This window comes from Anabas testudineus, chromosome 10 (genome assembly GCF_900324465.2).
Source record: "Anabas testudineus chromosome 10, fAnaTes1.2, whole genome shotgun sequence".
NCBI lineage: Eukaryota > Metazoa > Chordata > Actinopteri > Anabantiformes > Anabantidae > Anabas > Anabas testudineus.
Genome location: NC_046619.1, coordinates 1952619 through 2024707, shown reverse-complemented (window position 1 = coordinate 2024707; position 72089 = coordinate 1952619). Strand labels below are relative to the sequence as shown.

The 72089-nt window shown below is 40.4% G+C and overlaps 1 protein-coding gene across 1 annotated transcript; it reads right to left on the bottom strand.

Annotated features, from left to right (window-relative positions):
• Nucleotides 1-37295: 37295 nt before the first annotated feature.
• gfra3 (GDNF family receptor alpha 3) lies at nucleotides 37296-71627 on the bottom strand. The gene is made up of 8 exons (XM_026358115.1): nucleotides 71013-71627; nucleotides 55171-55467; nucleotides 49419-49490; nucleotides 48215-48569; nucleotides 46892-47001; nucleotides 45743-45877; nucleotides 43821-43957; nucleotides 37296-38283 (listed from the first exon to the last, which is right to left on the bottom strand). The coding sequence occupies exons 1-8, from the start codon at nucleotides 71050-71052 to the stop codon at nucleotides 38068-38070; spliced, it is 1362 nt and encodes a 453-aa protein (XP_026213900.1). The 5' UTR covers nucleotides 71053-71627; the 3' UTR covers nucleotides 37296-38067.
• Between the last annotated feature and the right edge of the window lie 462 nt (nucleotides 71628-72089).

The following is a 72089-nucleotide window of genomic DNA, read 5'->3' as shown; positions in this document are numbered from 1 at the left end:
TTGGGATTTCTGTCCAAATTGCCATAAAATCCCCTATGAATATTCATAGTCCAACATAATTATGTCCAAAATGTATTTTTGTAATAACAATGTCAGTATTTGTTTCATTACATGGTGAAACAATGTTGAATGTTATCATGCCGTTCCTGGTATCAGGAACAGAAATAGGTAGTGGATGTATCACCTCCTCTTTGGCTTAAAAGGCACAAAATCGACTTGGATGGGGTTAGGCATAAAATGTCTTTAGGTTGTTGTTTAGGTTGTGGAGGCAGTTTGCTGCTACTGAAGCATAATTATAGGCCTGATAACAACTGATAGCAGCTATTTAATGGGGTGATGTAGGGTGACAACCTACATCAAAACTAATTAGCTAATGAAATCTTCAGTGGACATTCATGGTTCCATTCTAAAAGACGAGTTCTACTGATTGTGATGGTTGAACTGACCTTTCCTCTAGTACTACCCTTAAATCAACATTTCCACCAGTATTTAAAGCTCAGTTTATTAAAACACAGAAATAATTAATTATATCAGTACATATAATGTGAGAAACCTAAGAACACAAGAATTGTCATTCAATTCTGAAAATTAACTAACGTCAGTTCTTTTGCTCTAAACATCCACAAAAAATAATTATCGCTGCCTTGGCATTGTGTTAAAACTAGTCATCAATTGTCTATCTGCAATGTTTACTCTTGGGGGGTGATGTTGAAAGAGACGCCGCTTAGGTGCTGCTGGGTGCCCTGTGGATGTCGGGGTGGAGCTGAGTTCTGGTACACTTCAACTCAGTTTAACCCCTGGTCATGTCTGCCATAAAGTGTAAATTTTGCAGCTATTCAGTATCTTGCAGTCTGGGTAAGTCTGGAGGAGGTTTTCACATGTTCTACACAAGTGGCAAGCCCTGGCAGGACCTCCTCTATGGTAACCTATGGCAACCTAATTTAGCAGAGCACATAGCTGGAGTTGATTTACAGTGCAAGCCCTGAAAATATATACAGCACTTAACTTTTTCCACAATTTGTTACAGCCTTCTTCAAAAATGTATTACATTCGTTATTTTCCTTAAAATTACAATGCTAACAATATCCCATAATGATAAAGTGAAAGACGTTCGTATGAAATCTTTGCAAATTTCTTAAAAGTCAAAAATCAAAAAATCACGCATATGTAAGTATTCACTGTAATCTTCTTTACCATGACTTTCAAAAGTGAGCCCTGGTGCATTCTCTGATCATCTCAAAGATGAAACAGGATTTCAACAACTTGACAACTATGTTAGAGTGGCCAGACGGAAACCACGCCTCATGTAAAAGGCATATGAAAGCCTGCCAGTAATTTACCAAAAGGTATCTGTGGACTCTTAGACCATAAGAAACCAAATGTTCTGGTCTGATGAAATAAAGATTGAACTCTTTGGCCTGAATGCCAAGCGTCATCTCTGGATGAAACCAGAACACTGCTCACCACCTGACCAATACCGTCAGTACATTTTTATCCATGTTTCTCAGTAGCAGGAACTGGAAGACTTTGAGGAAAAAATAAATGCAGCAATGTACAGAGACATCCTTGAAGTCTGTTCCAGAGCGCTCTGGACCTCAGACTGGGGCAATGGTTCATCTTTCAACAGGACAACAACCCTAAGCACACAGAGTGTGAATGTCCTTGAGTGGGCCAGCCCAGACTTAAAACTGGACATCTCTGGAGAGATCTGAAAATGGCTGTGCACAGGCGCTTCCCCACCAAACCTGATAGAACTTGAGATGTTCAGCAAAGAAGAATGGGAGAAACTGCTCAAAAATTGACGTACAAAGCTTGTAGCATCATACTCAAGAAGACTTTAGGCTGTAATTGCTGTTAAAGGTGATTCAACAAAGTATTGAGCAAAGCCTGTGAATACTTGTGTTATGTACTTGTGATTTTTTTGTTGTTTTATATTGAATACATTTGTAAAGATTTTAAACAAACTTTCACATTCTTTGTTGAAGTTTAAATTAAATAATAATGAATTTAATCAATTTTGGAATAAGGCTATCAGAATTTGGAAAAAGGAATACTTTCTGGAAACCTATTACCATTATTTATTGATAGTGTTAAAACACTTCTATTTATTGCCACACCTTTGACTAAGGCAGGTTGCCCACCGGTGTACTTGACAGATCAAGAATTTATCACAGGGCTGACACATAGCGACAGCCATACATATACAATCAGTCATACTCATATTCACACCTTCAGGCAATTTAGAGTCAGCAGTTAGCCTAACCTGTGCTGTCTGTCTTTGGACTGTGGGAGGAGACCTTAAAAGTCAGGAGTGCTAGGTTTGAATCAAAAGTTTAGGTTTAGGGTTAGGGTTATTTGATCACTCAAAATTATCTATAGGTATGAATGGTTGTCTGTCTCTGTATGTCAGGCCAATAATAGACTGGCAACATGTCCAGGACAAGTAGTTAGCATTATAGATGGATGGATAGTCTGGAGATTGGGACCACTGACGTATAAGGTAACAGGCCACAGTGACATGTGACCCAGGTTTGTTGGATTCAAACCAACAAACCTGGGTTTATGGATGACTACCCTACCAAATGTGCCATGGTTGTCTTATGTGGACTGGACATGACTGTTAAACAACCTACTTTAGCTGATGATATAGAATTGTTGTCCGTTACAGTTCTGTCATGCTCTCCAGGTCACAGAACTAGTTTAAGTCCAGCTTAGTTAAGCATCAGTTTAGTCATGTCTAATAATATTCAGTCCCAGGCGACAAAGTTTTAGAAACAAACATGAAAGAAGAGCAATAAAATATATAAAAGTGAGAGCAACAGAAACGAGGCTGATGAAGAGAACATTGTGATGGTGGTGTTAAGGAGGATGATGTTTCATGAAGTGTACTTGTGCTACACTAAGTTCGGGAGTTAAGTAGACAATCTGTAGAGGATGTGAGTGATATAATAAAAAAGACCATCAGCAGTGAAAGGAGTGTTTATGAATTATTTACAGGTTGAAGGGATTTACAGTATATGCCAGCTGACTTAGCTAAGGACCCACTTCCACTCCTCTCCATCTCATTATTTACTCATCCCAATTTCCACTCTGTTTGATCCACACGCCTGTACACACAGTTTGTCTGTTCAGTAGTTCTACATATACAGCATCACTTTCATATTTTTTTTATAGTCTCTTTTATGGCTTCCCCAATAATTTTAGTCTGACAAAGAGATGACTGAAGGAGGAGTAAAGAACAAAGAGGAGCCAAAGACTTTCTTCCAATAATCTCTTTACTATCTCTAGTCCACTTTGACTTTTCTTTACTCTATTTCAACTCTCTCTCTGTTTGATAGGTCGTTTTATCGATCACATTGGCAACTGTCATATTTTTTCATATCAGAAATATCAAACATAAGGTTTTTTCTTGCACATCTACTTTTTCAGACATTCTGTTGGCTTTAGGATCGGCAGTTTCAGCCACATGGACCGTAGCAACACTTGGACCCAGAATGAAATAAAAGTAATTGTATAGATTTCTATTAAACGTCTATCTATGTGTAAACAAGGTGGAAAAGCACTGTCTTGGATGACACAAAGACAATCTGGCAGAGGAAAAGTAGAAGTGAGATCATATATACATACTGTAATGTGGCCATGGGGAAGGGGTGCGCAGGTGGGTTTGGGATGGGATTGCCTGGGCTTATTAGTGCCCACAAATCCCAAAATTCCCTCCAAGCTTACTGTTGTTATGTTGAAACCCAACATAGTTTACAGCTGACTTTCAAAGGGCAATTAGGGGAAATGCGATATTTTGCAATTTACAAACATAACTAAGTCTTGTAATAAACCCAGAGATTGCTTCTCTAGAATGGACGACTTGCATCCCAGCAAGCAAACAAAGATAATAAAGTGCCAGAGTATGTCACTTGCTCTAAGCCCCCCTGCCACAACAATCCCTTCACACTGCCTCATGATTTAAGACTGGGAGATAACACAGCAGATGTTCTCCTGTGGGGAAAAACTCTGATGAGAGATGACATCAAAGGAATGAGTAAGATTTGGATTAAATAATGCATTCAGCATGTAACTTTAAATATCCCCAGTACGGTACTCATTCAGATTCAGAATTTTGATTCAGAAAAACTTTGTCCACAAAAGTGCACAGGAGGCCACTCTGTGATGTGCAACACAGACACTTGTTACAGCAGATACAGAATAGAAATATGGTTAGATTAGTAGTATAACACAGTTAGAGTGTTCATTGTGCAGTGACATTAATGGTCATGCCGACTAAGCAGCAATTATACCACATTTCCATGATAAACAGTTGGACCGAGAGGTGCCATGTATGATGGATAATAAAATTGTCTGTTTGTCTGTTTTCAAAAAAAGTAAACAATGCTATTGAGTCAGATGTGTTACCTGTGCCACACATGGAAGACGTGTACATCAAGTTGGTACAGCCAAGTACTAGCCTAGTAGCACATTTGACTACTGTAGATGAGGTGTTTTTGGCAAGTCCCACTGTCACAGAGGGCCTGAGAGATTAGTGCCTTTATAACTCCATCTGGACCATTCTTTGCTGTACTGTATGCTGTAATGCTATTATTTTGTACAAAGGCTTAGAACTATGTTCTGTTTTGTCTTGTGGTTGTCTTGTGCATTTGAACAATGTTGTCATCTTTACTGACACATAGGGAAAATACCTCCAACAATTCTGTGCATTGTTTAATAAGTTAATTGTGAGCTAGACTGAATGTCAGTCTGGCTAAATGTAAATGTTTCCAGGGTAGCCGCTGTAAGTGTGGCATTGGTTTGGATGAACGGCACCCAGATCCAACTAAAGTTGATTCTGTCCAGCACTTCCTCGTTCCAGGCACCAAGATGAAACCAATACCTCTTGATAATCCTTTCCATCCTGCTTGCACACGCCTCTTTACCTCTTTTCCACACTCTCTGTTGTTCTGAATTGTTGAACCTAAGTACTTAAAGTCCTGCACCTTCTTTACCTCTGCTCCCTGTAACCTGACCGTTTCACTTGGTTCCCTCTCATTCGCACATGATTCTGTCTTGTTCCAGCTAATCATTCCTCTGCTTTCCAGAGTACACCTGCACCTCTCCAGATTTTACCTTCTCAGCTTAGTTTCTCATTGAAAGCAAGTTTGAACAAACTTCTGAGTAGCACTATCCTAAAGATGAAACTGACAATCCAACAGGTAAACTCACCAAGCAGCTACTGGCCCTGAGTGTGGAGGTAGACATTCAGCTGGTACAGTTGGTATGGACAAGTTCGTTTCAGATAAACTGTACCTGTAAATCCCTGCTACTGTACATCCAGTATCAAAAGTTATCTAAATTAAATATTTCGGGTGTCAGAAAAAACATAACCAATTGCCCTATATATCTAGATTGAATCGTTTGAGATATGCTTTCCATTCTTCTTCAGGACATTCCAAATGGTTGTACTAGCAATGGTCAATGTTTGTGCAATGGCACTGATTGATTGATTGATTGATTGATTTTTCATCTTCTCTCAAACGCAGACAGTTTTTAGAAGGTGTAACCAACATGAGAACCAAATTATAAATGCAGTCTTAAGGCAAAACCCAAATCTCAAACTGAGCGTAGTCATTCACTGCTATTTATTGTTTGAACAATTAATGTAACAGGAATCACCTGGGCAACAATTCACACCTGTCCATCACATTTTCCAATACTTTTTCTCACACAAAATATGGGTGGGTTTAAACAATATCGCATCAGACGTAAACACCTGGAATTAAAAGCTAAAATGTTGATATTTTGTCTCATATTAATCTTGTGATGTCTAACTAAAATGTTTTCAGTCTACAGCATAAATAAGGGAACTGGCCTCACTGTTCCAATAGTTTTGGAGGGGAGTGTGTATGCAACTCCGGAATCAACCATCATCAACCTCAACCATCTCCACCTTCATTCATTCAAAATACATTGCATCACTACATAATCATAATGGGACTACCTTTGCAGTTCAGTTGCACTGTAACATCATTCCATTTTGTTCCATTTTAAATACCCAGAATGTAATTCCAGCCGAAATGTAAATATCTAGGTTAGAGCTTGAATAAAAAAATTGTAGAAAATGTTTTGAAGACCAACCCTGATTGAAAATTACAATCAGACCAACAGTGAGTGATGTGGCTGAATGTCCTAAATCTCAAATGGACATGTCTGGGTACATAATGCTTGAAAAAAGAAATGTTTGGAGTTACAAAATAGAGAAACCTGAATGTCCAGTTTAAATAGTTCCATTCATATTCAACTCACTGTCCTACTCTGTGTTCCCTCAGTTCTTTTTTATAGTAGCATTCATTGGATGTGACACAAATAAAGCATTATAATGGGTCATGAGCACATTACAAGCACAATGTGAGTCCCTAATCACAATGCATAATGGGACACCAGTATAGTTAATAATGTGATACCAAATTAAACATTATTTTCCAATCTTTGCCTGATAATTACAGTGTAAAAAAAAAGTCAGTCAGTTTCTATTGGGGCCTAATCTCCTTTTGCTGCATCACAGTAGCTTAAGTAAGAGTGCCACTTATTTCTTCTTTGAGAAAGCAAAAGATCAGAGAGGGCCAGCAATGGTACATGCAGCTGCAGATGCAGGGATCCCAGTTATATCTGAGATGAAAAGACAACCCAGCGTGAAGATTACAGGAGCCATTTCTTTTGTGTTACTCCAGGCTAATAGAGCGCAGCACTCCTAACACTTGGCAGAGCTTGTAAAAGCACAGCTTGTAGTAATGGTTTTACAGACAGATTTGCAGAGGTTGGAAGGCATATCATTTCCCTCTTATCAATGGGCGAACAATTTGCCACTGTTTTCAGCCTTTGTGCTAAGCAAGAATAATCCAGTTCTAGATCTGTCTGTGGAGAGGCACACTGAGATAAACCTAATGACGATCCACTCATCTGACTCTGGGTTAATAACTTTATGTTGGTTAAACACACACTAACACACATTTTGTTCAAATTAATTCAATGGCATGCATTTGCACCATGCACATAGTGAGTGGTTTTTACAGAATTTTACAGTTCTGTCATTATTGTGAAAACCTTACAATACACCCTGTTCTGTATGTCACTTAATTGTAAATACATACAAATGAGAAAAGGTTATATTTACTAAAAAAGTAACTGATGAAAATCAGACATTGTTTTTAAAAAAGAAACATCTGTTGAACCACAACTCCAAAGCAAACTGATGGAGCAGGCCTCTACAAAAATTATGGTACCCCTAGAAAACATGTTTAACTAAAGTGTGTCCTGTAAGTATCGTCACAGATGTCTTCAAACTTGTAATTGTCAGTCTGCTTATTTAAAGGGTGAAAAGTGGTCACTGTGCTGTTTGGTATCATGGTGTGTACCACACTGACCATGGACCACAGAAAGCTAAAGAGAGAGTTGTCTCAGGAGATTAGAAAGGAAATTACAGACAAACATGGTAAAGGTAACATGTGACTACAGTATCACATATTATTCGGAAGTTTAAGGTCCACAGGACTGTAGCCAACCTCCCCGGACGTGGTGGCAAGAGGAAAATTGATGACAAATTGAAGAGACAGATAATATGAATGGTAACCAAAGAGCCCAGATTAGAGGTGCTATCCAAGGTCAAGGTACATCAGTGTCAGTTCGTGCCATTCTTTGCTGTTTGAGCCAAAGTGGACTTAATGGAAGACGACCGAGGAGGAGATTGAATTTCCCAAATGCATATTGACAAGCCACAAAGCTTCTGGGAGAATGTCCTTTGGACAGATGAGACAAAACTTGAACTTTTTGGCAAGTCAGATCAGCTCTATGTTTGTATGTAAAATGAAGCACACAAAGAAATAAACACTGTACCTACTGTGAAACACGGAGGAGACACAGTTATGTTCCGGGGCTGCTTTGCTGCATTTGGCACAGGGTGTCTTAAATCTGTGCAGGGTACAATGAAATCTCAAGACCATAAAGGCATTCTAGAGCGAAAGCTTATACTCAGTGGCAGGTTATGTGTCCTTGAACAGAATAATAACCCAAAAAACACAGCTAAAAACACCCAGGAATGGATAAGAACAAATCGATGAACTATTCTGAAGTGGCCTTCTGTGAGTCCTGATCTAAATCATATTGAACATCTGTGGAAAGAGTTGAAACATGCAGTCTGGAGAAGACACCCTTCAAACCTGAGACAACTGGAGCAGTTTGTTCATGAGGAGTGGGTCCAAATACCTGTTGACAGGTGCATAAGTCTCATTAACAGTTACAGAAATAGTTTGATTGCAGTGATTGCCTCAAAAGATTGTGCAACAAAATATTAAGTTAAGGGAAATATAATTTTTGTTTAGTTTTGGTAGTTTTGAACCACAACTCAAAAAGCTATGTCTGATATTAATAAGTTAATTGTTAGTAATTTTTGGGTAAATACTTTTGTCAGTTTTAAGTTATTTCAGTGACCATTTTCTTTCTTTAGTGGAAGGTGCTTCGTAAGATAGAGATTATAACACAGTCCACTGTTGTTATAGTTGTTGTACACTAACAAATTCCCTCGGTGACAGTGGAGCCATATAAAGCAGAATTTTGTAAATAACTTAAACTTTGTCTTGATCAATTTTGCTGGCGAATGTAGGAAATACCTTCAGAATTTGAGTGAGTGTTGTGAAAATGACCCTGCAGACTTAAAAACCATCGCCATATATTACCATATACGCTATGCACAGAGTTATCACTGGGACTTGAACGTATGTAATATACGACAGGTGCAGGCTGATAACATCGTTGAGTTTTATTTTTGCACAGGTCTGTCCCTGATTTGCACTAGAATTTGTTCCAAAAAAAAAAAAAAATCACTTGACTGTTTCTTTAAGGCAGATTCAGCAGCAGGTGCAGATTCAGACACAAAGAAGAGGAGAGAATGAAACTAATTGAAAATCTCTGAACCTGGCTGAATGGAAGGCACGCATCTGAAAGTAGAAGAGAGCCTAAAATATTGCTCAGGCAAAATAATCTGAAACAGCTGTGACATCGACCAATAACTATTGACTGCCTTCTAGCTGCCCATAATGGAGTCTGTTCACCAACATTTGATCCATGATGAGCAATCACATTATTATTTTGCCAGAAAAAGATAAAAAGCTTTGGCTGTTTTTAAGTCTTCATCCATCGGTATCAGAAATTTGAGTCACAGCTGCATTTTTATTCTGAATTTGCTTCACTTGTTTTAGGGGAAGAATGAAAAAAGATTTAGAGATTGCACACAAGTAGTTTAATCTTCTTTTTTTTTTCTTCTTTTTTTTTTTTTTGCCATGCAGCTAAGATTGCAGGCACGTAGCCAGTCAGTCAGCCAAACAGTGTTATTAAGTTTTCTGCAATGCTTCAGCTCTTCATAAAACCATAATAAAGGATGTGCTTTATGGATTCTCGTCAGGATGCGAAGCTATATCCATATTACAGTTACAATTCAGCTCATTAATTTTTGGGCATTATTATAGTTGCTGTTAGAGTGTGTGTGTGTGTGTGTGTGTGTGTGTGTGTGTGTGTGTGTGTGTGTGTGTGTGTGTGTGTGTGCGCATCTCAAAAGCTGATGATCAGGATTTCCTTCCGTATGCAGCTTTAGTTCTGTTCATTTGTGATCAGCTTGCACAGACTAGCTTTGTGTTGTTTGCTGTATCAATATGTAATTAGAAGCTAGGAGCTACTGCAGTCTGGACGGGCTGCGTGTGAGTGTGTGTGTAATGTCATGAAGTTCCTTTATGTGCCATCATTATACTTATGAGGTACAGACAACAGCCCTGAAGCTACTGAAGTGCGCACACACACACACACACACACACACACACACACGCAAAGCATGTGCACGCCCATGCTCGCACCCCCGTATGGACGGTTTGCTGGTTAATGGGGCTCTTCTCTTCTTTAATGAGCGTTGTAGTCGTTCTTCTCTCCGCTGTCCCCCTCATTACCTCTCTGCCTTCACTCTCCTCTCCTTCATCCTCGTCGGGGTTCTTTTGTACCTGCTCCTCCCTCTTTTCTTCTTTTCTTCTCTTCACTTTTCATTCCATGTCATCTTTCTGCCGTCCACGTGTGCTTTCCCGTCGTTCTCACTTGTAGGTTCTACACTTGCACCCTTCATCTTACCCTGTTTCCTTTCTTCCTTGCCACGTTCCATCTCTGTCTGCTTTTCTTGCCTTCGTCCTCATTTCAATCCTGTCCTCCTTCCTTCCCTTTTCTTCTCTCTTTCCCTTGCTTTGTTCTTCTCACTCCATTCCTCAACAGAACAAATGGCGCAATGTCCTAGCAACTCCACCGCAGCCACAGTAAAACATTAATGATAAGTCCAGTGTGGTGAGCTGCAGACATTTAGCTTGAGGTAGTTCAGTTTACCTCATGCATCTTTGAAAGTTCTAATTGTCTGGAGTGTACTGATTAATGTAAAAGTTTATATTATGACAGCACATTAACATTTTACTTGCTGCTGTGTTTCATCAGCAGATGGAATCATTGGCTATATGATTATGAATGATACATTAAACAGGTTGGTGATCTCACTGGTCTCCACAGCAGGGTTCTGCTCTACAACTATCATAGGGCAACAATAAAGTGGTGTTATACAGAAAGTAGTGGTATAGCAGGTTAAAGGAAGTTTTAAATGTATTCAATTTAAAATCACACAAGGTCATTCAGGTCATGGTTATCTAGAAGGTGCTACTCAGTGGCAACTGGCTTGAGGTTCTAAGTGACTGCTTTGGAGTCCAAGATATTAAAACTCTGTTGTTCTGCTTTATTACTCCACAATCTGTGGGTTACTGTTCCACACAGCAATCATGTGTGTCATTAGGGTTACATGTGTCAAAGTGTGAAAGGCTGTGAAACCAAATCATCCTGTAAATCATCCCTGTAACTGTGTGCAAGTACACTATCAAGTAAGACTGTTAGGTGAGCGGAATTTCTATAAATCTGTGTGACCTAAGCCTACACCTTTGCCAATTTTTCATAGCCCAACATTTGTCAAACTAACAGTGGTCTGTTGGTCTGTTGGCTTCTTCGCTTTCTATGTTTTCAGCTTTTTCAAAACTGCTGCAGTCTAAAAAAAACCACTGAGTTTCAAATGAAAGAAAAACTGTTGTTTCCAGAAGTGACACTGCAGGCTACATTCATTCTAGTGTTGTGCAATGTTGGCTCCAGGCAACAAACCTATTTAATCTATCTTTATTAATAAAAAAGAAATGACATTTTAATAAATGTTAAAAATGTCTGTTTACTAGTGACTCAACTCACACTGAGTAGAAAAAATGGGTTAAAAACTTTTGTGACATCGTGTCATCTCCATGTCACAGTTCATATATCAGAAGCAGTTTAGTATGGCCAATTAAAGGTGGTGTGACCCAGAGCAAGCATTTTATTAGTTAACTGAGTCTCCTCCCCACATTATTTTCACCAACCAGTGAAATTAAATATGCACCATGTGATTTCATGTTGAGGAAAACAAGTTTGTTGCTTATGACCAACACCATGTGAAACAAGGTTAATGAAATCAACGTGGTTGAAGACTTCAATAATCCTACTCAATGTTGTATTGAAAGACAAACAGTTTTTATAACAGATTACTGTACCTCTTCAATCCACAACACTGTCTGCACTGGGGATATCCTGCATGTCACACCTCTGCTACAACCCTGTGGCAGCTGTAACAGAGTCAAAGTCATTTCCCTCTGGGATTAATTAATTAATGAATACACTGGGATTAATATAAAAGTATGTTAAATTTTCCAGTTCATTGGAAAATGTCCAATGAACTGCAGACCTCTCTCAGACACTCAAAGACTAGAAATGGTGAGGGAGACTGGGTGAAAACTGCAGAACATTAAATCTCCTCAGAATTTTTTCATACCTCACTAAGATGACCCTCAAACCTTTTGGGAGGCTGTGTTACAGACTGATGAGTCAATCTATTTGGAAGACAGGGATCCTGCTACATTTGGCATAAACCAAACACTGAGCTTCTCAAAAATAACATCATCCTACAGTCAAGCATGGAGGTGGCACAGTATAATATATTGGGAATGGTTCGGGGCCAGGGTGACTTAGTATATCTGTAGGAAGCATGAATTCCACCCTCTAGTAGTGAATCTTGAAGGAGAACATCAGGTCATCAGCCTGTGATCTGAAGCTCAAGCGCAACTGAGTTATGCAGCAGGGTTCCTTGACCATACAAGAGTATTCTTGCAACCTCACAACTTTTAACATAGGTAAGCTTACATGATCTGATCATTTTCCGTTATATGTGTAGTGGCAAGAAAAATATGTGAACCTTTTCACATTCTATGGTTTTCTGCATTCATTTGTCTTAAAATGTGATCTAATACTTATCTAAGAGTATTAACACGTATAATATTTAAAGAGTAAAGTAAAGTAAGTAATAGTAACACACACTTTATTGAGAACAACCATAAAAACCTCACAGTGCGAATGGATGTTAGTATAAGTTAAGAAAATTAGTTTGGAGATGTGGAGTAGAGCTAGTTCGACTGACAAAAGACCAGTTCAAATATTTTTTCCACTAACACAATGAGGTTTTTATGTTTTTTCTCAATAAAGACATTAAAATCAGATTTTTTTAATGACAAATTAATGCAAAAAAACATGAAATCCTAAAAGGTTCACATACTTTTTATTGCCACTATATATGCTTAGATGAATCACATGGAGTTTTATCAAGTGAGAAGGCCTTGTCTGTGTTTTTTATGTAGAGTGACGGCATGTCTAGTTTGGCTTATTTTCCCCACAATATGAATGCAGCTTCCCCCAGACAGAAAAGAAAACGCTTGACAAATGGATTCATAACACACAGAATTCAGTTACACTCATGTTAGTTTTTAACCTTCTACACATGAAATACTGTGGACAGCAGCTGGTATGTGTATGAGCTGTTTAGTGCTTGCAGTGGTTACCATGGCAGTGCACCTGCACCTGACCATCTTTACCTGACAAATATAGCTGCTGTAATAGTCCCAAGCAAATGTGAGTCTACACTTCACACAGGTACAATTAGAACTTGTCTGCCCACTGAGCAAATTTCACATAGTAGGAAACACACAGACTCCTTACTGTACATTGGCAAACTGAACAGTGATGAGAACAGTGAATATAAGCATTTACTTGGTGAGTACAATTTCTAGGTACACTCTCATGGTTAAAACACTCCTATTAACTAAGTGGCGTTCATTAACCACAATATAGCTTCTGAATTGAATCATCTTTTTATATATGAAAGTATACTCTGAAAGGAGTCCTCAAATTTAACACCATAGTGGTTCTAAAATAACTGAATGTGTACAGGCTGCAATATTAAGAACTAATATTTTTGCTGATTATTGCGATCTTAACAGGGCAGAACAATTCAGCAATATGACTTCTGTGCAACAGAACAGTTGCACAATCACCAGACCTGGCACCAGTGCCAGAATCACTGGCACGCCGCAGCTCAAATGTGTTTGCATCCAAATATGCTTCCTTTTTACATATGGTGAAGACTGGATTAAATATTTATGAGAAGATGCAAACCATTTGTTTTTGGCAAAATTCAATATGGCAGCTGAATGACTTGGCAGAAATTGACAATATTTGTTGGACTTATCTTCGTGCAACTTTAAGAAAAAATGACTTTTTTTTAATTTGCGAAAACTAAAAATGTGAGCTGAACATTGTTGAGAGTTTGGATTGATGGTGGTGCTAGGTTTCTTGTGCTGGCAAAGAAGTGTCAGCATTGTCCGCTTCTATTCAGATGACTCACACCAGATTTTTCATGGAAGGGTGAACTGTCTAATTTGGCTTTGTGACTTCTTTAAATGTAGGGATGTTTACTTTTAGCCCTTCCAATTGTTGATGTAATATCCAACAATAGGTATTATAGCAACAGCATTTTTTGATCACCAGTACCTTTCCAAAAAACACATCTACACCAAAGCACATTGAGTTTAGCACTGCAGGTAAATCCATCTGTCATCACACATGGGTTTTCACATGATTTTATTGAAGTGTGGAGTTGTGAATACTGGAAACGACTGTTGCAATTGCAAAGTGCATAAAGTGCATGCTGATCTTCACTTGGAAATGTGTTTTCCATCTGCATCATGCAGGTAAGGTCTATGTTTATCTGACCACAGCAATATACAAGATTAACGCATTTTGTTGTGATGGGGTGTACAGTATTTGCCATGCAGCAGGCAGTCATCCAGGAGATGTTATTAAGCTTCCTGCATTGCTTCAGCTTATCGTAAAACAATAATGAAGGACTGACTTTATAGATTATAGTCCAGATGCAGATCTCATATCCATATTATGTTTGCACTTCAGCGCCTTGGTTGGCTGGTTGGTTGAATGATTGGCTAGTTGGCTGGTTGGCTGTAATAAGCTGCAGATCAGCAGTATTGAGTTAGCTGAATCTGGTAGAATCTATTAGTTCTGGAGAATTTCAAGTGCGTGTGCTAATAGAGCCGACACTATCAGCTGGCTGCACACCTGGAGAGAAGAGGAGGGAGGGAGAGACAGAAAGGGGCAAAAGGAGGAGAGAGAGTGGTTAGATGATGCCTAATGTGGTGTGTAATGCTGTTTTTCTGTCTGTGATTGGCTCCATTTAACCTTGAGTAACCCCCCTCCCCACTCCACTCCCCATCTTTTTGCCAGCCAGCTGGACGGCTGGCTGAGCTGCTGCCAACCTATAGGCCGTAAAGATCGTATATGAGGAAGTGTACTTTTGCTGCTATCTCTACCTGGAAGGAAATTCATCTTTATCTGTCATGACCCAGTCGCCGTTACCTGGCCGTGCTGTCCCAGCCACATCTAGTATGAATCAGCAGAAACCAGAACCTATCGCTGGTCACACAAAGACAGATTTGAAAAAGAGTAGTTGACGAGGTGAAACGGGGAGAAACGGGAACAACTGGTAGAAAGGAAGGGTAATTAACAAATGATTCCCAACTAAGATGATCAGACAGATCCAACACAGAGAGAAGGTGACATATATTCTGATACAGAGCCACATGTCTCCCAGCATTTTGATATCATAAACACAGAACAGCCGAGCTAAAAAGTGAGATACTGGAGAAAGACTGTTGTGGTGCAGCTGCACATCCATTCAGTAGTGCCATGAGCAAAAAATAATAGTCTGATAAGGTGGATTTTTTCCATAAATGTAGATTAGCTGACACTGTCAGCTGCTGCATTCATAGGGGATTAATATCCCAGGGAATGTGGGTGATTAAACATTAGTCATGCTGAACTGATCATTCATAACGAAATTTTAACTGCTCCCAAAAAGAAAGGGACTCCACTTTACATTCCATCGAGGATGTGCGCACAACCAGAGGGCAGAGAACCCACTGGTGCCGTATCATAATAGTATTTAGATATAGTTCTACTTGCTGGAAAAACAATGAAATCATATTTCTGGATTTATAATTCTATGGGCCGCTCAAGAAAAAAAACTTGCACTTACGTGTGGATGAGATCCAGTTGCCACCTTTAAACATGGCCCTGTTGATCTGATTCCATTTCACTGGAATCAGATATGATACATTTCCTGATATGATAGAGTATGCTGGTAAAGATGGTGTTGGGAAATTGAAAATAAATTGAATTTTTTGTTAGTAACTTTCAAAACTACTCACATGTCTTGAGTCTGTAAATATCATATGAATTAAGTAATAGGTTGTATTAGATCAATGAAGCTCTCTGGTGCCACGTGAACCTTTTAAGAAAGACCAGCGTTAACTGGACATTAGTCTGTAGGCAGACCACTGGGTTTTAATCTCCTTTCATACTAGCTAGTTTAGACTAAACATATCTGGATTATTACACAGCTTGTGTACGGGTTCTAAAGAACGAACCTCCACACCCAAATCAAGCATTTCACACATCTCACCTTGAATACGATTCCATCGGCACAGTCGACCGCCCCAGCCTCTCCAGAGTTTGTCCTTCATGACACATGCTCAAACGCCGCAGCTCTGACACGATCATATTAAAAACGTACCACAAAGTATAACAGTATAAAACATACCACAGGGTATTACCTAACTTAATAGCTATCTCATACCTTAGCTTGTAAAAGCCCAGTATTTACAGCTGTGAAAGTAGCGAGTCATGAATTTCAACAAACACACTCTGGAAAATGAATATATGGTGTTTTGGGAGAGAACCCTTCAGAGAGACACAGAGATGTGTTTAGGGAAAGTATAATATACATTGTGGTATATTCTCTTTGACAGCAACACGCTGCAGTTTATTTGCACATTGCAAGATGACTATTTTAAGAGCTAATATATTTTTCTTTGTCTTCTCTCCTTTCTGTCTCGATTTCTCACACTGTCACTCTGTGTTCTCTCCTTACTTCCCAGCTTCTCCCCCTCTCTCTCACTTTCCCTCCCTCTTCCGAGTAGAGCCCTATAACCAGCAGTGATTTGATTACTCTGCGTAGCTACGGCCTTTCTTTGTTATCAGCCTTCATAAATGTTTAAGGAGCATTAAGGAGACGCAAACAGAGCAGACGGACAGAAGGGATATCTTAATGCTTAAATGACCATTACCCTTCTCCATTTACAGATTAAAAGCTTTACTTTGTTTGCTCCGCCTACTACTCATCCTCCCCTCGCTCACCATCATCCCTCTCCCTGCACGCGTCCATCAGGGCTCTGGAGAATTACTTTTGTTGAGGTGGATAATGGCAGCAGAGACAGGATTAGTCAGAAGAGGAGGTACAGAAGACAAACAAGAGTGTAAAGAGTGAAAGAAAAAGGGGTTATATATGAGTATGAGGAAGTCATTTTGTTGATGGTCAGGTCTGGTTTCATTAGATCTGTAAAAGTTTCGAATGTTTAGCTAATTTAAACTATGAACAGTATGACCAGAAATGATCCATGATCATATCCTGGATGATCTGCTGGTTCTTCTGAAGTTCTGTTGGTGTTGTCCTGGCAACATATTCACAAACTCAGACCTACTGAGGAGCAGGTTTAGGTTTAGTCAGTTTAAGCAAGTTTTGAATGGAGTTGGAGCTGGAAATCCATCTAACTGTGCGTGTTGACATGCTCACCAGAGCAGTCCACTGAGAACAGGGAAAGATATGAGTTTATATGTCACAGAATATTGTCTAAATAACCTTTCTCTGTCGCACTCAGTAGTTCAACGAAATTATTTAACTAAAAAAATTCTTGTGGAAAAGCAGCCACATATAAAGTGCCGAGGATTCAGGGTTCAGTGTCCAGGGACTCTAGAATCAGAGGAAAAGGGAAGTTGAACCACCAACCCTGGGGTTTGTAGAGGACAAATTAAAAAAATTCTAATCGTGTTTGCATATTTGTGTTCACAACAAAGCAATGAGTTTTTTTATATAAATTTAGTCATATACTTACATAAATACAGTAGATGAATGTTTTTTACATGTCTACTTTTTGCCATTGAGACAGCAAGATCAGGATTTTTGCAATTTCTGGACGTAGTGTTTAGTTGTATATGTGAACAAAATGTTTGGCCTGACAATCAATCTTTGCGATTAGCTCAGGATATCTGTAGTCTGAGCTGGAGAAGTGCATATTTATCCACACCTGTAGCAGTTTTCACTACAAAGACACAAAAAGCCCCCGAGTTCTTGCATAGAGATCACAGGTCAGGAAGGCAGCATGAAACAGCCAGCAGAAAGCTGTGACAGCAGGCGTTTTGCCCTGCCTTCATCTGTGGTCATTTTTTAAGTGTAAAACATAGTTGAATAACATAGCAAGCACTGAACTTACCAGAAGGTGCATGTTACTTACTCGAACCACTTAACGGTGAGCTGAAAACCATCCCCATGTGCACTGGACATAACACTTTAATGGATTCAGGAGAACTCCATCTTCAGCAAAATGCTGACATGTGATTGTTCCAGTGGGTTATATTCTTCATTTACACTAATCCGTTTTGTGTTATTTTCCGTATATGAATGGAAGCTATTTGCAGTTTCAGTGCATCTAACTAATATTAGTAAAGTGCATGTATGTGAACAGAAAATATCGCACTAAAATCATGCCATTATAAGTGAATTATTTCTAGCTAGTTTTGTTAGTCCACTCCAGGAGGAAGCAGCAAGTTTATGTGACAGTTTTGGTTGAGAATTTTTTTTAGTGTTTCTGCAGATGGAATCATATCCAAAGCTGGCGTTAGTGTGAGGGTGAAGTGGTTTAGGTCATTTACATTGCAGGTGAGCAACAAAAATATTTAGTTATAAGTAGTAGTAATGATGGTATGACCCCTGTTGTGCACTTACTAATCTGTATGCAGCAGAGCTGTATGTACTCTCCCCTCCAACATTATTGAAACAGTGAGGCCAGCTCCTTTATTTTGATGCTTTTCCAGGTTTTCACTGTAGCCTCTTTCTGTTGTTGTTTGTTTTTTTGGGGGGGGGGTTACTCCCTTTCAGTCTAAAACCTTCAACTTCTCCTTCAACTGCACCTGATGATTTGTGTTTTGGGCCATTAGCTTGATGCATGATGAAGGATCTCTCCTTAAATTAGCAGACAAAATGTTTCTGATACCGATAGATTGTGATACCTTCACCTCTACTGACGTCACTAACTAGAAGGAAGAAGAAGGAAGTCGAGTTACAATGACTCAGCTTCCAGATAACTTCACCTGGATGACTGAGAAACTTCACTGACTGTTGTTTCAGGGTCTTTACAGCTTTACAGCTTCACCTGCTGTTATCTTCCTAAGTCTACCCGTTTGTTTGCCTGTTACTTAGTACACCAGTGGTTTCATTCTTCTTCAGGACTTTCCAGATGGTTGTACTGTCTATGGCTCTGATTGATTTTCCTTCTTCTCTCAGCTTTACAAGTGCTTGTTTTTCACCCATAGACAGCTCTCTGGTTTTCATGTTAGATACACCTCTTAACTATAAAGGCAGTCTGAACAGCCAAAACCCAAATCTGAGACTGAGCATAAACATACAGTGCTATTTATTGTTTGAATATCATGTTAAACCCAAATGTTTTCAGTCTTCAGCAAAAATAAGGACTTAATGTCATTGAGAATGTGATTGACTAGATCTACAATTAACATTCATCTCCTTTATTTTATTAATGTTTCTCTTACTTGAAAAAGATTTTAGTTGTCTTGAACACAAACACAAAAAAGAGTACAGTGTATGAGCAAGAGGTGTGTGTGTGTGTGTGTGTGTGTGTGTGTGTGTGTGTGTGTGTGTGTGTGTGTGTGTGTGTGTGAGGGAGGGGAGGGTGGTGGTATGAGATCAAAGGGATGGAGGTGGATTTGGAGGTATAGAAAAGCTGAGGCCTGAATTCAAACAGGGTCATTGGTGAGAGATGAGCCATGGAGGCTGAAAATACTCTGCGCTAATTCTGGAGATGCTCCTCAGAGACTGAATGGCAGCACAGGAGGAGACACAGGAAAAACAACATTAGACATCTGAATTTGTGCATGCACACCTACACACCAGCATATGAAAAAAATGTGCCTGCGTTCATGCACGCGCTGTCTCTCTTTGTGCCACACATGCAGCAGTTTGATGAGGAGCACCCAACTGCTTCTGATTTTTGCCAGTGGGATAGAAACGCGTCTGATTATTTAACAGGCACAGAATGGACCTCACAGGGAGCTCTGTGTGTGTGTAGGTGAGTACGTGTGTGTGAGAGCGTCCGTGTTTTAGACTCCCCCAATGATAACTTATTAGCCTGACATTCAAAAGCTTTAGGCTTTAAAGTTAAGTTAATCACCCATGACATCAAAATAAATGTTCACTTTTACACTTTTGAACACAAATTGCTACAGTACAACAGCGATTCAACTAAAACCCACTTTATGAAAGCTTTCAAACACCTGGAGCTCTTTTGTTGTGAATCAATGGCGCACAGCATAGGAGCACAGGGTGTGCAGCGGAGTTGCAACCAGCATGGGATTGGTCAGAATACATTAGCAGCTAGTGTATTAAACACCAATCATATAAGCCCTTTTCTTTCTCTGTAAGAGAAGAATGCGATCAGAGCAAACCGGCGTCTGTTGATGAAGTTGGAAACCAAAGTCCTTGTACAGATGGATGTGCAGAATTGCCTCAGCACCTTAAATTATTTATCTCTTGATGAGAACATTTAGTTACTGTGTTGCTGTACTGTTGTAGCAAATGGGAATTCATAGAGGATATTTTACTGCGTATTTACTGAAGGTCGAATTTAAATCAAATTGCATGCTTTTGCTTTGTCAATGACATTTCCACTGTGGACATTGGTAAGAAAACAATTTATGATCCAAGTGAGCTTGTCATGTCATTGATGGAGTTTGGCCCGGTAATGACCAGCCCTTACTCATCCCCAGGGCATCAGACACTTTATCAGGTTCTAGCATTGCCTCATACTGAAACTAAAGGTTCCCCCTTTTTGCATCTGCGCAAGACACATGGCAATGTGATGTAGTATATCTACCAAAAGTACAGGAAGGGAGGAGAACCGAGTGGAAGCAAAAGTTTGAGTCCAGGTTTAGAACTTGTATATTGGAATAATACTACAGGAAGTTTTTTTTTCTCCTAATTACCTAACCACTTCTGTATGCAACCCTAACCCAGCTGTCTTTGTGCACAAAGTCAATCCAACTGTGATGTTTCCACCCTGTAACAGATCAGCCGATCACGGTTGTTAAAATAACAGGTCTGACAAATGGTGTAAGATGCAAGATGGAAGCCTCTCCTCACTGCAGACATTTCTAAAGGTCTTTGGTACTGAGTGTAGGTGTAGATTAATGAAAACAACTGTAGTATCAGGCTGAAAGATAATGAAACTGTAACAAGTAAAAGGTGTCTGAATACTTTGTAACTGTAGAGTAAGTTGTGTTAGTTGTTGTCAGCTCGAGGAGGTAGCTGTAAGTTTCTGTGACACTTTGGTTGAGTAACATCATTTTGCTTTACTGTTGCTACAGATGATATCACAACCAAAGCGAGCGTTAGTCCTAGAGTTTAGAGTCATTTCCATTGCAGATGAGTAGAGAATTGTGTGTGTGTGTGTGTGTGTGTGTCCTTTCACTCTTAAATGTTAGCTACAGGCTTATTTTGTAATAATATCTTATTATTTTATCTATGTGTGTCTAATTTAAGCTGTTGATTCCTGATTATCTTACAGGTGATTTGGGATGACAACCGTCACCACGCAGTCCTGTCAGCTGTAGCTAATTTAGTTTTAACAATTCAACTAAACCGTGTTTGGGAGTTGTGAAGCAGTGATGTGAGAAACCAGACAGGTAGATTGGCTTCAATACGTGGAAATTTAGACGCAATTATGTCAGAGATGCTTTATGTAGTTGTATTCATTTTTATACAAGTTAAAGGAGTATTGTATTTTTTAGACTTTTCCTTGTACAGAGACAGAACTGATTTCTTATCCTGTTCTTGGGAAGCGGCAGAACCACTGACAGCTGGAATAGGCTGCAGAACTCCCACAACCCTTAAGAGGACAAGCAGTTAAGATAATGGATATTTTAGAATAAATGTGGAACCAAGAGTCGAGATTTGGCTGGACCGTTTCTTCTGTGGAACAAGAGCAGACAATCTTGAAAGTTAAGAGGAGAGGTGCTGCTTATATAGGGGAAGACACAGCTGAAATGAATCAAGCTGAGTAAGAATGTAAAGTGAGCAAGAAGAAGGGTGAGACCAAAGTAAAAATAAACATTAGTTGAAAATAAAAGGTCAGATAGTGACCATGACAATATTTAGTAAATCAACAAAGACTGGGGAGTTATGTATGGGTTTTAGTCATCAATATAATTAGGAAAACAAGTCATCGGCCCTATTTATAATAATGGTAAATGTCTTGTGTTTCATATCAACCATTGGCTAAAACTAGTTAAAGAAGAGTTTTTAGTTTAAAACTGGGAATCATAAACAGTAACATATTATGCACTTCTAGCAGCAATGTTGCAATGTAGTAATTATGATACAGCTGGCATGTTTGAATCCAGTGTGAAACATTGTTTGTGTTAACTGTAATAGTTAAACAACCCGTAAGGAACTTCCTGTAAAGCTAAGGAAGGACTCATTTGAACCCAAACCATATTTGTTGTATTAATTTTAACTCTGTATGTTTTGTGCATAAACTGAACAAGTTATACCCAAACTTTAGCTAATCTATTTTGTGCCTTAACCTAACCAAACCATCATGGTTTCATAATCATAACTATGTTTATGTTATTTTCATAACAAAAACACATTGCCGTCGTATGCCTCTGCTGACCAGTGACGTGGTTTAGGCATATCTGTCTAGACTCATATCATAAACCTGAGTACAGGCAGATGTTTAGGCCAGATGTAATGAACTGCTTCTGAGATATAGCAGCACTGACTATGCAGAGCCATGAAAATAATGGAACTGCCAACAATACTGTACCTTAAACGTACCTAAAAGACGTCTGCTGTCACAGGGGTGCTATTTAACCATAACCTACTAGCTGCAGTTAGGGAGTCACTGGAACTACACACGTCTTTAGTGTGTGAACGTGTGTTCCCAATTCACTTTTCTCCCACTGTTTGAAATGTAATTTACATATTTTCTGTATTATCGGACCAGAATTATTTTGTTTTTATCATTTTTTCATTAAAAAGAAAATGATATGATGAAAAGTAAAAAACAAGAGTATTATAGGATTATTTGTTTTTGTAACTAGGAGTTTCTGAACAGGATATTTGACAGACATGTCCCCACTACTATTCAGCTTGTGTTTTTCTTTCTCTTTTATTAACTAGACTTCTGATTTTTAAGTTATTCTATTTTTAAATAGCAACTTTAAAATTTACTTGTTAAATCCAGATAGTTCATGCATTTAAAGGTTGGTAATGATCACAGCAAAAAATAAAACCACTGGATGTGCAATAAAATAAACCACAAGGTAATTAATGTTGTTCATGCAGGGAAGGTGAGCAAAGGCAACGCTTGTGATCAAATTTGTTAAGAAGCAACACCTTTATTCATAGTCTAATAATGATCAAAAAGTCTCTAACCCTCCATTCTTTTCAAAAGTACTGGTGAGAGTTGTGTCTCAGCAGCTGTCAGCCCACTTACCTTTGAGTTAATCTCTAATATGATTATTCTCACATCACCCTCTGGTCTTACAACAAAAAACTAGAGCCTGTCTGAACATATGACTCTCTGAGGTTCAACGCTGATGGTTCAACTTTTGTACTAAATTTGACAGCGATGTTCAGCTCTAGTACAGTTTGAGCTGTGTTTGAAAACATAGTTTCTTTGATCATATCCCATTGCAACCTCTCACCATGGAACAGACCACAGAAGCATAAGGTCCCAGGTATATGCTTCCTAATAAGGTACAGTAGATCAACTACTGATTCACTGTAGTAGAACTATAATGACATGTAGTTATTTTAATGGTCCCTGACTTTTCCAATAAATGGGTGATCTATCTAATCCATGAAATATCCCAAAAAAAATTTAGACAGTTTATTTCACCATGCCCAAGAGATAAATATACAATGTTTAGATTCCTAGAACAGTATTAAACATTGTTATAGTCAATTTTAATTTAATCAACAAGTCATGTGACAAGACATGTCCTCAAGTGACTAAATCAAGTGCCTATCCATATCTGTAAATTAGAAAATGATCTCAGTAAGCAGTGGGTATTGCTAGTATTACAGTAGTTCAATCGGGGAAGAAACAAAGTAACATGAACTTTACTTAACAGAGAGCACACTGAACTTTATTAGAAATTATTGGATAATAAGTGTCTGCCTCCCGAACCTGAACTGGGAGCTGGTTCCACAGGAGAGGGGCTTGAAAGCTAAAGGCTCTGCCTCCCATTCTACATTTGGAAACTCTATGAACCACAAGTAAACCTGCAGTCTGAGAATGGAGAGTTCTGCTTGGAAGATAAGGAACTATGAGTTCTTTAAGATAAGATGGAGCCTGATTATTAAGGGATTTATAAGTGAGGAGAAGAATTTTAAATTAAATTCTGGATTTTACAGGGAGCCAATGGAGAGAAGCTAACGTAGGAGAAATATGATCTCTCTTGCTGATTCCAGTCAGAACATGATGATCCTCCCTACAAGTTTGTACTCACGCTAAGAATGGTTGCCTTGTACAGATGCCATGATTTCACGCACTCCAATACAGGACGTGGCAGAATGCATCTTTGTTATTTATTTTTCCAAACTGGACTCAGGGGGTCAACATGGTGCTGACTACCTTTTATGAGGATGCTCTAAGTGAACAAAGCTTTGTGTAGTGATTTTGGTGTGGTTACATTTGGTGATGAACCCTGAGGCCTGATGAATCCAAGCTGAGTTATGTAGATAAGGGTATATCACTGGGTGACTGCAAGTAACATCAATAATAACCGGCACCTACAACAAAAGACAGTAGCAAATGGTAGCATCACAGTGCTCATACAGACCTTGTTCTCCAATGTGTTTTAACTTCTCTGTGGTGTTGTAATTTCAAGTAACTGTTGTTCAGCTCTAACCCTAAAATGATCTGCTTAGTTTTAGTCATCATTGTTTGTAATATATTAAAACTAATGCTCAGCACAGCATGCTAGAATTCCCACCACAAACTAGAGTTTTAGCAACACAGATATACCAATACACGGGTAAAAAGGCATAGGCCACCTCCGCACCCTACAGCCCGGGTTCTGGGTAGATGCCATACACAAGCATAAATCTAGCTTAAGGCTGCAGCAATAAAATCCCTGAGTGTACTCCTGAGCAAAATTGTGTTCAATTGCTAATGAAGTAAACAGGAAGAGTGTGTCATTTCTCCTTTCAAGTAACACTTCTAAACCTGAAAGTAGTTTAGGCATAAGACAGTGTATGTGTCCCTGCAAGTACACCAGTACAACCACATATCTGCACGTGTTTGTGTGTGTGTGTGTGTGTGTGTGTGTGTGTGTGTGTGTGTGTGTGTGTGTGTGTGTGTGTGTGTGTGTGTGTGTGTGTGTGTACTTGTTTTGCGTTGTGCCAACATCAAATGAGTTTTTAGATATCAGTGTGTTTTCATCAGTCCCACACTGACAGGCTCTATTAAAAACACCCTTGGACTCATTCTCATCACAGTTTGACAGGAGTAATTCCCATGGCAAGCAGGATGATGAGATGAAGAGTCGACAGGAGTTAACACAGACCCAATTTTAATGTATTTTTATTGAACTTGATTTATTTACTACATATGGCCAGTATTAACATGCAGACTCTTAGCTACTAAATAGAAGCCACAGGCCAAAGAATCCACAGCATTGGATTAAACCAGCAAGAAGAGCTCAGTAATGTTTCCAGAGTTTCTGAGAAGTGGTCTTTTTAGGTTTTAGAATTTGAATGTGGGAATAAAGGCATTGTCACTAAGACTTAGATATTGCTGTATCAGGCCATTTGTGTGGGCTGCAATCTGTCCTGTACTTAAAACTGCGGCCTGAAGGAAAATCTATCTGTCTGTAAAGCCAATTCAAATTATAGCACTCTCTGCATGTAGAACATGTGCATCATTATGTATGTGCATGCATTACTGTGGCCATATGCTCGAGCAAACACCCTCCCCAGCGTATGCGAGAATCACTGTGCTGTTCGGAGACTTGATCAATGCAAACTTTTGGAGATGCATAGAAATAATCACTGCTCATTGGCCATCTGTAGGCGCTACGCCTATGTTCAAAGCAACAGTTAGTGTGGCTGTCAATCACACGATCCTGCAGGTGTTCTGTGTCACTGTTGTTCACTCAGATCTTGTGTGTCAAAATTCTCTCTCTCATCAGGAAACAGAGAAAAACATCTGATTTATGATACTTTGACACTTCAGAGCAGCTTTTCCAACAATAGACAACTGTCACTGTCATTTCATCCATCCATCTGATATAGGGAACATTATCTATCAATGTTAGCATTCTTTTGGAACTGATCAAATGAAGTCACTATTTTTTTTGCTCTGATTTTGGTCTCTACCAACTCCTGGTTGTTTTTTTATGTCCACTAAACTCACCAGCTAGCCTCTAAATGTGCCTGTCTGGTTTAATGTTGAGCAAGTGTTGGACAGTGGGTTTGTCAGACGACTTGAGCAGAACAGATGCTCATAACTAAAACAATAAGGTTATTGATTGTGAAACCCTGAGTTAATTTTCTGTGGCTACATTATTACTCCAAGTGACTCCAACTTCACGAAGCTGTCCTACCTATGCTGTTGTTTGGATTGTTGTGTGTTTAACAGTTTTCTTCTCTGCTGGTTTAGGATCGACTAGTACTTATTAACGTCTGATCCGTGTTGTTCAAACAAGATCTTGGATCCTTTCCTGTCAAAAATAACACCACCCTGTGCTCATCTGTGAGAAAAGTGCCACAGAAGATTGGGATAAAGGCACATGAATAAAAGTCAAGATCTGGCAGGTGTCTCCTTTAGTTAATCTCCACTTCTTCTACCCTTGTTGACAGCCCAATTATTGTGTTAGTTTTTTTTACCACGCACTCTATGGAACTTACATAACGGCAGATTGTAGCCATTGTTGTGGATTCTTTGTCCAGCCCTCCTATCATCAACCATCCATGGCAAACAAGACCTTCATTTAGAAGAAGATTTTTACTTGTCTGGATAATGTGTGACTTAAACTTGGTTGTGCATCTGTGAGTCAAGCTCTTTATCTAAACTCATTTTCCCAAACTGTAACTTCTTCAGTTCAAGTATGGAAGTCTTTTAATTGTTGGAGATTTGAATATTCAGATCTGCTGTCCGTGTAAAAGATTGGCAAAAGATCTTTTAATGTCTTTTAATGTCTTTCAGTGGGTGAAAGGTCCAACACATGCACATAGGCACACTCTGGACCTGTTTTTTTTTTTTTTTTTTTTTTTTTGTATGGTTTGTCCATTAATGCTGAAATATGCAGTACCTACCTCCCCTTAGCTAGACAAAGGGAAACAATATGGATTGATTGAAAGTTATTTTTTTACAAGAGCAGTTGTAAATCCAGACATAAAGCAGGTTGTACACCAACCACAGGGTCAATGGTTCAAATCACCAAACTCACCATTGTGGACAGCAGTGAAACCTGTAAAATCCTCATTTAAATACCTCCACCTTGTTTGCACTTGTTGTCAATTTCACAGTTTATCTGAGTAGATAACCTGCAAAATGCCCACAGAGGAACCTATTTAAGATCTTAGTAAATCCCTGTGTTCTTCAGTTATAAATCACTTTAGATAAAAGCTGCTAAATGACAGATGGAAATGTGAGATATTGGGCATTGTCTCCTGGCCATATTTAACCACTGCCTCAAAGCGAGGTCCAGTTCCTGTTTATTTATTTATTTTTATATACCTTTATTTAACCAGGTAAAACCTGTTGAGATCGAGATCTCTTTTATAAGGGCGACCTGGCCAAGAGGTCAGCAGCACATGTCATAATATATTAATATAATTACAATTACAATTACAAATACACATTTGAAACAATAAATTGAAATGAGGGTTAATTTAGGTATTTCATACAACCTAACATAATGATGTGCAGTTGTTGAAGAAGGTAAACATTTAAAAACACAAGCACTTTCCAATGGACTCTGTTGTTCTTTTCTGATCACCAGACAAAAAGCCTTCAAGTGAAATAAGTGAAATAAGTGAAATAAACTCTGAAATCTTCAACTCTGTTTGTAAAGTGTCTAAAAAGAGGGGGTAACTGAATGCTCGCAAGTTCAGACTAACATGGAGTCCGAACTTGAGGAGTATTGAGCTGAAGAACGTCACTTAAACGCAAAGCATAGTGACTTTTGCTTCTTTGTAGAAGACACGATGAATATAATGGAATCATGCCAAGAAGAGTCTTATACACCAGCAACATCCAGTGCGTATGTCTTTGAATGCTCAACAAAGGCCACTCAGCCTTTACATTCAATTCACAATAATGTGATAGAAAACATTACATAGTGCAGATTCTTATAAAGAAGCCTGGACTCCACACATCTTTAGATTTGTACCTCTATATGTTAATCCTTTCTTTCTGTTTGTAATACTGCAATATGCACATGCTCTGTGCACAAGAATCCGTCCTCACTCTCTCATCTGCAGCTTGTCTAAACACATCTTCCCCATGCTAGTTACTTACAGTTTACTCTAGGATTGATTTTCAGGTGTTCCTATGCCAGCTGCACCTTCTCTAATGTATTTTCATGTGATGCCTGTTAACTGCTACTTTCACAATTTAACTTAAGTTCCTGCTTCAGACGGTAAAATATATGACTGGTCTCTTAATGCACAATATATACTTCATGAATCAGATATGCAGTGAAGAAAATATGAAAATGTTTTCTGCGGCCACAGCCCCTTTTACACTGCTCATTCACGTTGGATATATGCCACCTTGCTGTTTTGTATAAAAGGAGTGAACCAGTGAGAGGAAGGAGGGAGGGCTGTGAAATTGTAGGTTTTAACAGTATTTAGTACATAATTCTACCTCAAGAACAGTTGTCATTCACTGTGTTCAGTATGCTTATGATTACAGTTACAGTTGGCTTTCACCACAATAGAGAACTGGGGAGACCAAGTGTCTATGACAGGTCTCCATGCAAGTGGTTGGAAGAAGGCAATAGAACAAGGTCTGAAGTTGTATAGTGACACAGCCCAACCAGTTATATTGTTCTTCTTAACCAGATTCCACTCTAACCCCTTTGCTCCTCCAGCTTCTCATTACCTACATGTTGCTACAGGAAACTAAATCTGTGGCTGTATTGTATGGTACAGTAGTACTTGATGAGCAGTTTGAGTCTGCAGTAAATCATGTCCTAACTGTGCAAAACTCACAAAAAGCACATCACGGTTCATCTATCAGTAATGTTTTCAAAGTTATGTATGTCAGATGTGTGTGTTGTACATCATGTTGGACATCATGTTAAATGTCTCACAGCTAATACCTGGGTGCCGGTAACTGTGTAAGATGAGCTTTTTAACAATAAATTTAAAGTTTAGTGTAAATTGGCAAAGGTGTTTTTATAAAGGAGCAACCTTCTCACCAATTTGGTGGGATGTCTGTATGAAAGGGCTTTAGATGAAGTGACAAATTAACCTTCCAGTTACTTTCAAATCCAATGACAACAACATATGTAAACCTACAAAATCTACAGGATGTCCTTCTAAAACAACAAACACACTGGAAATCAAGGTAAGGAAATGTCAGCTTGTACATTTATTTTATTATTCACACGTGAACACGGCACAGGCATGGAGTGTTTCATCTGCCCTCCGGGGCACATTGAGCAGGGCAAAACTGTCAACAAATGATCAGAAATAGAATTAGTCATGCGGGGCCGCACATATGCCCCTGGTGACACATCGTTTTTCACCAACACTGTTTCAAACCACCAATCCGTGGTTAGTTAGTTTATTTATTTTTTGTTTGTGTGCAGGAGGTTAGAGTTCATGTGCCTCAGAAACAGTCAAAGTTTCACCAAGAGTCCAACAGCAGAAAGCACAGAACCAATGGAGCGCTGCATGGATCACATACTAAAATGACAGCATGAGGAAAGCCCTGTGTTAGTGTGCCTTCCTGGGGGGTGACGAGAGTGCTCTCAGTCGTCGTCAATGTTCTTTAAACGGAGGACATTTATCTCCACCTGCTAGTCTCCCGAGCCCGGGCTTTAGTTCGGAATTAAAAGGAAAGGTTTACATTTGACAGAATGAAAGAGAGAGAGCAAGATCTGTCCATTTTCACACAGAGGGAGGAAAGAGCAGAGCAGTTGAGTTCCATTCAAGTGACAGCTCAATCCATGCGGCTGTCTCCTCTTTGGAGAGACAACTTTTCATCGAATCAGACTGCGCAGCCACTCGCTCATGAAAGCCAGTCTCATTTCTGAGTCTGTGACTGTGTGTGTGTGTGTGTGTGTGTGTGTGCGAGGGTGTCATTGCCTCAATCTCCATGGAGATGATGTCCCATTCAGCCAGGCACCTGCCGGGATAAGAGGTGGGGGAGGAGGTGGTTCAGTCAGTCAGTCAAGCAGGGGGGAAAAAAAAGCATTGCAAGGCCGGCGTGCCCTCGCCAGGTGTCGGTGTATTGAAAAGAATCAGACTTCCAAAGATCATTCAGCTCCATTTACCTTTTGGGATCACCCAGGGTGCAGCAACTTAGGTGAGACTGAGGTAACCATGACAACGCATGCCAGCGGTGCAGAGCTTGTGCATCTGTGCTGGCTGAGAAAAGCGTTCAGCGAAAGACAAAAACACTTTGCAGAAACATACTGGAAACATCAGTTAAGATGCAAATGCTGTGAAGTGGTTTTCAAATAGTACAGGAAGTCCCAGGAGTCCATGAGACGATACCTGGGGGCTCCTAGAGGAAACTCCCAGAAGACCCAGACAATTAATTTACTTGGTATTTAATGGTACATAAATGATCCCAGTCAGCGAGTACAAGAATGAGACAGTTATACAAGTGAATAGTAAATCAGCAACGTAAATATTCCCACATGGGTCAGACAGTTAAATTAAATGAAACTAAGTTAATACACTGTCAAATGAAACAACATTGCACACAAGTCCCTTATTACACACACTGATACATTTTAACAAACAAAAAGTGCAAAGCAGATATGGGAGACAGTGCTGCTTCAAACGGAACAGAGGAGCGTTTGTGCTTGTTGTTTTTGATCAGTGTTTTGATTGGCTGTTACATGAACTAACTGCAGTACTTCCAAGATAACACAGACCCATCTCTGACCACACATGGTAAACGTGGTCAATTCTTTTAAATGTAAGATGTTCTAACAGAAAATAATAATTCAATCAAATTTGCATCATCCTTTCTGGATGTTTCTTTTTTAAAGTAGAATAAAAATACATCTCCTCATATTCTAAAATAAATAAATATCTGTGCATCCATACAGCAGTACAGTAGGTCCACAGGCCTTTAGCCCAGCTGAGCATAAAGGCTGCTCAGGGAAACGTGGCCAGTATTTAGAAAGTTTTTTTTCTTAAGCTAGGCTAAACATGTCAACAGTCACACAAAAATGAAATGTCTCGTCATCAGAATCTCAACAACAGACCATTTTACATGAGGAGGCAAAAGGCCAAATGGATGATTTTTGTATCCATCACAACACCTTCACTGTGTTGGGATGGATACAGAGACAAATACCACACTGCAGGGTGCACAGTATCCTGTAATTAAGGTGTCATTAGTTTTATCCGCTTGTCCTCAACCTGACTCGCTGTGTGTTTCTGGTTCAAAGTTGGCTGTTATTGGCAAAATGGCAGCTGGAACAAGTATTAAAGGTATTAAAGTGAATCCACCACACAGAGCAATTCAAAGCTGTTTAAAAAATATTCAAGATGCTTTATTCTATACAAATAAAATTGATTTGAACTTTTCCTTTATTATGTCTTGAACCCAGTGTTTTAAATTGAAAGCAGGGTTCCAAGAAGCAGAGAGAGTCAACAGTGTGAGCTGCAGGAATTTCCGTTTAGTGACTGTGTGTTAGTGCATCTTTGTTTATCTCCATGCATGACTGAGAAATGGTGGTGAACGACTGTGTGTGTGTGTGTGTGTGTGTGTGTGTGAGAGAGAGAGAGAGAGAGAGAGGGAGAGAAACAGAAATCGAAAAAGAAGGACAGAGACTGTGTGTGTCTGTGTTTGTGTGTGTGTGTCTTGGAGTGCCGATGCGTCAGGACCTACAGAGTGTGAAATGGAGCAGGGGGGTTCAGGCTTCAATGGGACATGTGCGCACACACACACACACACACACATTTCTCTCTCTGTCTGTCTCTGTCTCTTGCTCTCTCTCTAACCCGAGCCCATACCCCCTTCTTTTTCCTCTCCTTCCCTTCTTTTCTACTTTTACCCTCTTTTTCTGTCTCTGCCCCCACCACCACCCCACCACCTCCATCTCTTCCCCTTCCTCTGTATCTCTCCGTCACCGCTTTATTCCTCCACTTTATCTCTCTGGATAAAGCTCTCACTGCTATGGAGTTTGTTTTTCCCCCTGCTCTGTCTTTATCTTCCATTTGGATGCTGTGTATGTGCAGTAGCTTGGAGAGAGAGACATAGACAGAGAGAGAAAGGAGAGAGACAGCATCCCCATGTCAGGCCAATGATGGATTAGAATACTAAAATACTGGAGAGAGAAAGCAGACACACTAGATGCTCAAATCTGACATGGTGTGTGTGACTGTGTGCATGCATGCACGTCCGTGCATGTAAATCTACTGCACAGTAATAGAACAATAAAAAGAATACATCTTTCCAAGCACTCACTTACTCACGCGCACACACACACACACACACACACACACACACACACACACACACACACACACACACATCCTATTCCTCTCTCACCCTGGAGGCTTTCATTCTCTATCTCTCTCTGAGTTGATTTAACGCATGGCTTCTCCGCTTGTTTATTTCAGTACATATTAATGTAAATCACCAGTGTCCACTCCCTCCTCTCGCTCACTCGCCGCTGTCTCCCTTTCTCTCTCTGTCCATCCCTCTTGTCGTCCTGCCACCGGGTGTCGGCCCTGACGACGAACAGCCAAGACAACAATTAAAATGAACAACGGGGCCGTCGGTAAAAAGCCGTCGCTCCGGCCCCCACTGGCCACGTCAATCACATGCCTGCCCTCCCTGGCTGATCTCAATTAACCCCTGCTATTGGGTGCTGCGAGGTGGGGGTGACCTGTCTCTGTGTAGCGTAGAGGAGAATAGATGGAAGAAGTGATTCTGAGGTCAGGGGAATCGTCTTATTGGCTTTTGAAGTAATTTACTGAACACCATGAGCTCACTTTTGTCAAATTTAGAAGAGAATTGCCTTGTTGTTAAAGAAAGAGCTTAGCAGCCAGAGTAATCACAGGCGGACGCTGCCTGTGAGCAAGGCACCGACACCTTCAAAAGTAGTTTACTGAGCCAATTCAGTGCACAATATGTGCAGGAATAGTATTTAGTCAGCCTACATGTAGAACTGACAGTAGGGAGTGACCATAACAAGTTGCCCCCAGTGGGAAGTGGGTAGACTCAGCTTATATTTACATACAGCAAATGTAAGTGTGACTATCAGGTGAGCAGGGTGGCAGCAACACACTGAACAGAGCAGTGACAGTTTGAGTACATCAGCACGATTAAAAGGGTGTGATGGATTTATGTTGCAGAGAGAAGGATGGAGCAGTAGACCGAAGTGTCGAGTGCCTGAACCAGCCTGCAGGTTTCTCTTCATTTGTTTCAGGAGAGTGTTAATCATTCTCCGTATGTGACACCCTCAACTTGAAAAGACAGGAACATGACAGGGCTAGTCACGTCAAGCTAGTCCAAGCTGGCTGGCTCACAGTTAGTGGTTTGTTAGGTAACTGAGATTTACAGTCGTCAGGATTTTAACAAATGATACTAAAACAGGAGGTACTAGTGATTTAGTGGGGGACTTTTTCTAGTGGTGACTAATCCACGTTTTGTGCACTAGTGAATATTTTTATGTGGAACTGAATCAAAATAAAAATAAACTGCAGTTTGAATTCATACCAATCAAGGAGAATCTTATCCAGCATATCTCACTGATTGTATTAGAACAGTTCAGAGATGATAACGTAGCTTTAGGTCACAGATGAGGATATTTCATACTTTGACCTACACACAGCACCTTGTAGTTGGAGACATTTAGAGTTGGTTTGGGTATTTGCATTAAAATGAATGACACTAAGACAAATATAGAACACCTTTCTTTCAAGCACTGCCCCCAGACTTGACACCACATTACTGACATTTGATGATTTCAAAGTGAACAAGGTGTTTCTTTAACCTTTACAAAGCTGTCATGAACAACATCTCTCTGATGATTCCCTGTATAGCTCACAGCTACAGCTTTTAACGTTCTTTTTATACCAGGAATATACTCTTAAATGCATCTTAATGTGTAAAGGTGCCATTAAAGGCTCCTGCGAGCCAGACTCCCTGGTTCAAGTCTAAGCATGGACCTTTTGGTAGGAATAGGGTGGGGTAGTGGTTAGCAGCATGAGGGACCTGGAAGTGCATTTCAGCCCTGTGCCTTTTTATGTGGACTTTACATGTGCTCTGAGCAGGTTTTGTCCAGGTACATCCCACTTCCCAAAGAGGGTTAATTGGTAACTCTAAATTGCCCATAGGTCCATAGGTCCATAGGTCCATAGGTCCATAGGTGGGAATGTGACTGTGAATGTTATCTGTCTCCATATCAGCCCTGTGATAGACTGGCAACCTGTCCAGCATGCACCTTGCTTCTTGCCCACTGAACGCTGGGATTGCAAAAAAGCTCCAACACATATGCAACTCTTAAGAGGACAAAGCAGCTAACATGATGGATGGCTGGCTAACCTTAGGCATTGTATAGCAAAGTGGAGCAAGGAGAGGGAGAGATTGTGTAGATCACATTAGATTGATGTCAAATCTCCTGTTGTTGCTTGATTCATTGTAGCTTCATTGAAAGTCATTGCAGTGAATGACTGTATGAGATCCCAGAGGTGTTTATGACTGGGAGCAGGTAATACTCCAGCAAACCAGCGCCTACAGAACATCCACACTAAGCGTTCTGTCTGGAGGATGTTCAAAGATCAGGTGAGCCGACAGAGCTTAACTCGCTCTCTTATCGCTGGATTGCTGATTGACAGACCCTTTGTCTGAGGGGTGTGTTCGGACAGAAAGACCTTTGAGATGTGTGTGTTTCTCAGGAGCTGTATGCAAGAGCAGTGCCCACGGAAATAGAAAAAGAGGTTAAACTATACCGCAGACCTGTCACCTTTCCTTTCCTTTGTAGTTTGTTTCCTCTGTCGCTTCACAAAGCAAACCTCTTCTCTAACCTTTCTTCTCCTTTTCAGCCTCTGCTTCTCTCATCGTCTTTATCTTTTCTACTCTTTCTCTCCCCTTATCCATTTCTCCACTCGTCCCACCTCAACTTTCAGTGTCCTGTTCTTTCCTCTCGACTCGCCTTTCCCTGTCTCCTCTTTGTCATCCTTTCTTTCTTACTTCACTCTTCCCTCCTCTTCGCTATTCGTCCTCTCTGCTTCTTTACGTCCAGACTCTTTCTTTGGCTCCCTCTCCTTTCCTTTGATTACCTCTGTTATTTTTCTTCCTGTTCTTTTCATCCTACTTCCTCCCCTTCTGTTCATTCCTCCTCTCTTGGCTTTGTGTCTTTCTTTCTTCTTGTTCTTCTTCTGTGCTACTTCTCCCTGTCTCACTTCATTCTCTTCTGTCCTTTAATCCCGTTCATATCCCCAGCTTCCTTCCACCCTATTTCTCTGTTTCCTCTGTTTCGTTTTTCTCTCTTCTCTGTTCTATCCTCCCATCTTCTCTTCTTTTATCCACTCTTCCTTCACTTTTTATTTCTTCCTTTCATTTTTTCTCCTCACTCCCTTTCTCTTTCTTTTCATCTTTCCCTCTCCTTCCCTCCAGCATTCCTCACCATCTCCTGTTGTCCTCTATTCTCCTCTCCTCATGCTTCCTCTGTACCTCTTTCCTCTTCCACTCTTATATATTTTCCTCTCCTTCCTTCCCCCTCGAATCCGTCCCCTGCTGTCCTCTTCTTTCCTCTTCCTTCGTGTTTCCTCACCTTTTCTTCCATATAGCTTCTGCTTTTTCTCTTTCATGTTTCCATTTTTCTCTTTCCTTCTTTCCTTTCTTCTTGTTTCTCTTCCTGCTCCTTTTCCTCCAAATCCTTCCTGTTTCATTCCTCTCTATCGCCCCCTCTGTCCCTTTACTTTTTTCTTGCTGTCTGTCCACTCCCCTTTATTTCCTTTACCTTGTCTCTGCCCTCTTCCTTCCCTCTCTCCCTGCTCTGTCTCCTTGCCCTTCACCATCACTGGCGAACCCTGCAGATGGAAGGTAATTTTACACGTTTCCCCAGAAATAGGAGAAGAACGAGGAAAAAATTAATGTCAGCAAAAGATTTATAAGACATAGAAAATCAAGAGCCGGTGATTCTCTCTGCTGTGTTTGTGCTCCGGGGTCCTTTCTGTTCTCACTATAATGCACTATTTCTATCACTGCACTGATGCCCCCCCACACATACACACACATACATGCGCGCACACACACACACATCCCAGAGGCCTGTCAGATGATAAAGAGATGTTGTCAGAGACTGATTATCAGCCTTCCAACTAAGAACGAGTAAAACATCAAACGCACTAACACCACACAGGGACCTGGCCTTATTTTTTTTATTTTTTTCTTAATTTCTCCTCCTCACATCTCTGTCTCTCTCCAACTCATTCCACAACTCTCTTCATTTCAGTCTGTGCCAGTGTCAGAAGTAGCGTGTGTTTTTCGCCTGCTGGGGAGCTATTTGATTTGTTCTGCCGTTTTAGAGCTCATATTGTTTCTCGTGTGTTGTTTTTATTATGACAGCTTTATTCATATCGGTGCCTGTGGCAGCTCAGGTCCCGGTCCTGAGTCACCGGGGAGGGAGGCAGGGGCAGGGATAGAGCAATAAAGCAAGAAAGGGCTGCATCGGCTCAATGCATAGCAGGCAGTATGTGTCCAAATGTATGTGTGTGTAGATGTAATCTGTGAGTGTGCCTATGCTGACGTGGGTGGGAACGATGAAGTGCGAGACTCAAATTATAACAAAAAGCTTTACCCAATTTTCTTTGCAATCTGACTCGTGCACGTGTGCACAAGCACTCACACACATGCATGGCACTTGATGTTCATTAAACAATAAGAGACAAGTGTCGTTTGTCATTTACCATGGCTGTAGAACAGGGATGGCACCATTTATCACCATGATAAAGTTTGACTGATGCATCATACATCAACGCCCTCCTCCCCTTTCACTTGATGTTGGCGTGACCCATAGACAGGTAAGTCACCACCAGTGGGATAAAAAAACCATCGTCAATCAATAAGTTAATAAATAACATTTAAAAAAAAACACTATGTCTGACTGCAGCGTTTGGGTGGTGCTGGTGTCCAAGTACAGCAACACCCAGTTTCCACAACTCACATCGTTTCTTTGGCGTCTGCATCACCTCCTTCAATACTGTTCTGGTCTACGCATGTGCTGAGAAGCAATTACAGCATTTTCTTTGCTCCATGTCAGTAATGGTAACATGCTTTATTTACAGGTCATACACATTATGATATGGTCAAACTGTTGATCTGTAAATGACCACGTTTGAAAATGACACAGTAGATATGGATAAATGAGAATGTGTATTCATATTTGTTCTTCTTATGTTAAAAAACAAATAACATATATACAGTGGTTGATGTAAAACATAGTCTGTCAACAGCAGACATGGATTGATCACATGTATCACAACAAATGTATGTTGTTTCCATCAGTGAACGCGGGCGGCCAGCTAACTGGCTAATGATGGCATTGATGTGAACTGCTTCTGTGGGCATGCGTAAAACAAATCAGGTCGTGACAATAACCATTGTTAAACTGACAAATAACTCAAATGAAACTGAAATTTCAAACAATAGGCAGCATCATATTAGTTGTGTCTGTCTTTTGTTATCAGTCCAAAATGCTATGCTAACTAGCTATGCTAGGCTAAAATTTCTTCTGTTTCCGTAAGCTGGAGTTTGGATTGATGACAGCTGTCGAACTTTCTATCAGCTACTGATGACTAACATCAGGCGGCTGACATGATCACAGCACTACTGTATGTGCTGTTGCTGTCTGTGTGACACGACTGGATCACAACATTACCTACAAGCTGCTATCACCTGCATGCTAACAACTGAGCACCACCCTACCATCTCTGTCTGCACCCAAAGCGGGAGTAGCTACATCATGGACGCACGCGACCACCGTGCAACAGCTAAATCTCCCCCAGCACATAAATCCACCACTGTAGCTGCAGTCAGACCATGATGACCAAAGTGCCATCTCCAAAGAAGGAAGTACAGAAAGAAGCAAGGACGGTGAAGAACTGAGGGGATGCTACTAACAAAAGGTGAAGTCCGTTTCTTCACTACGTTTCTCCTAATTTTACAGCAGTCAGCCTGGGATTGTTGGCATGTCCTTAGTATGTGAGTGAGTGCACATGTTTGTGTTTGAGTGTCACGGTGCTCTTCTTTACCCCCAGCTGAGGGAGGTGCATAGGAGCAGGAGGAGCAGCAGTGTGAGGGGAGCGGAGCTGGCGTGGAGGGCTGCAGCGCCCCCAGTCCCAGGGGAGCCCAAGTTGGAGATGGTGGCCCTGTCTGAGTACAGCGGGATGACGTCGAACTGGTCGCCCTCATCGCCCTCCTCCACCGTCTCTGTCAGTTCTTCCTCCACTTCGCTCTCCCGCACCTGACAGGGAGGACATGGTGTGAGTGAGAGCTGGGAAGCGTCTTATGTTACAGTGCTAAAAAAAAAACAAACCCTGTTCTCCTCTCAGATTTTAAACAGTGAGGATGTACACACGTTTGTATTTCATTACTTTAGATAAATATAGAATGTCACATGCTACATGCACAGTGTTTGTCCCAAGGACAGACGTGATAGTAAATGCCACGTTAGAAATTAAGTTGATTTATTTATTTCTAAAAGCATTAAGTAGTATTATTATTTTGGTTTATTTTACAGGTCATACAGTACATTGTTAATTGTAAATCTGGTTTGAAGATTGAATTTTGTCAAAAAGAATTTGTATTTCACATTTCTTATTTGAAATAGACTAAACAACGTACTTATCCTAAATTCTTAACACTACACTCACTGGTCACTTTACTGGGTCCGCCCATACAATCTGCTATGAATTCTATTTGTAGAGGTGTTTCTAATGTCCCCCCATCATTTATGTAAATGGGGGGCAAAACATTAGTAACACCTCTTAAACTGATGCGCTACAGTATAACTCCACCACCCACTAAGTCCGCATTAATGACCATATAGTAGAATTAGCACCTTTCACACAGTTTCAACTTAAAAACCAAGAAATTATAACTTTGTAAAGGCAGAATTCAAGGCTACAGCTACTGGATTGTACAATTGGACGTAAAACGATGTGCATGTTGTGGAGTCATATAAAAGTCTGAAGTCATATTAAATTGTACAATCAAATCTTTTTTTTTTTTATTTGAATGTATTTATGGCTCATGGTTGATATTACCATGCAGTTTGAACTATTCAGCAGCTCTTCAGTGAGTCCTGTGTTTATGTGTGAACACTTTGATCAGGAGAATCTGTATTTAAAACTTTAAAGCTGTTCCTGAACATCATTCATTGCGGTGTTACGGGTGCTGAGTGTTGACGACACCCAGATGTTCATTCTCAATGATATGCACCAACATCTGGAGGAGCCCAAGGCCCCTGCTAGGTTGTTGTATGCAGACTATTCTTCTATTGATAATAATACTCTTTTCTGTCATTTTGTTGAAATACTACCTCTGATAACTGCTTGTTTTATGCTTTTTTTAGATTTTCTGGTATTTCTTTTTTCCGTTTTAACCTTTCATCATCTAGTCTGACAGTTGCAGAAGCCATAAACGTTTGCTCTCCTTCAGGGTGCACTAACTGTGAGGTTTGCCCACTTTTGAACTGAGTTTGTTAGTAGTGAAACGTATTCTAATAGGTGCTGTGTCAAGGTTTCACAGCCATTTAAGATGGAATGTTGAAAATGTGAAGCCCAACGAGCAGAGACAGCACCTCCTTTTCGAAGCTTAAACTTTTCTCCAGTGTGCACAGCTATTCTTAGCCACTATCTTTTATGGAGTGTCTTGTGACCTTTTCTTTGATCTGCTGCTTTTATAACTTATTGGTGAGGGACAGAAAAAGCCTGAAGAACATTATTAATATTTCTTTGAAGATAATTGGAGAGAAGAGAACACACTTGGGATCTTTTTGGGACCAGCATATGTCCAGGAAACTGATAAATGTATACATATTTACATATATATACTTTATTTAGATAGTTATTATATATGTTTAATATATTCATTTAGTTTCTGTATTAATGCTGTAGATCAGATTTCCAACATTCTTTGATTTTCTATATTCATATAAGGAAATGTACACATAAACAAGGGTAAGGTATTGGTTGAATGCTGGAATTATGCTTTTCTACGCTGCACCTATAAGTAAATGAATCACTCAGATATGTCCACAGGCCAGTTTTTTTATACATGGATGCGGTGTGTTTTTTTTTCAGCCACCTTTTAAACTATAATTACAAACTATATATTTTTGTCTGTGAGGAAACATGAGGCTCACATCGTGTTCAACATCTGATCCATATGACATCTGTATCTCTTCTAATCAAGAATAAGAGCACCTATTGAAGGACATGTTCACAATTCTGATAAGTGAGTCTTAAAACAAGAGTAAAGTGCCAATTTGAACAATAAAATAAGTTTTGCTGTCTGTAACAAGTCCTCCTGTTAATACGGGGCTTCCTGCAGGATGCCTCCTCTGTTGATGAGGGCCAAACAGCTCTTTATATGACAAACCAGTGTTAGAATGCTTATCTGAAGATGGTATGAGGTGTTGTTCACACTGAATAAATACTGGGGGTGAAACCGTTGTGAAAATGAGCCAGAAACTGCTACACACATGACATCCCTGACCCCACCCAACCCACTACCAACCTGTTGGAAACATCCCACCTCTCTTGCATTGAAGTGTCCCACATATTAATACTCCCTGATGCCCCCAAATTCAATACAGTATCCTGTGTTATGAGGTGTTCAGGGACAGTACAGAGTGTGTAAGGATGATACAAGGATGTATTGAGATAACCAACCCCTCCAAAATATGAAAAACAAAACAAATCAAGGTCTGAAACAAATAAAATAAATAAATAAAAATAGTTTTTCCTTCATTTCTTCCACTTCATTCCACAGGGAACCACAAAAAGACAAGACTTTAAGAAGATAAAGGATAAAAATGATTAAGATTTGATTTCATAAACACAGAAGCCTTATATTAGCTTTACATACATACTGAATACTTCTTTGCGCAGAACTGGATTTTGCCCCCATCTCTTCCATCAAAAATAGCATATGATCTATTTGTGGGTAGTATGAGCAGGAGGATTGATTACAGCAAGTAAAGATTTCTATGGATGCTGTTAATATGGATGCCTGGCTGTTTTCACACAGACTTCATTAAAATCATTAATAAAAAATGTCATTTTCTTGTACAACTGTAACATTTAAAACAAAGCGCAGTCATCAGCGCTTCTACATGTGACTGTTTTTTTGCCCATATTGTCGGAGGGAGTACTCAGCTTTGTGAAGTGAAAGCTTTCAAATTCGAAGAAAATCTCTTTAGAGAAACAAGCGAAAGCTCCTTGGAGAGACGAGACGAGCAGCTGAGTGACGGACGGATGAGGAGATGTAGAGCAGGTATGGATGGAGGAGGGGGGACGGGCATAAGGCCTGCAGATGCAAGACTAAATAAAGTGAGAACAAGAAAGAAAACAGTGTATGGGTAAAAGAAGAAAGGATGTAGGAACTGAGGAAAGGTTGGAATGAAGAAAGTGGGGAGAAAGTGCGATTTGAGCGAAGAGGAGAAAGAGGAGGGAGACATACGGGCATGAATAAATTCATACTAATGAAGCCTGACTGATGCACTGCTTCCAACCAACACCTCATCGAATCCGCTCACTGGGAGAGAGACGCCAACGGACAGAGGGAGAGAAAGAGCGAGTGAGACGAGAAGAGCAATCGAGGAAGAGAGAGAGCTGGAATCCCCTCTTGTCTGGCGGCCCAGATTATCTCTGGCAGTGAGGCATGCTGGGAGTCAGGGAGCCACAGCCACAGCAGATTGTGGTCTGGCCAAGGTTACAGTAGCCAGAACAACGATTGGATTGGACCATGTTTAATAGTTAGTGTTGGACAAGGGCAGCCAGGAGCTGCGGCGCTCTCAAAACATATGTGTTCACAGCATATTTCAGCATGTCTGCTTCTGTTACTGTGTCCACATTACTGAGCTGGCCGATTCAGACGTCGTCCAACGGCAATGAAATCCAAACATCTCAGAGCCAAGGCTTGTCTGTGTGCCACAGACTCTGTGAAGCCTGATTGGTTAGAAAGAGGGAAAGAGGAATCAAACGGACACAATCAGGACAGCTGGGCATTTGATTGGCTGTAGTTGAAGTCCGACCTTGATCCCCTCACCACCCACCTGCTAAGCAAATTGCAGCATTATGTGTCGAGATTATGAACTGAAGGACCACTTGTTTCAGATCAGAACATTTTCATATGAATCAGAACACTAGATGTTTTCTGCGAGGTGAGTCTCAGGAGAGTTGAACATGCAGGAGTCGTAATTTGGGTCAAAATGTACTGACCACAAACACATCATACCCAGATTTTTACATAGGGTGTGACTCCTCAGGGGCTCTCTAAGTACAAATTTGGGATTAATCTGGGACTAATAATGTTTTTTGAATTCTGAATCCTGTATCTTGAAGCTGCCCGTCATTGCTAAGGTTGTCTTCAGTAGCATTGTTGGTGCAATGATACAATAAAACACTTATATCTACAAATTAACTATTATATTGTTACTACTATTATATTGACACTTTAAATGACGAATGAGTAAAGTAGTAGTAAAGTAGCTTCAGGTCAGTTTATTCACTTTGTTCCTAGATCAGATTTTAAAGTGGGGCAGGATAACAAATCATACAGTGTTGTCTTCAAAGAGTGTTGAAATGAAAGATGATAATGAAGGCTGATCAAATGTCCTGGTTCTAACTAAGTTTGTTTAAACAGAAGCTGCTTCTTTAGATGACTGGTGGACGCTATTGGGTCTAAAAGCAAAGGTTCCTGTGGGAGCAGATTTCTTCTTTAATTCATTCTATTTCAGCTGTAGTTGAGAATTTCTAACATGCTCTCACAGTTTGTTCGCACATCGAGATTCAAAATGCTGGGTTAGCGACAGCTGCCAGTCATTGTGTATGAGTCCTGGTTTTCTAGCGATGTACTCCCTGCAGAGCTCGATAGATTCAGGAAAAGCCCATTTACAGCACCAGTAGAAGCTGAGAAAGGCTCAATTTTATGCAAATGTGTAGTTTCGCTACAACCAAGGAAGCGTCAATCATGATCTTCTTGATATCAGTGGAAACAAAGTTAGTGTATGACTCAGATGTGCATGTGTTCAACACATCATAATAATGTAAGGTAGCAAGACAGCAAAAACAAGAATGAACTGTGAACAACAATCTGTCACCATTGTTGATGTGTCTGCTGGTAGAAAGTCAGAAAACAAGTGTCCAGTCATAGGATGTAAATAACCAACTGAACACAACACACCCTCAGAGCTACAGGTTAATGAAATACTTTATTGATCCCATTGAGGAACCAACTATTGTGTGTGAACATTAAACAACTGATCACACATGAACATGAGCAAACATCATTTTATGTGATAGGAATATGTCCTGAGTGTCTTTAAGAGTGATCTATCAGTGTAACCTATTATATCAAATTCAGCTTGTTTTTCTTTATGCAATAAAGGTGAGTATATTATTTCAACTACTAATACATACAAAAATAGTAGCATGTGTTTAGTGCTTGTTATTACTGTAACCATGAATATAAATAGTTTTTCTATTTATTCACATTGTGGTAGAAGATTCATCCATAAACCATTATGGTAAGGTATAGTTGTAAGAACACATTCCTAGACCATCTTAATTGTCATTTTTAGAAACATAAATAAACGCTCTCAAGCAAGTGAATATGAAGCTTTGAGTCTGCAAAGTATAAAAGATAAAAGTCCTGTGAATGGAGATAGAACCAATCCTATAAATAAACAGCACACTAGTTCAAACCAAAGCTACTAGAAAAGTCTAAAAGGTAATTTAAAATATGAAGGTGATGAACGTGACGAGCTGTACTCACAATGCTGTTGTCTTCAGGCAGGTGGTTGTTGCGCAGCAGCTCGTCCTCCTGAACCAGCGGGGAGGGTCTGGGAGCAGGAGGGGGGGTGATGTCTGCAGGCAAAGAGCCGGGGCTCCCCATCAAACTGATAGAGTTACCTGCATGGAGACACAGCCTCATCAGTGCCTCTGTGTGTGTGTGTGTGTGTGTGTGTGTGTGAGCACTCGGCCAGCCAGCACGCTGCGACGCTGCATCTGTGTGGGCGTGAACCTACATATCTATTTGGCAGCTTTACTGTTTGAGCTGTCGGCAACTTGATAAATCACCAAGCTTTATGGGAAATGCATTGATGCATCGATCCAGAGTTTAGTGTTTGGACATACAGGTCCAGTGTGTATCGACTGTGCTATTGACAGCTGCTTTGATTGAGTGGCAGCTGGAGGGCTTCACCCTCTGGCTCCTCTCCTCACACCTTGAACCCCGCTGAAGCCTGCTGCAGATAGAGATTGTGAGACTCTCATGGATGCTAAGGCTGTGGCACGTAGTTGGCATATAAAAAGGTAGAGTTCAGTTCATGCTGTGAACATCACTGCAGGTGCCAGACACCCAGACAGATTCAGCAGACAGCATGTTAAAGTCTTTTCTTTTTTTAATTCCCTTTGACTTGTTCCTCTAAGCATCTCTGATGGTGACACATTAATGCTGTTTCCATCATTCCAGTCCTCAGATGCATAATTTTAAACAGACCTTATCAAGACAATATAGATAGCAAGAGCTTTGGAAAGTCGTTTAAATGTGACTCTCTACATCCCACACAATCCCTTATTCTAAATACTTAAGTGCTTTGATATAAAAAGCATCTGAAAGACATGCAGAGCGTCATGAAACAGTAACGCATGCTACAAAACAAAAAGTCCTTAGGTTCTTATAGGATATTTTTATTAGAAATGCTAGTTGCACAAAATAAGATTAAGCTATGTCCTGAGGTAATTTCTTTAAATAAATAAAGCCCTTACATGCAGCGAGGTTCTAAGAAATCGCTTGATGATTATTCTATTCACTATGTGAGAATGAGACGGTTTATAAAAATCCACCCAATAACAACTCTAAGTGCTCACTGATTAACAGAACTTTTTCATTTGGGCTAAGTGTAAAATAATAAAATTGAATATTGTCCAGCTGCAGATACATTATTAGTATTAACGGGTCATTACAACCAGCTGTTCCACAGTGCAGTTAGGCACCTTTACCTACCGTTGAAATGATGACGTTATGAGGAAGCTGCGGAGGATGGTGGGGTCACGAGGTCACAGGACCTTCCCACAGAAAACAGCACTGCATGTATGACCACCAGAGCATCTGAGCAGTGGAGCATGTCAGTGTGAGTGGAGCAGCTTTAAGCTGGGGAGTGGAGCTCCACTCTGCTCACATCCTCTGCTGACCACCTTGGTAAATGGTTTGGGTGATCAGATCACAATCTGTCTTGGCGGTCGTTCACACTTCTATTTAGTGCTGTCCACTTTACAGCCGATTGTCCAAGACGCATCGTGAAACCAAGTGGAAACAAGGTCAATGTGCATTTTACCCATTACCATGATTGTTTTACTAAGCCAACCAAGTTGTTTTGTTCTGCAACATAACCAAACGGTGAACCTTGAGTATTTAGTTTCCATGACAAGCAAGAGCCCCTGTGCCAGCTGCTGTTATAGTGCTACATCGAAAGATGCCTGATGCCGTAGGGGTGCAGTTTTCACAGATGGTGATATGGGTTGTATGAGAGGGTTTGAGACAAACAAGACATTTCAGCTAAAAGACTTGCCAAGAACAGTACGTATATATATATATGCTTGAGCAAGTGAAGACGAGAACTTATACCTGATATGGTATACTCTGAGTGACTGTGTGCAGAGTGTGTGACACACATGAGAAGAGTGTGGACTCACGGAGGCAGGTGTTGTGCGTGAACATATACTGGAGTCTCAGGCATTCCTGCAACTGATTGCCACTGCCTTCACAGTTGCACCACAGCGACACGTCAGCAGAGCTGTTACTGATGTAGTTGGGCGTCATGATGGTACCTGCATGTCAGAAGGGGTCAGAGTTAGTGAGAGGGGCTTCAGGTTTAAGTTTAACACCAATAAATCTTTATCACAGTTATTCAGCACTGCCAGAAGCAAATGAGATTATGTGCACTGTGCCTTTAAAAAAAAGCTCTAAACCTTAAAGAAAAGCCATCCTCTCATTATCGTCAGAGGAAGCACAGAGCCCTTCAACACTTCTCTAGTCAGCTGTCATGGGTCCTCATTTCTTTCTCACTGCTTCTCATTCTCCACTTCTATTCTGTCTGATCACCCCGTTCACACACTTTCTGCCTCTCTGCCCATTAATCTCCCGCTCTGACCATCTATTCTTCCACCCGTCCACCCACAGGATTCTGTACAGACACTTTTTTTTCCAAGATTTGCTCTGTTTTAAAGAGCTTTTGACAAAACGAAATGGGGAATATATTGCCCTATTAACCATCCAGTTGTCACTTGTGATGACACAGTTAGGTTTTCCTTCAGCTTCTTTTTCTTTTCTTTTCATTTCAGTCCCCCTGTTCACGCTGTGTCTTACAGCAGGTAGCACAACTTAAAGTAGGGGTTACATGTGTTGATCTTTAAGCTCTAATCATTCTGTGTTAAGTTGATCTAAATACTCAATGTAACATAGTTTATTTTTTCATACCAAGCAGTAGGTAGAATAGAGAAGTGGTTGTTATTGGTTGTTAGACTTAAAATTCCATTTTCACTATGCAAAAACAGTCTTGCACAAGAAAACTATGGAATGAATATAGCTAAAAACCTTCATGGAGCCTAGTTTTCAGAAATCACAATCAGTGCACAGCAATCCAACACCTTGTTTCAGGAAAATCTATTGTATCACTTCAAAAATTTGATAAAGACAAACTCAGTAGAGTACCGGAGCATCTCTTGCCCCCAGACATATCTGGAGTCACATGCAACATTCACTAATATATAATTTATCTACTAATTATTCTCCTTCCCTAACTTTTCCTCCACTTTGTCCTGCCCTTCTCCTTTATACCATACCGATGAGTCCAGCGTAGGCTCGAAGGCAGAGGCCTGTTGAGTCTTTGAGACAGCCACTTGTAGTCACATAAGATGGCTGGCAGTTATTAAGGAAATCAGCCAGTCTGGACCTGGCAAATACACAAATGAAACACAAACATCAAACACCATTCAATGTGTTCAGCAAATGTGTTTTTAAGTATCAACACAGTGTAGTACTTAGTACATTTTGTGTTTTCTCTCATTATTTTCCTCACTCCCCTTTTAGACACACAAATAGGTCGGTGCACCAATCACAGTCAGTGTTGAGTTCTTAGAGAGAGGAGCTGGTCCTAAATAGATAAATGTATATTATCTGTGTCGAACCATCCATCTAAGTATTAAGTGTTTCACGACTACATAAGACACAGCTCGCAGTCAGTCAGGAGATGGTCTCATAAATACAATGAGCTTGTCAAGTTTGGTGGCTAATTTGGAGCTAGTATTATTTCCAAGTGGAAAGAGCTAAGGTTTACTGCCATGCCTTATGCTAAATTTCTGACACCAGCGCATTGCTTTGACTAGTTATCACATTTGCAGCACTTATTCCGAGATATGGATGAGTCTGTCTGTGCCATTTGCTAGTGTGACCAGGGATTAAGTGTAACAACTTATTCACTCTCACTCTTACTCACTCTGTCTCCTACGAATTTCACTCTAGAGGGTAGATACCCAGACCGAACCTGATAGGACAAGTGTCCAAAATCTCAATTCACTGCTCACTATTGAGTGGATACTGAGTGTACATTACATAGGAATTAGAAAAGATGAAGCTACTGACTGCTCCATTCCCTGATCATTGGAGACTGTTTCTTGTAAGCCTTTCTCAGAGTCAACTAGGAATGCTGAGCACCATGCTAGAAAAGCACCAGAAAAACTCAAGGGCATTGGACTTTGGCTGGATTTGGACATAAAGTATGCTTGTTGTGTTATATATATATAAATACAGAACATTTTAACAACCACTTCACACACAACATGTAAGAAAACTTTAAATTAATCTTTCTCTAGCCTTAACTGTGGTTTCCCACCATGCAGCAAAAGTGTTTTCATACCTAAACCTGACCTCATGTGGGACAACAGTCTTGACAATGTGGTCTTATTAATTGAATTACTCTATTAGGAAGTACTGCAGGTGATCAAATAGTTAAAAAAAAAAAAACTTTCTGCAGTCACACACAATAACATACACACATATTGTACAATATGTAATTTTATATTACTTAAATACATACTGCTCTCACGAGAAACTCCTACATGCCACACAGTATCAGGTTCATGGATTTGTCTGGCATCATGTCTAACCTGCAGAGGTCGTCTCTGCGACAGAAGCTCTGAAGGTGGAGGCAGTTTGGTTGCAGTCCCTCTGAATCCTCATAGGAACAGGAGGGGACAATGGTTTTCCTCCTCCTTTCTCCACAAAGGGTGTTGGTGCAGGGGCAGAACAGGACACCCAGGCTGTACTCTTCAGGTACCCGCTCCAGGAACCGCCGGAGAGTACGGTGGCACTTGTGCTGGTTGCATCGGTTGGACCCAGGAACCAGCTTGGTGCAGGCCAGGACATACTCTGATCTCAGGGAACTACACTTCTCAAACAAGCTGCAGTCCTGTGCTGCCTTCAGGCACTGGTTCTCACCATCCAGTTGCATTAAAGTTGAGGCTGGACAGGTGAAGAAAAGTCAAATTAGACAAACACAAAACACACATTATAATTTGTATGTTGTAGCCATAGTGGAGAACTATGGTGATATATCTTACACAATTTAAAAGACGAGAGAAAACACAGTAATCCACCATCAGCTTCAGTAGCAGTGTTACAAATCACTTTAATGTTGACAGTTAAACTTCAGAGGTCCGAAACTATCATTCCTACTGGTGCACCTACAGAAAGGACTCTTGTGGAATTACTTTGATGTATACATTTGTGTATGTAGAGAACAACTAAGACAAAAGCACCTGTCCAGGATGTACTGAACCACAGCTGGGATAGGTTCCAGCATCCCTGCAACCCTTAACCCTTAAGTGGTTAAGATAATGGGTTTATGTATGGTTCATTGGTTTTGGTTTCTGTTTTTGACACCACAGGTCAGTTGATTTCAGTTGATGCTATGTCTAGCTGTGTCTGTATTTGTTTGCTCTTAGTTCTGTTATCAGATATTAAGCATGGTACCCTTTGTCCCAGCTCACCCTGTTATGCTGGTTCTAAGCACATATATATATACTATACCACTGTCCTGCCTCTCTTCTAGTACGCCCTGGTTTCACAATGCAAAAAAGTGAGAGCCCTCAGCCAGCTGGTGATTCATTGAGCTTCTAAATTCACACAAACTGTGATGTGTTTGTGTGAATTTAGAAGCTCAATGAATCACTATGCATCAGACTGGTTAGAGAGAGCCATTAAATGCCATTAAACATTCTATATGTGACAGTGATGGACTCGGATAATTTAATCATAACGAGGGCTACATGAGTGAGTGAGGGTGTGTGGACATGTCCGAATGTGTCTTACCTGCCACTAAAGAGGCCATGCGAGTATCAATTTGTGTGTCGTCATATGGAGATATTTCCAGCTCCTCCTCCCCTGGAGAAAATGAACACATACAAGCATTGGCAAACAACAGAGATATCATTTACGATGTGAGTCACAGTGGATGGAGAAAACTAATGTAAGACAAACAGTGTGGTGAAAACAGAAAAAGGGAATTGAAAAATACAAATCAAATGGCATGTGACTTCCCTGAAATACACTGCGGGAAGGATCGATGTAATGAAGCCAAGAAATGATATGAAAAGATGAATGAAACAAAAGAATTAATGCATTTTTTGTTACTGTGGTGTGAAAAAAATGAAGTCATGCTGGTTGGGTCAATTAAATATTCAACTTGAGGCTGGTAGTGGCATGCACCTCTAAATCAGTGCGCTCTGCTTCAACCAACCATCTCTCTTACTGCGCCACTATGCTCTTTTACTACATGCCGCCACGCTCTGCACTGCCCTTCAGGTATTAGTCATTATCAAATTGCCCTAATTGCAAAACTCACTAATCAAGTGGAAATCATTAATATTCGCTGTAAAGCTGCGTAGGTCTGTAGGTGATAAATTTAAAAATGTGAATCATGTGAAAAAAAATCATCCAAACTACCACAAAGCAAAAGTCTGAACCAGTATATACATTCTTGATACCCAGAGAAACAACCTCAATTTAGTTTTGTAATAAAGCATTGAGTTCATTATTTATTTGTATCTTAATCGAAAGTGTCAGAAAAAAAAATATTTGATAAATACCATATTAATTTGTTTTGGCAGGAAATATCTGATATAATGTACTGGAAACTATCATGAAAAAATATCACAGCTCTGTAAACATGAAAGGTTTTAACAAGCATTCAGCTGTTGAAAATAAAAGTTTAATGGTTACTGTTTGACACTGGTAAGTAGGATCCCAGTAAAATGCAGCTTTTTTTCATTTAACCAGGTAATCCCAATGCCAAGTGTCAGGATATTAGTGATGATGCACAATAGTGTAATTTAATCAGAGGCAGTGAACCTGGAAAGACTTGGTGTGATAGTGAAGCAAAAACATCCAACGAAAAGCTATGAATGGAAATGAAAATGAAAAACTATGGGTGTAAACAGGAGTCATTCCCATCATCGTTAAACTGCCGCACCAGCAGTCTGCTCAGGGTGCAAAGTAAACCATCCTGTGATATTTTCTGTTCTGGCTCTAAATGGGTGCTGTGTATTTTCTGACAGTTCACTGTACTCAATTGACATTTACTTCAAAAAAGCTAATTAGGAGAACAAAGACCTCCCTTTTGCATTCCCTGCGGTGCAGAGAGAGTTTCCTGAAGTAAAACCACTGCATATTCAGAATTTCTGCCTTCATTAGCCTGCCTTCTCTGGGTTAAGAGTACACTTCCCCACCCCTACACCCACCATCTAACACCCTCTATACACCTAGATGTACCTAGATACCCACCATGCAGCTTTTTATTTATAGTTCAACATCACATTTCACCTTTTACTAGCAACACAGCCACATTACAGGATGTATAATGCTTTATGTAGAATTCCCACAGTAACTATGTTTAGATTCTTTCATTTCCTTTATAAACTGAGGAAGCCGAAGGAATGGTCACTTCATCTCAGTGTTGAATAGAAGGTCTCTGCCGTGCAATCACCTTATTTGCAATCTCTCATTGACTGTGTGGAGTGTGTGAGTTGTGACCACAGTGAGCAGGAGCTTTGCAGTAGCAATGGCTTACTAAGCCTTTCTTTAAATTCCTTGATGTTGTCTCCACTATCGGCCTCCACCAGCATCAGAAACTTACAGCAGACAAGCAGCCCAAGCTGACAAAGGACAGTTCTTTGTGGTGACCACATAGTATCATCACAGTCGTGATAGCCTCTGCATGTAATGTAGTTACAGGGCGTTCACACATACGATTCCAAGAGCCTGGACCAGCGAGAGCTGCCCGTTCATTGTCAATGAAGTCCGGTTTGCAAAGAACTTTTAAACAAAACTACACAAAAGCTGAGTGTCGTGGTCTCACATTTATCTTTGATGTGTCTTTACCACGTTATGTAATGGAAGATACCCTGACAGAAAAAAGAACGGATTGTAAAAACAAATCAACCAAGAAGTACAGTTACCAGAGACCAGCCACTGACAACTCTGTGTGTGTGAGTGCGCATTATATCTTTGAGGAGGTGCACATCAGCTATTTGTAGTTTGTTGTAACTACTTAAGGCAAAAGTATAATTATAACTTGAAAGTTGTGCTGTACACCATTTATAGTCATACTAGAACCTTTGTGACTTCGACACAGCTGCAGCGTACAGATGCTATTTTTGCTAGTTAGGTCTAATACACAAATACAGCTGAAACTGATGGCAATGATATCTTCAGGTATTTAGTCACAAATACCTGGAGATATTGGACAAAAAAAATCTTCACCATCTGGTAGAGCTCAGGAAGATGTCAAGTACTCCGAATAAAGTGAACGGGATAAAACCTTTGGGAACAACTGTGCAATGTCAGCTCCAAATCCAAATCATGTCCAAGTGTTGTTGAGAAATCATACTCAATTTGAAAACTGTCCTATAGGGTCTATGGTATTTGAAACAAATTTTATGGCAAAGTGTCAGTTGTTGTTGACATGGGTTTTGGTTTGGAACAGAGTGACGAACATATTGCTTGAATGACACTAATGTACATAAAAACTCACCAACTACATATAATGCTGCCATTGACTGGTTCATGTCAGTTCAATGACAGAACTGTGTGATGTTGGGAAAAATGAAGCAAAGTAAGCTGTGTACTAAGCTTCTGTAGATAAAAAGGCTTTTGCTTTTTTGTCCTCTATCAGCCAGTATTCTGCAGGTTGTCTCCAGCAGCTCTAAGATGAGTCAGCAATTGACAGCTGATAAGCTCAGGTGCACTGTGCAATTAATCTTAGGTTACATTTAGGCTCACTATATAAATGTAATTTTAGAGATAGTGAAGAGTTTTCTGAAGGCAGAGCAAAGCTCATCAATGTGGACAAAACCAAGGACTCGATAAGAAGTGACCAACGGCTCATGTTACTAAACAAAGCTTTTGTCCAATTGTGAAACCCATTAGCAGCACCTTGATTGACTAATGGAGAAGTCGTTTGTTCCTGCAAATTATTTAAACACACTCCAAAGTACAAACTCTATCAAGAATGTAATGGCATGTAAAGTGTTTATGTATGTAAATCCTATTCCAGGCTATATATTTATGGTAATGACACGCTAGAGCAGCCTAGCAGCGTTAGGAACTGAAGAGTGTGTAATTACACTAATGCTCCGCTGACTAATAGGCCACAGGGGAGAGGAGTCCGTTCGCTAGTGTTAGCTCACTTACTAATGCGCACATCACACCAGCATTCTAGATATGCTCGTGATTCTGTGTGTGTGTGTGTGTGTGTGTGTGTGTGTGTGTGTGTGTGTGTGTGAGGTCTTTTTCACTGGAACCAACCTTTCTAGGACTGTGCCACATTTATGGTTTTTAGGTCCATTTAAGATTTGCATTATTGAGGGAATAAAGTAGTGTGCACAATGAAGTGGTTCAGAGCAGCCGCTTGTATTGTTTCTTTGTAAGCCGCCACTAGTAAAAAGCAAGTATATTTACAGGTTCGCTGTTGGTAGTGAAAGTACATTTCTGTGACATCTGTGCCTATAACTTTTGGATGGAAATACTCTGATGGAGATACATCTGGTCATATACATGATACAGAGTACTTTGTGTCACAAAACGTAATATGGTGATGTTCAAATGTATTGATATTTTCTCACACCTCTAGTATTTATAATTAATATAATATAATATTATAATTAGGTTCAACTCCCCATTCGTTCTAGCTATAAGTCTGTATGTAGAGATTTACTTGGGATTGGAGCTGATCCTAGCTAAGGTGGAGTACAGCCTGTATATTTAGCTTGTCAATCATAGATGTTCCATTTTTATAGCTGCTATTTGTTGAAAGCGTATGAATACTCCATACATTTCACATAATCTGATTTTCAGACCAGAAGGCCACTCAACCAAGAGAGACAAAACATCTAACTAATTCATTTATTTACCGTGGAATATCAGCCAATCTGAATTGTGTATGTGTGGCAAATGTATGTGAAGTGAAATTTGGGTTTTCATTATAAAAATCTGATCTTGACAACATTCATTGTTTGTACAAGCGAGTCATGGCTCAAACAAAGGAGATTTCTGAGGAAGAAGAGTTCTAAAAGTTCTAAAGACAGATGAGCCCCAGGTTTTTAGGTTATGTGAAAGGCATTATGTTTGCAGATGAAGAAACCTTGTCCCAATTATGAAACATAAATCAACGGTAGTGGAAGTAATCGCATCATTTGGACCTGCTTTGCTGCCTCTGGACCATCATTGATGAAGCTATAAATTCTGAACTGTGAACTGAAGCTCAACAGCATATGAATCATGCATTAAAACAACTCTGAGCACACAGGTTGTTTTATATGTTCTAGCTAAAGCAGAATAAATCTGACTTTTTGAAATGAGTCAAATTCCTTGGTCCTGTACAAACGCTGTGGAAGAAACTATTGGATAACTGGGTTTTCAATGACAATCAGATCACATTTCAGGTCATACCTTTGCAGGAAAAGAGGCTTGATCAACTTTCAAGCACCTCTGCATCTGCATCCCACACTGGCATATCCCAGTTATGACACCCTGGCTATACTACACCAGATGACTGCTGCTGTTTAAGTGTGAAATTACTCAAACTTTACATATCCTCAAGAATTTTAAAAGAAAAGTCTGTCAATTTCATATTTTTCCTCTTGTCAACAAATCCCATGTGCAGAGTCAAACCAACAATAAACAAGCACTGAAACCTGATATGTTTTCTTCCTCTGTGCCATAGGGCCTCGTTGTTCATAAACTATTGAAAACACATCAGTGAGACACACTGTTGCACTGGGTGACATGCTCTGTCATTAGCATAAGCATGCACACTCCTCAGTTTATTCTAACTCAGTCCCACATAAGCCGTCCAGCTCACTAGAACACCGAATTTGTATAAATCTGCCACCGAAAATAGTCCCAAACAAATGTTCTGTATTCTCCAGTTTGAGTAATGTTTGTGCAAAAAACCATCAGTTATAGCAAAGTGCCTTTTCTACAAAAGGGAACTGTATATTTGTGGGGTACTCACGTCTTCTAGAGTAATGGTCAGCTTAAGGGAGTTAGAAAATGTTGAGATGCATTGCTGGCTTTTGCATTTTTGCTAGATTTGTTGACATTAAAAATCTAGAATAATGTCAGCTTTATCACCTAAAGTGAAGTGAGGCTCAGAAGTTCTGCTGAACAGACATGTGGCCAAAAGTAACAGCTGAACTAACGTTTTATTTCACCTGGGAGCAAAACGGACATATTACAAACCTGCAGAAAGTAGAGTCAGGTTTGGCAAACAACTGAACCATTTCCATATCCAGCAGCAGGGACACTGAAAACAAGATAAAATGCTCTGTAGCAACCTGAAGGTTGTACCTTGTCATTCAATTAACGCATTAGAGAGGTTCCAGCACCACCCACGTCACTGCATGGGGTAAGGGGATATAGAAAATGAACATGAAATAAAATATGCAGTGGAGGGTGAATGGTGACAAACAATCTTCAAACTTAAAATTATTATTTCTTACCCAGTTTTAGATTTGCACCCACCGACTTTCATGCACACCCCCACCCAATCAGAGCCCTGACTAACCTGGCAGCAGGCGCACCCTCCAGTATATGCGCAGACACTGCTCCTCCTTGCGAAGGCCCCGGTGGCATTTGCAGGCTAACAGGGCAGGGTGTTTGGCCAGCAGGGCGTCCTGTCTCTCCAGGCACTCGGCCGCCGCCTGCTCCCCGAGCGGAGACACTGCGGCGTCAGCCGCACACAGCTCCAAACCCCGGTACAATGCCTTGCACTGGGGGTCAGCTGAGCACACGCGATGAGCTTCAACACAGTCAGTTGGGGAAGGAGGGAAGGGGTAGATGGTTGCTGAGGATGGTAATACACCTAAAAGAGAAAGAACAGTTGATCAACCAGGCAGCATGTCTATGTTAAGGCCTGGTCACTGTCTGTAAAAGCTACTGCTAACGAAAGCAAAGCAATTCCCTGATGTTCTGCACAAATGAACGAGTAAACTGTTTTGCACCACGTGCAGTGTTGCTGTGGAATAAAAATGAAACATTTCTACAGCTACGTGTGAAGAACGGCTTAGACAGAGGGTTGTATCCAGATCAGCTGGAAGTGCTGAAAGAATATTAAATAAGCAGATTTAGTGTTGTATGAATCAAAATGTGATGGAGAGGGGTGTGTGTGTGTGTGTGTGTGTCTAAACAAGGTGTAAAAAAACATTTTTATTTTCACTTGCTCCCTTAATTTCGCAACATCCAGCTTTATCTTTGGGACATAGTCTGTAACCCATCACTGATACAAATTCAGGAATATTAGCCTCCAACAATCCTCACGAGAGGAGGTTGAGGTGACTGTTTGCTCAAGGGATCCAATGTTTAGCAAGCAGATTATATTAATAAAATGAACAAGACTTTGACAGCAGAAAGCAGACAGACACACTTCTCTTCAAGTATTCTTAGTGTTTTCTTTGATCCACATCAGAGGGTGAACACCCAGACTGAACCTGGGGGTCATCTGTACTCAAGGGGTCAGATTGAGATTGTGCAGATATTTAGAAACCATGCTTATGTTCAGGCAGGGTTCAGTCAGTTACGTCAAACTTCAAGGCTGAATAGGTGTAACTACAGTCCAAAAGATGATTCCACCAAACAAATACAGCAGCTGGAGCACTCAAATGTCTGCTTCATTTAATGATACGTGGAAACTGATGTTTCAACTCCTAGATTCTCAGAGCGAAGCACAAGGGATGTACGAGGGCCACACTAGAAAAGGACAGCACAAACTCAACTGTGTCAGGTTTGAGTTGGGTTCAGATGTGATTAGTGGCTTCAGGTTTGGCTCTGAAGGAAATATGTGGTCTAATCTTTATTCTAATCAACATCAGAGTTTGCTAAAAAGTTTTCACACCAGCCTAAACAAACACAAGAAAGTTAAGTTGAACAACTCCAAGGTGTTGCATCCATGTCAGGTTCACCCACTCAACATCCTATTCTCATACTGTCTTAGTTTCTTATGGAGTAGACTACAGTAGACGCTCCTAAGCCCAGATATTCACAGGCGGCCAGCATGGATGATACTCTTCTTATTTATTACAAGCAGCATTTCGATTGTGTCGAACTCAAAGTTTCTCCAAGAGGAACTATTGTTTTGTGAAGTGTGGCTGCTTCAATTTGCAATAGCAAAAAGGAGCAGCTCCCCTGGTAAAATCCAAAAGCTGATACGCACAGGGGAAGTGCAGTGAAGTTGTCTGAGGACAGCAGAAATGTCATACGGGGAGGAGAAATAGGGGAACAGAAAGATAGATGGAAAAAGGGAGAGGTGGGAGCGAAGGAGTGAGCGAGAGAGGTAAAGGCAGAGACAAGAGAGCGAGCGTGCCAATGTGAACCTTGATGGGTTGGACACGCGCACAGTATGAGGCACAATCAGCATGCACTGCCGAAAATGATGTTCTTAGAATCACACAAAGATGCACACATATGCACCACACACACACACACACACACACACACACACACAAACACACATACACAATCACAAAAAAAAAAAACCCAACAACAACACATAGACACACATGGCTGCCCAGAGAAAGACCCTTTTATGTGTGTGTCCTGCTGGGAGGGAAACTGGGAGGCACAGAACCCATCATTATTACCAGAACACAATACTGCACAACCACAGGGGAGGGGGCGGAGGGGGCAAAGCAATCTGTCTGAGACACACACACACACACGCACAGACTTCCACACACACACACACACACACATCTCGGTGTCAGAATAAAGTGGCTGAGAGAGCATAAACAGCTTAACATTCAGTGCCGGATCAGTAGACAGTATGTAAATTGAATACTGAGTGTTCTGATGAAAGACTAACCACATACATAAAACATTGTTGGTTGAACAAACAGCCTTTGTGTAGCGCTGCATCCCAACCACAGCGCACACGTCACACTAACCGCTCGCAGCCCGACCCACTTGATCCCGACCGCCCTCCCTGACCAGAAGCGGCCACCTCATCGGACTTCTGCGGACACACTGGTTTCCATCTGTACTGCAAAGCCGACCGCTGATGTTGTCAGCTCCCCATGAGGTCATGTTGTGTTCAGGTCAAATTTCCAGCACACACCACATGAGAGGAAGGTTTTCTGCTACAACTCTACAGGTACGGCTCATCTTAGTCATCTGCAAAATCAAGCAATCCACTGCTGCACAACTTCACACTAACAGGAAACAGGTGTGAACAAGAGCAAAGCATCATACAGGATATACAATAATATATACTGTATATCATATTTTGCTAACACAGAAAGGACAAAATAAACCGTGTGTTACAGATTTAACCCCCAGAAAAAAAGCAAAAGCAACATATGTTGGTTTTTTTTCCTTCAACAGATCAAGTAATACTTTGATATTTGTTTCTCTATAGTGTGACAATAAGCTTTATGCCGCAGTGCAAAGTGAATCCAGTCAAAGCAGACCACTCTGGTTCTGTGTCAGTGCTCCAGACAGCCTAATACCACATCAAAACCACAGAGCTGTCTGCTGGCCTTTACTGAGCTCTCAGCTGCAATACACACAAGAAAGTCAAAGAAGAGGAAGAGAACACCATCTACAGTACAGCTAAAAGTCTGTTTGGACTGGTGTTTAGGCTTCCTATACACACACACATATATATATATATTTTCTTTTTTTTACCATAAATAATTTCATCATTCTACAACACAGCCCTGATGAGAGAATACACCTCTTCCACTAAGCTACACAGTAGTTTAACTCTACTCATTTCCATCATTCATAAACACTCCGATTTAAGGAGGACGAATATGAGGCCTGACTGGCTACATCAGATCCAATGAGCTGCTGCAGACAATTACCAACCCCGATAAAATGAAAAACACAAATAAGTGACTCAAGGCGCCCCTTGTGATGGCAGAGCACAATGATTTCCAGGTCACCTGATGAGTGAGGAGTGAGGAGACAAGGTCCATTTTTGGGTAAACTGCTCCCTGCTCAGCAAAGTAAATTCTTCATTTAGAAAGTTTTCTTGGTGAACCACTATGAAGACGTTGCCATAAGTGTTCTAAGTACATCTGACTCTATAGGACCTTAAGGATGAGTGGTTACATTTTCTATGTGTAATAATTCTGAACATTCCTAAAATTCATACATGAGCCCGTTCCTACATTGCCCAAAGATTAATTATTAGATGGAGAATGAGAATGATTCAGCCTCACAGATAGGGTTCAGAGTTCAGACACGACTCCTACCTAGACAAAGGTGGAAGTAATGGTCTGGATGGTTAGCTGGTTTGATGAAGTATGTGACTTTAATGTGGGGCATTGCACCATTTTACCTTTCAACATTCAATAATGTTTCCTTTGAACCATGACCCCCAACCCTACCTAACATCAATCAAGTAGAGTTTCTCTAGTTCCTGACAATTCATCTAAAACATAAACCAAGTCGCTGTAATAACTGTCAACCAGGAAGAACATAATTAATTGTAGTTTTTAAAACCTAGACCATGATTGGGTAATGTCCTAACCCACCTAAACCACAGCAGGGACAAAAGAGGAGCCTGGCATATGGTTTCTGTAGCAGTGACTTCTTATATAAAAAGGGTGCTACACATCAAATCCATTCATTCTCTATTTTGTCTTTAGTTTGCTTCCATGTGCGCAATGACATTCCTAAAACACAGCAAAAGATGTTGCTGATGTTGTTACAGGGTAGAAGAATGAGGAAACCTGCCCACTGTAATACATTCATTTAACATTCTTTCATCCAAAATTGGTTCAACTGAATTTCCAGAAATTTAAATTTAAGGTGATGTGCGTTTCCTTCAAAAAACATTATGCAAATATTAGCAACATCCCTCTAATCCCACTAATTTGCACTATTGCAAATGTCAGTTTGACTTTAAATGAGTTTTTGGTAAGTTTGGAAATGAACCCAGAGTAGTATTTTATTTCCATTCCTGTTCTGGAGAACTACACAACAATGTTTTTCTACCTATTAAAGTCTATAGTTGCATGGTATATAGTATATTGTGTTATTAAAACAAGGCATGCAATGACAAACAGAGATAGGACCAACTTTTTTGCTGTACTACTCTGGTTTTTTGGTTGCACTGCTCTGTGATAAGACCCCCCCACTGAACCAGAGTAAGCCCTATCTGAATAAGGTAGCCACTGTTTTGTTGCCTTGTTATTGCCATTGTAAATCCCTTTTAGAGTTTTTCAACACTTTCCCACAGGAAGTCAAGCCACAGTGTGCAGGTTGCCAAGCAAGAAGGACCAAGCTGACTACAAAGAGGGTCAAAGCCTGGAAGTGAAATTGTTTAGCTGAACCTAACTTTGGCAGTCAGCCTTTTTCCCTTCCAGACTCCAAAATGTTTGAGGATGAAAGCTCTTCACCAATTTATCTTCACAGAGAAACAACATGTTGAGTACATGTTGATAGATAAATGTACATGCCTTAGTTTTTGATAGACTTTACAAAACCTGTTTGCCATCAGTAGGCGGCAGAAGGGAAGATTAAACTCGCCTCGCTGTGTCTGCAGGCAGCACTCACCATCAGTGCTGTGGAGTTTATCATTGTTTTCCCATTGAAAACGTTGAACATCCAGTATGCCATCTGCTGCACACCAGCACTGTGTGAATACACAGAGGAGTCTGCATAGCTGCTTGAAGGAAGACAACCATTCAGACAGAGAGCGTTGGTTTAACGCGGACTCATTCCAGCAACTCAGGTCACGTTCCTTAACAAACAGTCCAGGTTTTGAACATAATGTGTAGCTTCATTTGTTCTTTCTCTCACCCAAGAGAAATACATGTTGGAGCACATGTACCCATTTAAACAGATTTACTTGCCGTAGGGACAGAGTCAGCTGGTGCTGCTGACTATAGAAGGCGGGAAAGGATTTAAGAGCCCTCTAGGTTTACAGTAGGGGCTCTCTCCATTCCTTAACCCTCATGAAAAAGTAAGAATAGATCAATCGTGTGACCTCTATCTATGTTTATTGTCCCTGTGGAAAATTCGTTTTGCAGCCAGGTGACATCATATCGCAGGAAAAGTGTGTAGGTGTAGAAGTTGTTTTAAGAAAATGATTTAGTGTATCAGAAAAATACACAGTGGCAGACAGAAATCTGTGCCTGTTCTCCCCGTGGACGTCAACACAGAGACACTTACATGAAATGACTGAATTTAAAACATTACAAGTGTACAAATATGCATAATGTTTTCTAGCAACCCCATGTCATACTGTGGGGTTATTTACCAGACAGTCCTTGGCCGCCTGACAACTTCAATTTAAGGCTCAAAAACGTCACAGCTCAAAGCCAAGAAATTGTCACACACAAACTGCATTTTTTACACTTAAACAAGATTGTATGAGATAATGTGAATAAAATCCACAACAAATGTATGTTTACGAATGATTGCTTCAATGTCCAGAACACCACACTCAAAGCCAATTCCAAACCACCAATGCAAGCAGGCCCCAATTCACTGTAGGTAAAATAAAGAAAACATATGGCTTTTAATGCTTCAGCTGGAGTGAAACGTTCACGGCTGTGCCAAGACTTTAAAACTCCACTTCATGAAATTATTGAGACTAGCTCTAAAATCAGAGGCTGAGCTGCACACAGCGCAGGTGCTCCCCACACAAACAGCTGATACTGTAGCTACAGACGGCACGTGTACAGCTAGTAATAAACCCAGACCGGGAGAAGTAGAATGAGAATAAAAAGTATGTTATTGTTGAGTGTGAACGTGAGAAGACATGTTTGATTATAGTGATGTGCTGTCTTTTTTAATCCAGTGCTTCTATGTAGGAAATAAATATTGATTTAGTTTTCAAGTTGAAAATTCAAATAATTTCCCAAAGTGTCAATATCCAGTAATTCCTTCAGTAGCATGATGCATTGTGTGTGAAGGACAGATGAATGGACAAATAAACAAATCAATACACTGCTGCCCTGTGGTAACGAAATATTATCCAGAGATCAATATAATAATGATGCTCCTCAACATCAATAAATCATTACTACATTCATTGTGAAGTACTAATATCATTACCATAAACAAACGGCACCAGTTCCCCCTCGTCTTTACGCTGCATTTTATTTAATGTGCCACAGACTTTAATGTGGATTATTATACAGCACAAAGCACAGCAGCAGGTAATCCACAATGTGATTCCAGAGTCATTGTTACAGCTGCACAGTCCCAATGACTTACCTGGTCAGAATGGACTGTATGCCGCCTGCTACCATGTGCCGTTATCAGCTCTTACTTGCCTTTCCGTACACATGTCTTCCTCTTGTACTCAGCACAGAAAAACCGAGAGCTAGCTGTGATGACAGAGCAGGGCAGGAAGTGTTTCTCTGGGTGAAAGTATTCCCACCACTGTGATGAGAAGTGGAAGTGATGCGTTTCACATTTTTGGGTGTGTTTGGGACAAACAAATGGAGAGGAATAAATTGTTGGTTAGAAGTGATGGAAACCACAGCTGAGTGAACAGATCACAAAAAGAAGGTCATCTACACAAACCCCGAAGCAGTTTTTCAGCTATATTTTGAACTCAGTAGTCTTCATCAGCATGATCAGTCTACACATCTCTGCACTGTTCTCCTCACCAGTTACACATGTGGTTCATATGTATGTGGGATCGTTCTCTTCAAGTATTATTTCTTAGATTAAGAATGAACCACATTTAGTCACATGTATTACATTTTCTTTTCCAGAAAACAGGGACTATCAACCACAGGCTCACTATATCAGATATTCTTGTAGAATGGAGGAGGTACCTCAACACCTCAACACAGCCATGTTAGCAAGTGTTTTGAGTCCACAAATAGAGAATACTTCACAGCCAGTCAGCATTAAAAAGGTTGTTCAGTCTGACCTGCAGCAGTTCCCAAAGGCTGAAGGCTGATTTAACAGATTAAGAATAAATTAAGTTCACAAGGAGTGAAAACGAGTTGGTATCATTTACTGCAGAAAGGAACCAGAGAGGAAATCTATCAAAAGTTATATCTTGTCACTCAAAAAGACAATCGCTATCACTTTGGCAGTCTGACAGGAGAGAATCTGTACTACTGTACCACATTTTCCAAATAATACAATGAGTAAATTGTTAAAAACCTCTATTAGATTGTTAATAGTACAAAGAGAACATACCAGGAGCAACAACACACTGCAGTTGTGTACTGCTAAAAACCACCTGGTGGAACACCTCACAACAAATGAGGCAGCAGGTCCGTATCAGGAGTGGGTATAAAAACAGTAACAAAGCTGAACAAGTTTTTGAATTTCACATTTTTAATTCTTTTTGGAAGCCATGGACACTATGGAGGAGAGGGACCATCATGTTCCCTCACACAACATAAAAGTCTTAAATTACGAGGACGAGGATTCTCTTCTCTTTGATTGACTGCTATCTCAGGGAAATGTTGGTGATCCCTCACTAAATTAAGGAAATGACAGCATGATGGTTAAAGCTGAAGGATCTCATGGAAAAGAGACCCAGGCTGGAACAGAGAGACGACTTCCTCTGTTTGCAGCCTGTGATCAGAGGACACCAGGAGATCACTGCGTGACCTTGGCTCTGTATTCAGTGCTTCTTTAGTGAAAGCTTAAGTTGAGAGCCAATAATTGGAATGTGAGTGACCTTTTAACAGAGCAAAAACTTCATCATATTGGTGAAATTAGTTCTGCAGCAACAGGGTAGGTCAACCAATCTAATAATAAAAAAAAAACATGTGGGAGCAAGAGCATGTGGAGCACTTTGCAGAAAATCAGCACTATGAGCTGAGCTTTGGTTCCCCTCCCTTCTGCTTAATGTCCACAGCCCAGCACCCCCCTCCCCTCCCCAAATAAACCAGAGTCATTTGTACAAAAGTCACTGTGTCACCTGCAAATTTCTAATCACATTTCACAGATACTAAGAATCACTAAGCCTCCTCATTCTCATTTCCCTTGCTTCCTTGTTTGTGAAAAACTGAGGTAATAGAGGAGCCATAATTAGTGTAATTATGATCAAAGAGCTAAATAATGGATAATGTGTGAATGGTTGCAAAGGTCTCAGACAGTGATGAATGCCTTCCGTTTTCTTTACATTTTGCAAAGGAACTCCTGCCATGTCAGGGTGTGTTGAAGAAGCTTCTATGCTGGGGGTTGGGATTTCAGGCATTAGACTGTAATGCTACATTCACATGATAATGGTTAAAAAAAAAGCACATACACAAGATGCCACAAGATGAATTAAACGTTGAGAAGCACGCTGGGAACACCCACCACTGCACGCACACTGAAACAACAGATGAACAATGTATGGAAACACATCGCACAAGAGCAGCTGTCACACAATGTATGGTGGCAACATGAGAAAATAACCGCAGCGGAGTATGTAAATGACACCTCTAAGCAAACGTGCCTGGAAGCTGTAGGCTCGAGAGAGCTTCTGGATCCTCCGCACAGACCAACAGTAAACTAGCGCGAGCTGCGAGCTACATACGCCAGTAAATCTATTCACAACATTGCCACCATAATAGCTTGAAACCCTCATGATGCCAGGACGCTAAAGATAAACCCTCATGAGTCTAATGATCTCATGATGTTTCACTATCAAAGTGAGCATTGAACACATTCTTACTGAGCTATGAGCAGCAAGAGCTCTGTGGGCGGCTTTTACCACAGCTTTATATTTATAGTTTTGGTTACATTATAATAGTCACCTTACTCGTTATGAGTACTATACATTTCAGTTTTACAAAGAATCTAACTTAAAGTCTACTTACTTGGTTTTTCTGGAGCTTATAGCAACTCGGGTGAACTCTCAGGCCAAGTATTGTTTTAGAATTTTTGATAAGATAGTAAAGACATGAAAAAAATTATAACTAGTGAATAACATGCAGCAAAGGCCACAACAGATGCAGCAATTATATAGTAATGTATTGTGTAACAAAACGTGTTTTGTTTTGTTTTTTTGACATGGTGAAACAATTCATCACAAGATAGGAGAGAATCAGAAGATTTTGCATTTTGCATGCTGTGCACTAGCACAATGCAATTCTGCATTGTGCTAGTGCACAGCTCCTTGCTGGTGACTGGCTCGCTCATCAAAGGGAACCCCGACAGAAGCCTTCCACTTAACATAAATATACATCGGCCACAGTATCAGAGAGTGACAATGTCGAGAAAAAAAAAAAAAACACAAATTCACCTGCAGAGCCGCGTGTACACTGCCACTGACGGAAGCATGTTCACATTGTTACCATCACAGGTGCTGGCTTTTGCACATTTCGCTAATAACAGTCTTTTTCATCTTTGACGTGGAGAACCTGACGTGTTCTTCCTGAAAAACAAGCTGAAACTTGGACTCGTCTCACCACAGAACATGCTCTCACTCTCTTTCAGTCCACCTCACATGAGCTTGGGTCCAGAGAGCTTGTTTTCTGCGCAGAAATTGATGTTTGGCTTCCTCCTATTTTATTGGAGGGTGTGTTTCAGGTTGCATTTTCTGGCTTCCAAAGTACTGCCAGGTCCATGTGGTTCTATTCATCACATTAGCCTGACCGTTTGTCATTGGCATTTGTAACTTGGTTATTTTTGTTTTTTACTTCTTTTTATTTTTGAATCCTGTTTCATGTGTGAAAACGTGTAGCGTGACGATGCCAGGCCAGAGACACTAAGAAGCAAACCTTTCCCTTAGTAACACTGATTTTATGCTAAAATGTGTTGAGATGTGTGAAAATCATTATTTACTTCCCACGAGGGATGCCTCCAACCTCTATTTCATAGGTTTTTATGCTTCCTACTTCTACAGTTAGACAAGAAGAAGATCAAAACATATTTGATTCAGTGTGTATCCACACCATATTGGATTTGAAGAAGTTAACTAAATGTCTGGGAGAGGTCTTCCTGCCAACAGGGAGGACTGTCTGTGAGGAAGACTAATTGGGGATTGTGGGTCCAGTCTTAGATCTGCAGCCAGTCTCTGACACATCTGTCATCATGATAGCAGATGGGCCTGAGGTCAGGCCACGGCTGACCTGGGATCAGTCCAGGCTCTGACCACAGAGAGCAGAGGTACCTTCAGGGACCACTGACTCATGTCCCATACTGAGTTTGGATAAGGACACACCAATATATACACAGCACTGAGTGTAATGCTTGTTCACACACTTGACAGACACACACAGCCAAGGAAGCAGAAGCCAACACACCATCTGCCGCGCCTGTGTTTGAGTTCCAAATCCCAGTTATCAACAAAACACACAGAAGACCTCCAAACTACCCCCTTGGATACACCATTCCCTTTGAGTAGAACGCTACCACATATTCAGACTCACACGCACACACACACATACATATATACACACACACATATACACACCTCTGCACCCAGATCAGATGGAACCAGGTGGATGGAGGCCAGGTAAGTTGCTCATTTTTCATTAAATGTGACAGAAGAAGGAAGATGGATTTTCTCACTTCTTTCACCAAGTTCATTCGCCTCACACACACTTCTAATTCTCTTCATCTCTATCCCCCTCTCTCTCTCCCTCTCTCTCCCTCTCTCTCTGTCTCTCCTCTGACCCTGCATGATCGCCTCTGCTATTCCAAGCCACTTTTTTTTTTTACGCTTATCAGCAAAGCAGGTTTATGATGCTCATTTCTCTGGCCTCATTGCTCTTCATAGACGTCATCGTCTGTCACTGGAGATCAATAGAGATAAGACATTTTCTCTCTCTCAATCTGTCTTGCTCTCTACGTAGTGGAAGGACGCCTGTTGTTCAAAGCACACACCCCTGCGGTGCTGTGAAATCATCAGTAATAGGTATGTTAGAACGGAGAGATAGCCTACACTTTGAAACACCTGACACCTGAGTTTGTGTGTGTGTGTGTTTTTCTGTTCTAAGTGGAGATGATGTGTTTAGATGTATCCATGCATCAGTCTACCGATACGTTCCCTGTATTTAAAGGATCCATGGGGAAAGCTATTCAGCCCCTTTTCAGAGACTAGTGAGCGAGGCAAAAACTGTGACTCATCTGAAGGAGATAAGCTTCTGCAGCTGAGAGTCACTGAACGTACAACTGCTTGCCATAAAGCTCTCGCATAGAGTTTCGACCAGTGAAGACCCTGGCCAAGAGAAAAAGCTCATATCAAATCGAGACTCCATGTGCCAGAAGGATTGTGGGAGACTTTGAAGTAAAGTGGAAAAAAGTTAGGCTTTTTGTCCATCTGACTAGACATTACATTAACAAACACACCAACCCACCGTGAAGCATGGTGGTGGCAGCATCATGCTGTGGGGATGCTTCTCTGCATCAGACCCTGGAAGGTTGGTGAAGGCAGATGGTAAAATGAATGTCCAGAACAATCCTGGATGAACATCTGATGCAGTCAACAAGAGAACTGTAACTTGGAGGAACACAATTCAAGATGATTATTTAATGCCAGTTGAATGACAGCTAAGTTAATGAGCACAAACATTTTTTTTGTGTGTCAATTTGTGTGTTTTTTTGTTTTAATTGTTTGTTTATTTTAAATAACAGTGAACAAAGTACCATGCTGGAGTGCAGACATAGTAGTAGGAGAAAGCATGATTAGCATTAATGTGACTTAGTTAGCATGTTAGCATGTTTTGTGCCATCCAATGTGTTTGTATGCTAAAAATAACATTTAATGAGGAGTAATAAACTGGTATTGCTAACAATAGCTAACCTGGCAGGGTAAATGGAATACACCATATGATACGCACCAATAATGATGTTATCAGGGTTTGGTCTCAAAGACTATAAACTAGAAGTGTGGAGTTTGAACAAGGTTTAACAAAAGATACTGCTAATTGCATTATGGGTACATTGAGTTCATACTATTATTATTGTTAGTATTTAAAAACTGTTCTACATGTTCTGTAGGTGTTTGAGGACAATTGTCTATCACACTGAGCTGATATAGATCATATTGTGTGAGACGGTGTGGAATATGATGATTTTATTAAGCTTAAAATTCAGTTCAGAATTTAGAAATTTAAATAATCATGAATAAATAAGAAATAATTTAAATATTAGAGTCGTTGGAAAACATCTTTAATTTATTAAGGGTTTATTTTACAAACTAATCTCATCTGCATGTAACATTGGCAGAAAATAGTGCGTTTGTTTGAGATCCCATTACCCTCTTTGAGAAAACAGGTTCTCAAGACCATTTCCAAGGGAAAAATCTACGTGCAAAAATGATCTAGAAGAGAAAGCAAATATTCCCTGTGGGCAGCTTCACTCTCAAAGTACTGGTATCAATGTAGGTCTAGACGCACTAGTGGTGTCTACACAAAATGAGCCCTGTCACACACGCTTCCAACCCTAAACACACACACAAACGCACACACCTGCCTGCGCACCGATAAGACGTCAACCACTGCTGCTCCAAATGTGTTTGCACACTGGAGATGGTTGACTGCACTTCCTCATTGAACGACTTGAACAATTTATTCTGACGCGCCACTGAATCCGAGGGGGAATTTAGATTGAGATTGAAAAAAAAAGGAAAATCAGACACGACCTGAAAGCCCGGGGGAGAGAGAAAGAAACAGGGGGGTGGTAAACCTGAGGCAGCAAGACAGGGAGATATATGAGCCTGTCACTCAACATTACAGTGTCATGACAAGCTGGACAATCATTAACATGGCTAATGAACACAGTGGGGACATGCTGTAGTACAGACCAAACTCACATGAAGCCAATGACTTTTCATTAGTCTTAAAAAGAGGATTTGATAATACATATCCACATGGAGGCAAACAAACCTCCAAGTATTATTTAACGTGATAATAATCTTCCTGCTATGTTAGCCTGGCTGCATCAGACACATCCACTGACCTCAGCTGCCACTGTGTATGAAAATTCAGAAATGAGCAAGCATAAGGTAAAAGTATATGAAGTCAATTGTGAAGAAAGGTAGTAAATATACATATGTAACAAATACAGGATGTATGTTTATTGTATAGTATCACATACAACCAAAAGTCAAACACAGCTATGGTAGTGAAACGGGGTTGAACAATTCAGGAAACCATTCTGTGATGGTTGGCATGTTATCATCGTATCACCGCTGGTAAATGAAAATAAAAATCATATCATGCGCAACTATGTAGTGTGAGAAAAACAAAGTGTAGAAATTATTGTACATATTCTACCTTACATTCTTGATAGATAAATAATAAACTGTTTCTTCATGTTCTAAGTAACGTCTGTCTTGCTTTTGTCGTAGCATCAGACAGCCTAATATGGGTGTGTCCTGTTAAAGTGTTAATGATCTGATACGCACACAAACAGAAAATAAGTTAAAACTTTAAAGCGAGGATAGAATTTACTTTTTTTTTTATTAAAATGTAAGAGAGAGATCTGTATCTCTCTCTTTAACCTAAATGTTGGGTAAAGATTGGGATGTTTTCACACTTTTGTCATTAATTACCTTCCATATTTGACATGTTGACCTCTATTTATTATCTCTTGTGATCTTAGGAGGAGCTACGTAGCCTCTTTATTGTAGGTGACAAGAAATGTTCTTGGCTCTCTGGGCTTTCCAACTTCCTGTTTGCTCTACAATTACTGACCCTTATGACTTCCTGCAACAAGTATTGCGCAGGTTGTTTTTACTCATACAGTCCTGATCACGCCCCACATCAGCCGAGCACACCAGTTTTAGTTTCTTTGTCCAGCTCTGGTAACCATGCTTCTGTACACTAACCCACACATGCAACCTGTAATGTATTTAATAAATAATAATGAATGCCATAAATAACAACAAATACAGGCCACTATGATGCTGACGTTCTGAGACAGTGTGTTTACGATGCTGTTAAGACGCCTTTTGTCTTCCAGTTCCCTTCTCATGCACAAACGCACAGACACAGCCTCCTCTACACAAACTCTATACAAAGCACACAAAGAAAAACAGGATTACACCTAACGAGGTCGTCCTCAGGACAATATCACGCTCACACCCAAGAGTAAATTTAATTTTTACAAACTTATGCAGCGTCTCATGCAGTTATGTGTGGAATCAAGTTCCCAGAATCAGTCTGTTGGTTAAAACTATGCTTATCATGCTTGTGGTTTAAATACACCAGAAGGAAAGTCCACACTGTCGGAGTGGACATCCGTCAATAGGACAAAAACAGCATTCAATAAAGTATGATTCCAGATATAAACTGAATAAAGGTGAAATAAAATGTCAAAATGAACATTTCCCTTTTAGCTAAGAAAACATATTTCTGACACATAAAGATTTCTGTGAGGTGTACAAAATGTAGGCACAATCAAATCTTTAAAATGATCCCTGATATTGACGTAGTCTGTGTAGAAATCCACATAAAACGACAATCACTGAATTTCATACCGGAGTCTTTTCATTTGTTTGCTTAAATCTCCTTCATCTCAACTCACTACCTCAGAATAGAGCAACATTTTTGATCTCTTGTTTTTCACCTTAATTCTTATTTATTTATTTTATATGTAATATTATTATTATTATTTTAAGTCTATTTCTATCTGTCAAATATTACATATTTATTGCTACACTTTCAAATCTACCTACAATATTCTGATACGCCATGAGGATTTCTCAGAGCTCACCTTTTTTAAACATTTGTTCCCTTTTAATCTATAAATTGGACCAACATTGTGTAAAAAATATACTAAATATTACTAAATTAAAATCAGGCTTTAGGATAAGTTCACTTCATTATGTCTATTTCATGGAACATTGTTATCCTGCTTCACTATGTGGCTCCATACACATACATCAGCAGACAGGAATCTGTCTCTGCTGTTGGGACCTTGGCTTTACTGAGGTTTGGACGACCATCAGTCAGCATGTTTTTCTTTTTTAAGTCATCTTTATTAAAGTTTCAGTTTAAGACCTGGAGCTGAGAGGGCGTAACCTAGTGGCGTTTAGGATAACACACAAAAAAAAACACAGGTAGAGATTTATTGTCCCTTTAAAGAGCACATGATCACAGACAATGAAGGGAGTAATTCATTAAGGCATGTATGATATTAAAGCATTGGAATCGCTCCAAACAGTCATAAAAAACAAAATCTTACTCCGCTAAAAAGTTGTGAGGAAAACACATCTTTACATCCCCGCAGCTCCAAGAGCGTGAAATTGACCAAACGGACCAAAGACAGGCTGCAGCTCGAGGAGAGGTGAGGAGACACAAACGTGCCCTCAGGATTATTTCTCTTACTTTACTGAAGAGTGTGACACTACACCGACTTTTTTCCTCTCCACTCTCACTACACTGTAACTTGCGGGTCAAAGAGCACCAAGACAAATACTGATGCGTTCAAGTGTCTCACAAAACAAACACTTCTCTGTTTAATTATAAGAATTCAGATCCCAGCACCTACCTGAGAGGAAAAGAACAAGCACGGTCCCGACGAGGATCATGTTTAAATGCTCAAGTGTTCAGGACACCGGGGGGGGGGGAAGGGGGTAAAAACACGAGGACGTGGGTCCGGACTCGGTGCGTTCTCGGCTGGTCCAGCTGCGCCGCTGTGCGCCCCGCAGACAGACACCCAGCCCGCCGGCTACATTCACCGACCCCGACGCTGACCCTTCGTCCCTTCGTCCGCCTTTTGTTCTCCGCCTGCACACGGTAAAGTCCGTCAAGTTTCAAATCCCCAGATGGAAGCAAGGAGAAGCCTCAGGAGGAGCGTGTCGGAGCAAAGTATGCGCCAGAGAAGCAGCCTCTGAACTGAGGAGTGTGTGTGAGAGTGTGTGTGTGTGGTTGTTCGTGCAGAGGATCCCGCTTCGCACGGAGCCGCTCGGAGAAATCAACTACTGGGTAGAGGGAATGTCGGAAAGTGTGTCCGCGGACGGTGTCCACGATGCGGCTCCGCTGGTGAAGGGGTCCCGGTACATTCTGCGATCATGATGCTGACAGGCAGAGGGGGCTGGGGTTATTAACTGGTGATATCCCTCCTCCTCCTCCTCCTCCTCCCCCTCCTCCTTGTCCTCTTCAGATCACCATCATCACCTTTGGGGACAGTACATCAAAGGATGGAAAGCGCATCATGGAGGTCTTTATAAGAAATCAGATAATTGTGTCTTTCAGTTCATCTATATTCTTGGAACCACACTTACACGTTCTGCATGCTGCCGGCGGCCAATGTGTGTTTTTCCAAGTGGCCCTCAAGAAAAAACATGATTCAGATTTTTATTAATAAACCTCAAGACATAGGTTCTATTAAACTGAATGTTGATGACTGTCAGTAAAGTCATTAATGCAAAAATAAAATCTTCCCCCAGCAGCCTTTGGGAATAACATGGCTGCACCTGATTTTAAACATCTGCATGATGAAATGTCATGTCCTTTGCAACAAATGACTATTATATTAATGTAATGTAATTTCATCAAGCAGGTTTTACCTGTGTTTATCACTTTACTCCAATGATGGTAAATGGACTGTACTTCTAGACTAGCA

Excerpts from the sequence above, each read along its gene's own strand:
- gfra3 (XM_026358115.1), bottom strand. The coding sequence starts at position 71,052 with ATGATCCTCGTCGGGACCGTGCTTGTTCTTTTCCTCTCAG. Across the intron at positions 48,570-49,418 it reads CATGGCCTCTTTAGTGGCAG|CCTCAACTTTAATGCAACTG; the intron begins GTAAGACACATT and ends TCACCTGTCCAG. Across the intron at positions 45,878-46,891 it reads AGCCTACGCTGGACTCATCG|GTACCATCATGACGCCCAAC; the intron begins GTATGGTATAAA and ends TCTGACATGCAG.